Source organism: Thamnophis sirtalis, unplaced genomic scaffold (assembly GCF_051295495.1).
Source record: "Thamnophis sirtalis isolate CommonGarterSnake01/CBP01778 unplaced genomic scaffold, rThaSir2_p1.2 scaffold_3, whole genome shotgun sequence".
Classification (NCBI taxonomy): Eukaryota; Metazoa; Chordata; class Lepidosauria; order Squamata; family Natricidae; genus Thamnophis; species Thamnophis sirtalis.
In genome coordinates, this window is record NW_028261383.1 from 10,645,343 (window position 1) to 10,717,431 (window position 72,089).

At 41.5% G+C, this 72,089-nt stretch overlaps 2 protein-coding genes and 1 pseudogene across 2 annotated transcripts in view; 1 reads left to right on the plus strand and 2 right to left on the minus strand.

Moving 5' to 3' along the window:
- Positions 1 to 3,940: 3,940 nt before the first annotated feature.
- LOC106552048 (vomeronasal type-2 receptor 26-like) lies at positions 3,941 to 10,945 on the minus strand (annotated as a pseudogene).
- Positions 10,946 to 15,552: 4,607 nt separating this feature from the next.
- LOC106552049 (vomeronasal type-2 receptor 26-like) lies at positions 15,553 to 42,967 on the minus strand. The gene is made up of 8 exons (XM_087707967.1): positions 42,962 to 42,967; positions 40,898 to 41,137; positions 38,007 to 38,234; positions 26,706 to 26,996; positions 25,343 to 25,519; positions 19,283 to 19,510; positions 18,247 to 18,373; positions 15,553 to 16,451 (listed from the first exon to the last, which is right to left on the minus strand). The coding sequence occupies exons 1-8, from the start codon at positions 42,965 to 42,967 to the stop codon at positions 15,553 to 15,555; spliced, it is 2,196 nt and encodes a 731-aa protein (XP_087564093.1).
- Positions 42,968 to 68,249: 25,282 nt separating this feature from the next.
- LOC148047152 (vomeronasal type-2 receptor 26-like) overlaps positions 68,250 to 72,089 on the plus strand; it is a 40,032-nt gene continuing 36,192 nt past the window's right edge. Inside the window, exons 1-3 of the mRNA XM_087707968.1 lie at positions 68,250 to 68,255; positions 70,141 to 70,380; positions 70,979 to 71,788. Of these exons, the coding sequence (XP_087564094.1) occupies positions 68,250 to 68,255; positions 70,141 to 70,380; positions 70,979 to 71,788 (1,056 nt within the window). The remainder of the gene's footprint in view (positions 68,256 to 70,140; positions 70,381 to 70,978; positions 71,789 to 72,089) is intronic.

Here is a 72,089-nt window from a genome sequence, read left to right on the forward strand (position 1 = left end):
TCTAATAAAAGTTTTAGAAAAACCAGGATCAAGAGAGATTTTGAGCATGGCCAGGGAGAGAGGCATCTTAATATGGATTCAGTTAGGCATTCATTTTTAGGGGAATTTGTAAATAGGTTCTTTTGGTAGCTGTGAGTCCCATTTAGAGTGGAGCGATTTGTCCCTATTTCAAACATAAAATGTTATTTATTTATTTATTAAATTTATATGGCATTCATCTCACTGTCTAAAGCTTGGGAGATCAGCAAAATAATTTCTTATTCCCATAAATCTCTAATCTGCTTCCTGTTGAAGAGGTTTTACTCTTTTAGACCAGGGTGACAAACTCAAGGCCTGGGGGTCGGATTCAGCTTGTGGGGTGCTTAGATCTGGCCAACAGGGCTGCCCTGGAAACAGTGAAGGATCGGCCCTTGGTGCTTCTGCCAGCAAAAATGGAGCTCAGGAGGGTTGTGGACAGCTCTCCTAAGCTCCGTTTTCACTGGCAGAGGGTTGCAGGAGGCTGTCGCAGCTGAAAACGGAGCTCAGGAGCCTATTTTCACTGGCAGAAGCACTCAGTTTACCATAGGCTCTGTAACATGAGTGACATCGAGCTGGTCACACCCACCCTGGCCATTCCCCCCCCCCGGACTCCCAAGGTCAAACATAACCCTAATGGGGCCCTCAATAAAATAAAGTTTGTCACCCCTGTTTTAAACCTTTACTCATTTTAGCCCCTTTTTAGCCATTTATTGGCCTTCCAAAGTTGGATCTGGCCCTCTCTAGTTCACATTTATCCCAAGTCACTTACATGACCTCTTAGAGATACAATTCAAATTTCTTCCATGTCTCAAATCACTCAAGTCAAATGAGTTACCTAACTCTGTCCAGCTTACTGGAAATAGTGGGGCTGCCCTTGAAGAGTGTTCGGAGACAACAGTTGGTCCAGAATGCAGCCGCGCGAGCGATATCGGGTGTACCTCGGTACACCCATGTTACACCTATCTTCCGTGGGCTGCACTGGCTCCCTATTGGTCTCCGGACATGCTACAAAGTGCTGATGATTACTTTTAAAACCCTACATGGCATTGGACCTGGATATCTGAGACACCGTCTCCTGCTACACACCTCCCAACGTCTGATAAGAACCCACAGGCTAGGCCTCCTCCGGGTGCCGTCGACCGGACAATGCCGACTGGTGACCACTCGGGGGAGAGCCTTTTCTGTAGCTGCTCCGGCTCTGTGGAACGAGCTACCAGCAGAGATCCGGACCCTTCCCACCCTCCTGGCCTTCCAAAAAGCCACCAAAACCTGGTTGTTCTGACAGGCCTGGGGTTGCTGATTTTTATGTGGAACCCACAGTTAAACCCAATGTATGTTGCGTTTTTTAAATTGTTTGTATTCTTTCCCCTATGTGTTATTTTATTTCATTTCGTATTTGTAAGCCGCCCGGAGTCCCCCGGGATTGGGCGGCATATAAACTCATTAAATTGCGAATTAATGGGGCTGTTTCTCATGGGTATCTACGTAAAGATGGGAAGGGAACCAAAATCAAGAAGTTGACCAATTTAGGGACATGGTGCAACCCACAGCTCTTCAGAAAGTACACGTTTCTCCCTGCCCTATGTCACTAGTCATTTTTATGTACTCCAGGGAGTAAGAATAAGTTACTTGAAGAAATGTTGAGTTGAATATCTTCTTCTGGTCAGTGTTCTGACCCAGCCTATGCAAACAATGAGAAACCACTTACTCATGAGTAACACAAACCCCTTTATTCAAACAGAGAAGGAACAGTCTTGTCACTTTGGATAAACAACCCCAAAAGTAGTTAGTCACAATTGAAAGTCTTCTGAAACAGAATGAGTCTTTGACAATTTTTTTTTAATTTACTTTATTTGTATGCCACCCTTTTCCCTGAGGGGACTCAGGGCGGCTCACAGTTCAAGGGGGGGGGGAAACAGACAAGTTACAAACATGAAAACCATACACCGTTAAAAAAGCACAACAGCCATACCATTCAAGTGGGGTTGCAAGTCTTTTAGCCCAAGGCCTGTCGGAACAGCCAGGTTTTAAGGGCTATGCGGAAGGTCTGGAGGGTGGTGAGGGTACGAATCTCCATGGGGAGTTCGTTCCAGAGGGTCAGAGCAGCCACCGAGAAGGCTCTCCTCCGGGTAGTTGCCAGACGACATTGGCTGGCAGATGGGATTCGGAGGAGGCCTAGTCTATGGGATCTTATCGGTCTAGTGGAGGTAATTGGCAGTAGGCGGTCTCTCAAGTACCCAGATCCAATACCATGAAGGGCTTTGTAGGTGACAACTAGCACCTTGAAGCGCACCCGGAGATCAACAGGCAGCCAATGCAGCTCGCGGAGGATAGGTGTTACATGGGTGAATCGAGGCGCACCCACGATCGCTCGCGTGGCTGCATTCTGGACAAGCTGAAGTCGCCGAATACTCTTCAAGGGCTGCCCCATGTAGAGCACGTTGCAGTATTCCAGCCTAGAGGTCACAAGGGCATGAGTGACTGTTGCGAGAGCCTCCCGGTTCAGGTAGGGATGCAACTGGTGCACCAGGCGAACCTGGGCAAATGCCCCCCTGGTCACAGCTGACAAATGATGTTCAAAAGTTAGCTGTGGGTCCAGGAGGACTCCCAAGTTGCGAACCCTATCTGAGGGGCGTACTATTTGACCCCCCAGCCTGAGAGATGGAACACTTGGCCAATTAGTGGGAGGGAAGCACAGCAGCCACTCGGTCTTATCTGGATTGACAAGAAAAATCTTTGTTCACACAAGAACTCAAGATAGAAAGTCCTATCAATGATTAAGCAGAAACACTCCCCTATTCACACCGGCTGAGGCAAATTCACTCCCTGTTATTTCCCAGCAAGGAGACTGTTGGCACCTCCAATATAGAGCAATTAGTCGCAACAAACCTGGTTCTGGCAAATGACTCCGACTGGATTGAGGTAGACTGAAAAACGAATGGTTGTCTGCAACAGGCCACTCCCAAACCCCTATTATTTATTTCCCAGCCAGGGAAGGGCTGGATAGCATCTATAATGTCTTTTCCCTGAGAGCCAGCTTATTGGCTTTCATTGCTCTCCTCTCCTCTCCTCTCCCCTCCCCTCCCCTCTCTATGCATACACTCATACACACATTTGGGATGGCCCAATCTGTTCCTCCCCTTCACTCAGCTCAGGCCCTGAAGACAGTTGCCTCTCCACAATCAGTGGCAGATGCAGACCACAGCTCTGCATCTGCCCCTGATTCTGCTTCCTCATCAGAGAACCTTCCAAAGGCTCCGAAGCTGACACAGGCTCCCCCTCCTCCTCATCTGACTCTGCTGCTAACTCTGCTGGCAGCCGACGGGCCACAGCAGTAAGATAACAATCCTGTTGCTAACAGTTTCATGAAATAATCATTAAAAAGAACCCCTCTATTTCAATGCTTTTGCCTGAGTAATTCCATATAGGGCTTTGTTTCATTAGACTAGACATACCCAATTCTTTTAACCGTGATACATAGGGGTTTAACCTCCAGCTGCCTAATCATTTTTGTTACTCCTCTCTGCAGTTTTTCCAGAGTCTCAACAACCTTTTTAACAATGTGTTGACTAGAACTGGATGCATTATTCCAAATGTGGACTTACTAGGCTTTGTAAATCAGTACTGGAACTTCATGTGATCTTGATTCTGTCCCTCTATTAATGCAACCTAAGACTGCACTGGCCTTTTCGTCTGCTACAGCACACTACTGGCTCATGTTTAAGTGATTGTCCACTAGGATCCCTCTCACAATTACTGACATTAAGCCAAGTTTCACCTTGTCTATACCTGCCCAATTGGTTTTTCTTGCCTAAGTGTACAATTGTACTTTTATCTACTTCGAATTTCATTTTTCTAGGTAGGTTAGATGCAAAACAAAATAAACAGGTTTGCATATTCATAATCTTTTTTTTAGGACCATTCAAATAGCAAATGATATTTTTGTAATAATTAAATGGCAATGGGGAAAGACATAAAAATATTTTTTATTTTATTTTGACATCAAATATTCTTTGGTGTTCAGATCTGGTCTTAAATAAATAATGTAGCACTTGGGGATGAAGAGGCAGCAGAGCAGACCAGCACTGGAAGCCAAGATAGAGAAAATTTGCACGGCCACCATGTATTTCCCTTTGGTGCTTAAGTAGGAGGGTACAAAAGATACCCAGACACTGCAGAAGACCATCATGCTGAAGGTGATGAGCTTGGCTTCATTGAAGGCCCCAGGTAGATTCCTGGCCAGGAAAGCCACTATGAAGCAGATGGCCGCCAGCAAACCCATGTAGCCAAGGGCAAGGTAGAACATGGCAACAGAGCCATCATTACATTGCAGGATGATCTCCGTAGATTGTGAGTGCATGTCAATATCAGGAAATGGAGGAGAGGTGCCCAACCAGATGCTGCAGATGACAACTTGGACACTAGAGCTAGAAAGGATAATGGAGTTGGCCAAACTCTTCCCCAGCCATCTTTGCATCTTATTCCCCGGTTTTGTGGCCAAGAAAGCTAACACCACTGTGATTGTTTTGGCCAGGATTGAAGATACAGCAATCGAGAAGATGATGCTGAAAGCTGTTTGTCTGAGAAGGCAAGTGGCAGTTTTTGGCTGGCCAATGAATAGAAAGGATGTCAAGAAGGAAAGCAGGAGGGAGACCAGGAGGATGTAGGAGAGGTCCCGATTGTTGGCTTTGACTATGGGAGTTTCCATGAATCTAATGAAGATCCCCAAGACAAAGGCTGTGGCTAAAGAGAGGAACAAGGTGATGGAAGTTAGGATGATCCCCAGTTTTTGTGTATATGATAAGAAAGTTTCAATCCTTGGAATGCATTCAACTCGGTTGATGTTTGGATGCTGATGTGCTGGACATCTGGTGCATTTTTCAGCATCTAAAAAGAGAAAGATTAACATCTACCATAAAACAAGAACTTCCATTACATGTATAGTTAGATTGAAACAGATGATGGTGAAGATGAATGTGAGTGGATAAATGTAATAGGTAGCAAAGGTTGGGAAGTTCAAGCATTATACTGCAAAAGGAAAATTGTAAAAGGCAAACAATGAGTTGTGTTGCTTTTGGAGGTTGCACTGATTCCATTCCATGTTCAGAATAACAGAATAAATAATGTTCATTCCATGGACCCCCTACTTAAAAATTACTTTAAACAAGTGAAATTCATTATTCCCTCATTTTTCGTCAGGAAGGGAGGGAGGGAGGGAGGAAGGAAGGGAGGGAGGGAGGAAGTTAGTTAGTTTCCAATGTTAGCAATAGCACTTAGAATTATGTACCACTTCTCACTGCTTTAGAGCCTTCTCTAAGTGGTTTACAGAGTCTGCATATTATCCCCAACAATCTGGGTCCTCATTTTACCAACCTCAGAAGGATGGAAGACTGAATCAATCTTGAGCAGGTGAGAATTGAACTGCTGAACTGCTGGCAGCCAGCAATCAAGAGAATTTGCCTGCAATACTGTGTTAGACAAAAAAAATCCAGGCTTTTACTCATTCCTTAGTATATTGAGTAAAGAGAAGTGAAGTGAAGGGTAAGGTAAGGTAAGGTAAGGTAAAGCAACTGTTAGCATTCCAAGTAATGCTCCCATAGAAAGCAGAAGTCCAAAACAGGTAAATTCCTCAAAGAACAATTTACTGGATAAATCATATTGGCACAACTGTGTTGTGGCCTGTAGGCCACTGGCCCCTCCATTAGTCAAACAGAGGAGGAGGAATGGGAGTCAGGGTCAGCATCAAGGCAACCTAAGAACTCCGAGGGGGAAAAGGGAATAGAGCTTTCAGAGAGAGAGAGAGAGAGAGAGAGGGAGAGAGAGAGAGAGAGGGAGGGAGGGAGGGAGGGAGGGAGGGAGCAGTGATATGCGGTGAGGTTTATGACTGGTGAGGCAGCAATTTTTTACACTTGTGGACTTCAACTCCCAGAATTCCACAGCCAGGCATGCTCAGTTCTGATTTAAAGTGACAGCATTTGTTTTTTCCTTTGCTAAATAAGTTTCCTTTTCTTTTTCTTCTCCCTTCCCCTCCTTTCTCCCTCTCTCCCTCCCTCCCCCCCTCTCTCAAACACACACACACACAAACACACACACGTTGGATTGGACTATCTTTCCTACCACTTTCCCCCTCTCACTCACTCTCAAACAAACACACACACAGTCACAAAAGTTGGATTGGATATCTTTTCCAGTGGCTTGAAAGCAGCTCCTCTGCCATCTCCCACCCCCATTCCCCTGCTGCCTTCCCCAAACACCTCCACCATTGCAAATGCAGCCTGCTGTCTGGGTGGGAAATGCCTGGAACGCAATAAAGCCCACCCACTCACCTCCTGCTGGCAGGCTGGGGTGAGAGGAGAGGCAGAGAAGCCGGAGGGGAGCCGATCCGAGCCTTCCAAGAGAAAGAGGCTGGGGGAAAGCGTCTGTGCTACACCATGGTTCTTTGCCCAGCTTCCGTGGATGACTCTGCTTAACTGTTAAAACAAGCCTCTAAAAAGCACCCCCTACTGTGAGGCAGGAGAACTGCATGCCTCCCCTACATCAGGAATTTTTAGGCTTTTAACCCTTGCTTAACCTAAGGGTTAAAAGCCTAAAAATTCCTGACGTAGGAGAGGCACGCAGTTCTCCTACCTCATAGTAGAGGGTGCTTTTTAGAGGCTTTTTAAAGCAGTTAAGCAGAGTAATCCACGGTGAGGCAGGCTCAGGCAGCAACTAGCTCAGCCTGACCTCAGCTCTTACCTTTTTCCTTTTAGATTTTTTTTCTTTTCACGATGACAGTGGTGAGGCACTGCCTCCCCTGCCTCCCCTGACTGCACGTCACTGGGAGGGAGGGAGCCTGGGCCATTCGTCAGCTCTCATATGAAGAGTTAATAGCCCCCCAGGCCTGGAGGTGGCTAATGAGGAAGATGAGGAACAACTGGGCCTGACATCTGGATGTGCAGAAGGCAGAGGAGAGGAAAGCAGTGGAAATCCATAAGTTGATCCTTGCGAAGGAAGAGTCACCGCTGCTAGCGAAGCCCCACCCTAACTCTGGGGATAAAAGGCAGGGGGTGGAGATGAATAGATGTGGCAGGCAACTATTCATCTTCTGGCTGGACAGACTTGTTAGCTTGTGGTAGAAAGAGAAACTCTTTGTCAGGGCTGCTGGCACTCCTAATATAGGAATCATTGCTTCAACTACAGAGGGTTTGTCGTGTTTGGGGAGCAGGGTCAGAACAAACTGGTAAAAACTGACTCTGAAAGTTCCCGCGCTTTTCACCTAATTAAATAGTGAACGTTCCCCCTTCCCCCAAGTTATCAATCACATTGTCCAATAGAAGTGCTGACTGGTTGCTTGGTTACTCCACTCCTCCTCTCCAAAGCACCTGTTGGAATGTCCTTGGTTCCCACAGGAAAACTTTTTGTTTTGACTACCAAACCGAGTTATCTAGTTTCCCCCCTCTTTCTGCCTTGGGGCAACCCTGAAGCCTCAAAGATGGCCTCAGCCAGGTTCGCTTTGGGATCGACAGCTTTGTAATCAGAAGTATTTGATGGGCTGTCACAAAGAAGAAAGGATTGAGTTATTCTCCAAAGCACCGGAGGGCAGGACAAGAAATAATGAATGGAAGCTTAATAAAGAGAAATCCATTTTAGAAGTAAGGAGAAAATTTCTGACAGACCAATCAATCAATAGTATAAACTGTGGGTGCTCCACCACTGGAGGTTGTCAAGAAGTGGCTGGACAACCGCAGAGGCTCCTGCCTTGAGCGAAGCTTGGATTAGAAGACCTTTGAGGTCCTTTCCAGCCCTATGATTCCACGTTTGATGGAGAATTTCTCCATTTCTCCAGAGATGCTAAGAAAAACTGACAATTCACCAGTAGACAAGATGAAGAGCAAGAGATGCCACCTCCCATCTAATGCATAGACCTGGTGGATTCCCTGTCTTTTAGTAACCTGCTCTAAATATAAACACTTTAAAGTTTATAAATCAATCAGAATAGAACTGGAAGGGACCTTGGATGTCCTCTAGTCCAACCCTGTGTTATTTCAGACAAGTGACTGTCTAGCCTCTTGTTAAAAACCTCCAGTGATGAAGCACCCACAACCTTGGAAGATAAGCAGTTCCAATGGTTAATTGTCCTCTCTGTTGGGAAGTTTCTCCCTAATTCCAAGGTATTTCTCACCTTGATTAGTTTCCATCCATTGTTCCTTATCCTACCTTCTGGTGCTTTGCAAAATAAGCCTTCCTTGTGGCAGCCTCTCAAATATTGGAATACTGCTACAACTTATCACTTGTTATAAATATCGTAACACTCGTTATGAATTATACATATCAAATTATTTTTTCCCTTTCAAAGCGAAGCTTACAATACACATCAAAACAAACTTTCAACTGCTTTCTTTCCTAAAGTCGGCCTCATTTCTCTGGTGTCACTCACCTTCTGTGGTGGAGATGGTTCCTTCTGCACAAGGACGACAATCGTAGCAGCAGATGGGCTTCCCTTCCTGAGCCACCTTCATGAACCCAGGGCGGCAGCTTTCCACACACTTGGACGGAGGAAAGGGCTGAGGAGAGAAAGGAGAAATAGCCAGAAAATAAATTTATTTTCATAAAAAGGACAAAGGAAGATGGTATTAATAATTTCCAGTTCATGTTTTAGCTTTGATTAAGTAAAGGTCAGTAGGAAAGGAGAGGTTCATTAAAAGGGATTGAACTGCATATTCCTTCTTGGTTCCTCTTCCTTTCTGAAGTTTCAGCCACAGTACCATTTTTAGGCAGCCATTTTTAAATTTAGATATGAAAGTTTTCAGGGAAATATGGGATAGAATTTTACTTTGTGCTAAGTGAGTTAGCTTACTTGCATGATTAGCTCAATCAATCTCCTTTTCCATACAATCGCTGAATAATTTGCATTAAAATAAAATACTATTTTTTTCATGGTCCTCTGAATAGCTGAAGGAGTTTGAACTCTTGAGAGCATGATCAATTGAAGTTCAAACTCAAAGGCATTGAAAGCAAACCTCTCATCCACCTCAAAAGTGCATCCTTATTATCGCCACCTTTTTCAATGGAAGAAAATAAATATTAATCTCACTTTCAGCATTTCCACCTGGGCGATACTCTTTTGGTCAATGAGAACTTTAAAATCCTGGGTTGCCCCTTTTTCTAGACTCCCGCATTTTATTCTCTTGACAGAACTGTTGGGGAAAACCATCCAGTTCACAAAGTCCAGGTCAGCTGTCAGGTCTCCTTTCTCATCCAAATACACCCCATCTATGGAATTATTTTGGAACTGAGAGCCTTGAAGGAAGGAGTGAAGCTGGAAAGGAAAGGAAGAGTTTAAAAACGAAGTGAAACTCCATCCGTGGAATTCAGGCAGCACATGAAACCACACCCCCAGTGGGCCACGGAAAAACCTCTCTCCACAGAACCGGTTCCTAATGGCCCCAAATTTGGGGGCCACTGCTTTACAACTCCCTCTAATCAGTTTGCAGAATATTGCCCCCAACAATCTGAGTCCTCATTTTACCAAGCTCAGAAGGATGGAAGGCTGAATCAGTCTTGAGCTGGTGATGATCGAACCTCTGGCAGTCAGCAGAGCTTAAGGTTAATTTAATTTTTCAGAAGAAGTAAGCAAGGCATCCACTCACAAAACTGATTTCCATCTGATGAAAAAGTCTGATGGAAAATAAATACTGCCAAGCCTCAACCCTTAGAGCATTTACCTTTATAGCCCTGTTCCTCTTTGATCTCTTGGATGTGGAGATATAAGCTGAATTTAACGCTCTTCCCACAGCCCAAATGGCATTGTACTTGAGATAGCTGTCCATAGCCAGGACCTGATCGATCTCCTCTTCCCTCAGACCCACCAGTTCTTTCCTCTGCCTGCACCGTCTCCAGATTTTTACCGAAAAGCCATCCTTAGCGGATGTACATGCAAAGGATTTCTTCATAAAGTTAAGTATGGATGAATAAAGGGTGGAAACTGCATCATAATTGGCCCATTTCCTTTTTGGCATCAGAAAGGAAAAAATGCTGGCAAAGTATTTAATGTCAACAACCTCAAACATCATATCAAGACTCAGATCCCAATAAGCTGTGGTGATCCAGACCTTTTCTACAATAGGTTGCTGAAAGTTTTTCAATAAGCCTTCTATCAACATCATTCCAACTGCGAATGAATTTGACTGTGAACCGTAAACAAAGACATTGACTCCTCTCCACTTGCGATATTTTTTAAGTGAAGAAACTACATCAACCAAATTCAGTGTAAAACTTTGATGAATAACTGTACAAATGCCATTCCTTAACATCAAAGAAGACATCGTCCTCATGAACCTCTCCCCTTGGTCAGTTTCTGGGGCAAGGAGAGCAACCAAGGTCCACTGGAAATAGAGGAGTAGCTTGACCATCCCTGGGTACTGGACTCCTTCAGCAGGGAGCATTGAGTAGAAGAAAGGAAACTGAGTTTTATCCTTCAGGATCTGGGAAACAAAACTGTAACTGATCTACAAAGGAAAAAAAAAAGGAAGACAGTGCTAGTTTACACTTACAAGCAAAATGTAATTCTTGTCATTTCCAAAATCACACTCTGCTTTTCATTTGCACAACAGCATCTCTGACTGAAAGTTCCATGGGTGAAAATGGTCACTTAGATAAAAAAACAGACCTGGGGGATTTTGTAGGTGCCCAACATGGTGGAAATCTGGATGGAGATACCAGTCTCTGCCTCCTCCAGAACAGCCACTGTGTTTCTCTGCCTTCCACACCTGTAGTTGGGAACACTGGCCTCCCCATCTGAAAGCAGATCCAGCAAAGGATTTGTAGTCATTTCTGACTTGAAGAAATTTTCATAGATATTATAACCCAGGCTGATGTTAGGTAAGAATTCGGTATTCTGGTTGATGTCTTTGGTAGCAAAAAGGAAGGGGAGGGAGTTCCAGTACATTTTAGATGTTTTTCTGCAGGTAAAAAACACTTTTAATCCACTCAATTAGAAATATTCCAAACAGTTTGTAACATTCCACAATATTACCATAGAAAACCAGTAAAAACAATAGGAATTTTGGATCATAGAGAATTTCAAAGGAACTCGCCACTTTAAGTGTTGGTTTTCAAGCATTTTATGGTATATTTGACAAACTGCTTCCTCTCTCTTAATATGGGTGACTGATGTCCCCAGATAACCTTCATATTTCAGTGCAGGTCTAGGATTCTTTCAAATTGTGTTATATTTTAAGACACTGAATGGCTAAACACACATATTTATTGTTAGCACTTGTATATTCTCTTAATATTTGTGCAGTTGGATCACACTATCTGACTAAACTATCTACATAAATGACCTTTGCGATCATCTTATAAACAACTGTGTCCTCTTTGCCGATGATGTAAAACTATTCAACACCACTGACAATGCTACTGCCCTTCAAAGTGATCTAGACGTTGTGTCTGAATGGTTAAAGAAGTGGCAACTCCAAATCTCAACCAACAACTGCTCTGTCCTGCACATTGGTAAAAAAAATCCAGAACACAAATGCAAGCTAGGCTGATACAACCTCTTAGTTGACTCTCATTCTGTCAAGGACCTTGGAGTACTCGTAACAAATGATTTAAGTGCTAGAGCTCATTGTAACAGCATCACCAAAAAGGCATTAAGAGTTTTTAACCTAATCTTACAAAGCTTCTTCTCTGGTAATATCGTATTGCTAACTAGGGATACAAGACCTTTGCCAGACCAATTCTCGAATACACCATATGTCTGGTATCCACACTTTATATTGGACATTAATCCAATTGAGTGAGTCCAGAAATATTTCATGAGAAGAGTACTACATTCCTCTGCTCGCAACATAATACCCTACACCACCAGGCTTGAAATTTTGGACTTGGACAACCCAGAACTACACCGCCTATGGTCAGACTTAAACGTAGTACACAAAAATTTCCACTACAACGTCTTACTGGTCAATGACTACTTCACTTCAACCACAATAATACAAGAGCACGTTTAACCTTAGACTGTCTACTATTGATCTCACTCCATTCCTAAGAGGTCTGTAAGGGGCGTGCATAAGCGCACCATCGTGCCTACCATTCCTGTCCTACTGTCCCCATTTATTCGTACCCATTTCATTTATACTCAGGTTTATTCTTATACCTATTACCTTGTAAACGACTGAAAAATCAAATAAATAAAAATAAATAGAATGCCTCCAGCTTGGATACATTGAGAAGCTGTTAAAGTCCAGGTGATTCTTCCCAGCAATGAGGTGGAATGACCCAACCCCCCCAAAAAAATTAGATAGATTTGTTTCTTTGTTTCTGGGGCTGTTTTTGATTCTTCCCCCCCCCAATTTCTTTGTTTTGATTGTAATCCAACAGGCGTCACATAGCCTATGAATACTATGAATAAGTAAATCAATCAACTGACCTACCAATATAATAGCAGTAATATTTTTATTTTAAACAAAGATTGTTAGGTTCATGGCATGAATTTAATATTTGATCTTAATCTTAATCTGAACATAATCTTTGAACTCTCAAGTTCCCTCTTTTCACTATGTATTCATTTTGAATGAATGGACAAAATGGACAGTGATATATACGTATGTACATACTGCATACATACATGTCTCTCTGTGTGTGCAGGTGTATATTTATGCATATCTATAGCATATGTACAATATATGTGTGTTATGTATGTATATGGGTAGATGTATACTTTCTCATGAGAGAAGGATTTCACAGGATTTCATTTTTAACGTGGGCCAGTGTGTTCACAGTAAAAAATGACAATAAAAGTTATCTTATCTATCATATCTTATCTCAAATCAAAATCAGAGACATTCACAAATCCCATGAATGACTAGGTTCTCAATTGGAATTCTTTCCTCCCAGCTGCAGACATTGTAGTGCAAAATCGTCTATCTGGCTTTAACTCATCTCAGATGCAGAGATAAATACATCATCCCTCTCTGTTTAACCGAGATGTCGCCCAGTGTCTAAAAAATCTCAGGGGTGAGATGGAGAGAAAGGTAATTCTGTCCCTCTGTTTCCAGATTCTAGCTTTGCTCAACAGATGGAAAGAAAAGTGGGTGGAGGTAAATATCTTGGTTGGGTATTGATACTTGGCATCTCAAACTGATCTTCATTACATGCAGTGGTCAATAGGGACTCCAAGGTAGAATCAAAAATTAAATTAGCAAAAGGAGCAGATCGAGGGAAGAGCAACATTTATTTTTGGAGGTGTAGAGATTCTTTGGAAAAAGAGTCACTCCAATGCAGTGCAGGAAGATTGACTTACTCCGAGAATTTTGTTGAGGGGCTTCTATCAAAGCTTAATGGTTGAAACCTGGCCTGCATTGCAGATATTATGCCACTAATCACATAATCTCCTGACTTGTAATAAGTCTGTGTCTCCTCATCATTTTCCTCCAGAGTCATGAGGCATTTGGCTTTGTGTATCTGACAGGTTCTCCTTGGCCACAAAAGAATCACTAGTAGAAGTATCAGCAATATGACTTGCATTCCTGTTTGAGCCTTCTCTGTCATGGCTGCTTTTTAACAAAGAACGAGAGAAAGCTGTGGCAAAAACCTAAAACTCTTCCTTAGCAGAAGCTTCAGATCCACTCAAGAGAAGGAAACACAGCCCCTGCCTGTCTTAAAACCAATCTCCAGATGCTCCTTCTGTTTCCAGAGCCACTTTCCAATGTAGACTCCACCCAAAATTGCCTTTGTGTCAGATATTGACTTCAAAGTATTTTCTGGCACGTTTGACTTTTATTTTCTCAATGTTTGCAGAAATGTCTCTAGGGATGTAATATAAAGTCAACAAATAAATCACTAAGATTTGGATAATTGCATGGAAAAGAACCACCAGCTAGCAGAATGTTGAACTGGCCAGCAGTCAGGTGCTCAAAGGGGGAACTCACAAATATGACTCCAAACTTTGAATATGGGCCATGAGGGAGACTGAAGAATTAGGTCCCAAATCTTTTCAATGGAATTCTTTTTGAAAACATTTAGCAAGGCCATGAAGCATGACATCAGATGTGGGTCCCTACCAGTTTGGACCGGTTTGGCGGAGTAGGTAGTAACTCGGCCAGCCACGCCTCCGAACCGGTTCTATCTATGGTGCTACCATCTTGTTTTTTGCTTCTGCGCAAAAGCAATTTTTTTTACTACTGTGCATGTCCCTGAGTGAACCGGCAGTAACAGAAGACAGAACCCACCCTGCTGAATACTACCTCTGGCTCAGTAGGAGTCCTTTTCACCCCATCCAGTCCCAATAGCTTCCAGACACAGGGATAAGATGTCCATGACATCATTCAAGGGGTCTGGGATAGAGATATAAGGCCACATGACATCTACATATTGATGATATCTCCCTTCAAACTGATGGATCACTTCACCCAGCGGTCTCATGTAAATGTTAAATAGAAAAAGAGAGTTCACCAAACTCCGAAACACTACACAAATTAGGGGATGTTGGCTGGATCTCTCTCATTCTATCAGTGCCAAACGGAACTGATTCTGAAGGAAGGAAGAGAACAATTGAAACCAGAACTTTTTCTTTTAGAATTGAGGAAGAAACAGTTAGAAAAAAAAACATGGAAGATTATTTCATTCTATGATTATCTTGGCAAGGTCACTATATGTGCAAAGATGGAAAGATTGGGCAACACCTACCATAGAAGAACGGTTGGTGAAATTGACAAAAGCAATAGCACTTAAACTTGGACACTGCTGTACTATGCTTTACAGCCCTTTCAAAGTGGTTTACAGACTCAATATATTGACCCCCATCAATCTGGGTCCTCATTGTATTGACCTCGGAAGCAATAGCAATGTCACAGTTCCAAATAGCATCCAAAATTAAATCAGAGTCCAAGGCAAAGTATTGCTCAAAGTTCCAATTTATTAAGAGAGCCATGTTGGCACATCTGGGGAAACCCGAATCTGAAAGCTTCTCTGTTTTTCCCACCCAATTGAAAGTTCATGATCTTGCCCCCACCCCCACAAGCCCATCACATGATCCAATCTTCCACTGCCATGCTGGCAGTCCCACTCAACCAGTTCCAGTCAGGTGCAGAGGTGTAGAGACAAAGGATGACCTTGACATTCTAGAAAGGAATTTTATTTTGGCTACATAGCATTCAACTCCATACTATCCCCCCTCCCATTTCCCCACAATAGAAACAGCATAGTAGAATAATAGAAAGTGTGGCAGGCCAAAGATACAAAAGGAATATGGCTGCAGGCCTGACAAACAACAGCACTTAGACTTATATTCTGCTTCACCGGGCTTTATAGCTCTCTCTAAATGGTTTCCGGAGTCATCCTATTGCCCCCATCAATCTGGGTCCTCCTTTTACTGACCTTGGAAGGCTGGAAGGCTGAGATAACCTTGAGGCTATCAGGATCGAACTCCCGACAGTGGATAGAGTCAGCCTGCAATACTGCATTCTAACTGTGCCATTACAGCTCTTATCATAACTCCTATTGTACTTCAGAATTACTAAATGCTATTCTGTAAAAACAGATATCTAAAATTCATTTTATATTTAATTTCAACATCACATGTTTTTTTGTATTTAGATCTGGTCTGAGAATAATGATATAGCACTTGGGGATGAAGATGCAGGCCAACAGGCCAGCACTGGAAGCCAAGATGGAGAAGATCTGTACAGCCACCATATACTTCCCCTTGGTGCTCAGGTAGGTGGGCACGAAGGACACCCAAACACTACAAAAGACCAGCATGCTGAAGGTGATCAGCTTGGCTTCATTGAAAGCCCCAGGTAGATTCCTGGCCAGGAAAGCCACTGTGAAGCAAACAATGGCCAGAAAACCCATGTAGCCAAGGGCAGAGTAGAACATGGTGACACTGCCTTCATTGCACTGTATGATGATCTCTCTAGGTTGGGAATGCATGTCAGTGTCAGGAAAAGGAGGAAAGATGCTCAACCAGATGGTGCAGATGACAACTTGGACCGCAGAGCAAAAAAGGATGATAGAGTTGGCAAAGCCCTTCCCCAGCCATCTCTGCATCTTATTCCCTGGTTTTGTAGCTAAGAAAGCCAAAACCACTGTGATTGTTTTGGCCAAGATGGAAGAAATGGCTATTGAGAAAATGATACTGAAGGCTGTTTGTCGGAGAAGGTAAGTCACTCTCCTTGGCTGGCCAATGAAGAGGAAGGTGGTCAAGATAGAAAGCAAGAGGGAGACCAAGAGGATGTAGGAGAGGTCCCGGTTGTTGGCTTTGACAATTGGTGTTTCCAGGAATTTAATGAAGATCCACAAGACAAAGCTTGTAGTTAAAGAAAGGAACAAGGCAATGGAAGTCAGGGTGATCCCCACATTTCCTTTATAAGACAGATAGTTTATAATCTTGGGAATACAGTGGTCCCGATTGCTGTTTGGATGTTGATCTTCTGGACATTTTTCTGTATCTGAAAAAGAGGAAGAGTAGAATCTACCATATAGCTTGCCTTTGATCAAATGCATTGCATGGGTGAAATTATTGTTGGTGAAGATGATTATATATGAATGACACCAGTGTGTTTCTTCATCTTTCTGCAGCTAACAGTTCTTAATGTTGCTTTTCTTTTCTTTTTTTAATATTACATTTCCAGCTAACCTGTTGAGAGTGTGGAAGGGAGGGAGGGAGGAAGGAAGAACCCAAGGAAGATGGAAGGGCCACAACTTTAGTTTTACACTGCTGAGTCTGTTGAAACTTGAAGTCAATCCATTGTCTGTGCTTCATAGATAGAAAGAAAACCTTTCCTTCAGTGGAGTAAAATAATTCTGACAGCAGACGTGTAAAAATGCTACCTTTCCCCAGAAGCAAGAAATATTAGATGGAGGAGCCCTTTAGGAAGAATTGGCTATGGAGGGAGGACATAAAATGCATTTCTCTATTTTGTATAGACTAGGTGATGGCAACCTGCAGCCCTAGAACTGCATGTGGCTCTTTGACCCCTCTTCTGTGGCTCCCTGGTGACCTGGTCACATGACCTACTCTCCATCCTGAGAAGGCGTGATCATCTCTGCAGAGCCACGTGGCTGAAGCGCCCCAAGCATTTTCTCTGCACTGCCCATGATTGGCTGCCTTTTGGAATTCAGTGTCATTCGTGAGCAGTTCAGCACCAGCCACAGTTCATTTCGTGTTGTCTCAGAAAGGAGAGAAATGGGGAGGAGCACAGCTGCCATTGCTGAATGGAGGGAGGGAAGAGCTCCGGCTCTCCTGCGCAGTGGTGGCAGCGGGAGGAGGAGTCGCTGCCCCCCGCCATGATCCTGGCCCAGGAGGGTATCTTGATTCTGCATGCATGCATGCATGCATGCGAGAGAGAGATGAGAGAGAGAGAGAGAGAGAGAGAGAGAGAGAGAGAGAGAGAGAGAGAAGGGGAGAAAAAGAAAGAAAGAGAGAGAGAAATGAGAAAAAATGGAGGGAGAGAATGAGAGAAAGGAAAAAAATCTAAGTGATGATTCTTCTCTCCTCCCCTCTTCTCTCCTCTCCTCATATATTTAATTTAAAAGTGTTTACTGGTTTGAAGTGTTGATCACTTTCACATATAAAACACAGTGGGATGTTGCAAAACAAGCAGTAACATCCATAAATTAGACTTGTGTCCCACTTCTTCCTCTTGTGCTTTGCAGATGTGGAAAAGTGTCACCTTTCAGCTGACAAGTTCAGTGTCTTTAATCACTGGGCCATTGAGTTCCCTTTACCTTTTAACATTCCTATGATTTGCTGTTAAGTACAGTAAATGTATAATTTATTGGGTTGCAGTGGTTCAGTGGCTAAGATGCTGAGCTTATTGATCGAAAGGTCAGCAGTTCGGTGGTTTTAATCCCTATAACGGAGTGAGCTCCCGTTACTTGTCCCAGCTTCTGCCAACCTAGCATTCAAAAGCACTTAAAATGCAAATAGAAAAATAGGAACCACCTTTGATGGGAAGGTTACAGCGTTCCGTGGGCCTTCGGCATTTAATCATGCCAGCCACATAACCACAGAGACATCTTCGGACAGCACTGGCTCTTCAGCTTTGAAATGGAGATGAGCACCACCACCTAGAATCGGGAATGACTAGCACATATGTGCGAGGGGAACCTTTACCTTTAAATGTATAATTTATAAAGGCATTTTATGTAAAGAAAGCCCACATTTCAAAATATACTTTCATGGAAAATATCAGACTACATAGTTCTCCCAAGCATTTGCTCCTTTCTTCTGCAGTCACCTACCTTCTGTAGTGGAGATGGTTCCTGCTGCACACGGATGACAATTGTAGCAGCAGATGGGCTCCCCTTCCCGAGCCACCTTCATGAATCCGGGTTGACAACTTTCCACACATCTGGAGTGAGGCAGAGGCTGTGCAGAGAGAGGGAGATTAATGGCCTTCAGAAAATGAGGTATTTTATTTCCAAAATGAGGCAAAAGATGAAATGTTTGGGGATCTCCAGATCAATGCCTAGGTTTGCTAAATTGGAAGCCTAAAAAGAAAAATCTATGGAACTCATCAAACTGATTCAGCTGCTTGTTATTTCCCTGTTGATTTTCTCTTCTAATTTTTCCCATTCTCCAAGAATTATCAATGCACATTCTCAAGGACAGTTGAATTGATGCTTTGTTTTGGCAAAATAATTAATCATGTTGTCTGATGATTTAATTCTAACTCACTTGCAGAAAACTGATAAACAGTTAACTGGAACTTTTAGTGATATTGTCAGCATTCCAAGTATCATGTAGAATTAAATCAGAGTCCAAGGCAAAACGATCCTTAAAGTTCCAATTTAATAAAGCAGACATCTTAGCACATCTATGTAAATCCCAATTCTGGAAATTACATCAGAATCCCACCCAGTTAAAAGTTCATGATCTTGTCCCCACACCCACAATCCATTACAGGGTCCAATCTTCTTCCACGCTGGCATCTCCACCCAGCTGCTTCCGGTCAGGTGTAAAAGTGCGGAGACAAAAGATGACCTTGGCTTCTAGAAAAGAATGACAACAATACATTCCACAATCCTAATCCTGTCTATTCCCGCTCCCATCAACTATACTAATGAAACAGCATAATGAAATAAGAGAAATTGTGACAGGCCAAAATTCTAAAAGGAATATAATTGCAGGCCTGACAGATATACTGTATCAGTATATACTGTATAAGTCAACATTTAACCTCTCTTGGAGAATGGAGATCACATCCCAAGCCTCCACCCCTGAGCCAGCATAACAATCCTTTTCATAAGAAGAGCAGCATAAAATATATCTTCCCACCTTGTTGTGCACTTCCATCCTTGCAATAGCTTCCTGTTGGATCACTAACTTCATATCCAAAGACCTTGGTCTTTGTAGACTCCCACATGGCAGTTTGAAAAAAGTCTTATTGGTGAAAATCATCCAGTTCACAATGGCCAGATCTGCTACCAGTTCTCCATTCTCATTCAAATAGACACCATCAATACAATTATTATAGAACTGAGAGTTTTGAAGAAAGGAATGTAACTGGAATGTAAGAGAAAACGAGTAGTGTTACATAGGACACCCAAAGATCTAGGGAAAACTCATCTGTTTGAGCTGGAATGAAGGAACTGTACTAAGAAACATAGAATAAAAATCTTTTGAAGGACCAAGAATGACTTCTCCCAACAAAGTTGGTGAACAGATTTAAATAACAGTTGCTGTATAGGCCAATGGGCTGATCGCTAAGAGAAAAGTCTTGAAGATTACTGTGGGTAAAGGTAAAGGTTCCCCTTGCACATATGTGCTAGTTGTTTCTGACTCTGGGATGTTGGTGCTCATCATTGTTTCAAAGATGAAAAGCCAGCACTGTCTGAAGACCACTCTGTGGTCATGTGGCTGGCATGACTAAACAACGAAGGCACATGCAATGCTGTTACCTTCCCACCAAAGGTGGTTCCTATTTTTCTACTTGCATTTTAAGTGCTTTTGAACTTAACCACTAAGCCACTGGTCCCTTTTACTGTGGGTACCTTTGCTCTATTTTAGAGCAGAGGTGTGTTCCTACTAGTTTGGAGTGGTTTGGCCAAACCAGTAATGGTTTGCCAGCCTGAGTCTCCAGAAGAACTTTATTGAGTACATGATTTAGGCACAGAATGAAAGCAAAATCAGCTCTGGCTAATTCCCTGCCAATTCAATATAATTAATTTATAGAATCCTCCCTCTCTCCTATTAGTGCAGGTCATATTGTCCAATTCAGTGTCACAATATTGCTATGATAAGATGGCAAACATCTGCTGATGTGATGTGACTGCTTCAGAGGTGGGTTGCTGCCAGTTCGGCCCGGTTTGAAGCAGCTGAGAGCGAACTGATACAGTGGCTTTTTTGGCCCACCTGCCCACCTGCGCTCTATACCTGTTTTTATGACAAAAGGCACCACTGGACTGCTTGATATTTACAATCCACATTGCAATTCCCTCTCCCTTTTGCCCATAGTTCGTTGGCAAGCTGAGAAGCAGTAAAAGTGAAAGCAGCCTGAATACACCTCTAAGCTTGACATATATTGTAAAAGAAATGAGCAGGGTGAAAGAAATACAAAAGGTAGATATCAGGCCTGGAAGCCATCTTTTGCCTTCAGGCCTGCCCCATTTAATGCTGTAGGAAAATGGGAGGGGGAATTATGTGGAGTATGGGAGATATATAATCTAAATAACATTCCTTTCTCAGAGAGTCAAGGATAACTTGCCCTGCACCTGGAGTGGTGTGACTGGGAGGCATCTCCAGTTGGGACGAGGCCTGATTGGACCATGTGATGGACATGTGAGTGCTAGGCAGGGTCTTGAACTTTCAATTGGGTGGGGAAAACCTGGAAGCTTTCAGATTTGGGTTTTCTCAAATGTGCCATTATGATATCTGTAATAAAATGGAACTTTGAGGAAACTCAACCTCGGAGTTTTCTTTCATTAGGAGTGTGTTACTTGGAACCCTGACAGTAGAACAATGGAAAATTTGATTTCATCTTAATTTTTGTATCCAAAATAAATGATTACTATTGTCAGAATAGTTGCACAGTTGTTACAGTTGTAAAATTGATTGTCCACTGCAATAAGAGATGCTGCATCTGGCTTCAGGGGGAGGAGTCTGCCGCCGTCGGGAGCTCAACGAAGCTCCTCTCAGGGTTCTGGTTTGTATATCTTATAAGATCTATAGATATCTCCCCTTTCTGGCAGAAAGGGGCAGGGAGAAGGTCAGTCGTTAGGATCTCTTTGTAATTCATAGCTTTTTTTTTTGCTGTGAATGGAGAAGAGGTTCAACATTAGCTGAGCTTTTACTCCAGCCAGTTCTCCGCAGCTGCCTTTTTTGCAGCCCTAGGCAGATTGCCCTCCCCCCCCAGGACAAAGCTAAGCTATTTAAAAATTAATCCGGGCGGGGACCATTCCTGAGGAATTTCTTCTATCACTATCTAAAATACCAGCTTCAACTTTGCAAAAGGCTCCCTTTTCCAGCTGCGTCACAAGATGGCGATCTTATAGCTTTTGTGTTCGATGTGACGTACTTAGTCAGCCCTGCTCTCCTGAAGGCTTCTCCGTATTAACTGTTAAAAGATTAACTGAGGGGAGCAGAGACTTTGATTTTTGGCTTGCTTGATTGCTTGTCTTTTATTTTTATTCTGGAATGGCTCCCAAATCTAAACAGAAGCGCTTCCTTAATAACATATCTCAAAAAACTGCTATGAAGCCGCTACCCTTGCCTCCTACGCCCTCCACTGGAGATTTGTTAACACAAGAATTTCTTCTCCAAACACTTAATAATTTTAGACAGGAAGTTAATCAACTGATATCAGATTTATATGATCAATTTGATGCTAAAATTGCTCAAGCAAAGCAGGATATGATCGGAGTAATGACAGTCATGACAGATTATATTGCTGAAACGGAGGATAAATTGGAACTTTTGGAAGAAACTAACTTTAATTTGACATCCAAAATTCAAACGTTACAACAGGAAATTGAAAATGCTCAAAAACAACTTGTCATGATAAATTATAACAAGACTGCCTTCGCAATAAGAGTTAGAGGACTGCGTGAAAACGAACAGGAGAATTTGAAACAGATCTTCTTTGAGGCTCTTAGCCGCTCGGTGGGAAGTCCGGGACTTAACTTTGATTGGCAGATTCAAAAAATTTACCGCCAGAATTCGTGGGTAGCAAAACAGCGACAGCTTCCGAGGGACATAATTATATACTTTACCACAAGGGAATCCAGAAATGTGATAATACAGAGGCTTTACAACAAGAGGTTGAGAATTGATGGACAGGACTTGATTGTTTTTAAAGAGATACCATCTCAAATATTAAGAGCAAGGAGAGATTATATTTTCTTAACTGAAGAACTCAGAAACTCTCAGATTCCATACAAATGGGAAGCCCCAGCTGGCATTACAGTTACATTTGGCAATCAAAAACACCGCATTAATTCTGTCTGTGAAGCCCGAGAATTTTTTTACAAGACCCTGAAGGCGGGACTTCCTGATTCATCCGGACCTGGAGAGAGACAAGGAGAAGGAGAAGACAAGCAGCGAGACACGTGGCTACAAGGCAGAGGGTGCTGCTTTCCTCTTCCGGAAGGGCAGAAGAGTAAAGAATAAAGACTTAGCGATGTTCTTAAAACTTTATGATTTCTGCCTGGGATAAAATGGAAAAGGTGCATATCGATGATGAGACATGGAGACTGAAAGAAGCGTTGCTGATTGTGGACACATATTGTATATAAGATTTGTTTGAACTCTAACTCAAATTGCGCATGAATTATTTTCCTAGGCGAGGAGAGCGGAGATTGCGATCTTTTTGAGTTGTGGTCTGGGACGAACGGAGTTGGGAGGCGCGTGGGAGAGGGAAGGGTAGCGAAAGCTTAACTAGACTAATTGGGGCTAGAATGCAAGCTGATGTTTGTATGAGTTGCTATTTCAATATAAGGTTAAGAAAGATTAGTCAGAGAGTCTCCAGGAGTGGAGTAAATATGTGAGGAGCAATGGACGCGGATAAAATATATATGTGGATATGGATAAAGGCAGGGTGGAAGGTAAAAATTTACATGTGGATGTGGGTAAGGATAGAATGGGAGGTGTTGGAAATGAAAAATGAAAGAAGTACTTGAGTTTAATGGTTTTATAGAAAGGTTTGGATATTCGGATAAAAAAGAGATAAATTAAAGGTCTGAATAGATAGATAAAGCAATGTGACTTTTAGTTGGGGAATCCTAATTGATTAACTTACCTGGCTCTAATACAGTTTGAAACCCTGCAAGTAGTAAAATAACCGAAATTTGGAATGAGCTACATTGTTTAAGATTTACAGATGATGGGAAGCTGTGTTAATGTAGTGGGTTTATTGACCTTTCTTGTTTTTCTTTTTGTGTGTGTGTTTTTTTTCTTTTCTATTTTTTACTATTCCCTTTTTTTTGTTTTTCTTTTATTTTTTTTTAACTTTAAAGTTAGCTGGCTTTATTATACTGAAGTGCTTGTTAAAGAACTATGCCGGGTATGGGACCTGGGAAGCTGTAAGGGGGTTAGGGAGGGGGGATTATAGGGGGGAGGGGGGAGGGTGGAATTACAGTTTCAATTCTTAGAACAATAAGAATTCACTTGTATACTGCGGCTCGTTTTCCTTTTTTTTTTCTTTTTCTCTTTTATTTTCTAAAAAATAAACTGAATAGATTAATTGTAGGGATACACCAAAGTGAGGAGAAGAGGGAAAGAAGAGGGAGAAGTAAAGAGGGAGTGAGAGGGGAATGTAAGGAGGGTGAGATGGAGGGAGGGGGAGATGTCTGAGGGGGAAGGGAAGTAGAAGAGGGGAATGCTGGAGGGGAGAAATGAAAGTTGGAGGGGGAGAAGAAAGGGTGTATGGGGGATTGAAGTGTTATGTTGGGGTTTTTTTTAATGGTGGATTTTTTCTTTTTCTTTTTTGTTTTTTGTTACGCACAGTATATAAGTGATTGTATAAAATGAAAATGAAATAAAAATAATTCATTGAAAATAAGAGATGCTGCATCTTACAACCACAGCAAGATGTTTTTTGAGCAAAATTGGAAAAACAGTGATACCCCCAGAAGAAATAATAAGGAAAACTTTGGCCTGTGCAGAAATAGACAGGCTGACACTAGAACTTAAAAATAAGGGTGAGTCAGAATATTACGAAAGTTAGAACAAAATGTACCAATGGTTGGAAATGAGGAAAAGGAGTCGAAACAGAAAATAATGAAGATTAGTAGAACTGAAATCAGACTATATTTAGACAAATGAGGACAAGGTATATGTTCGTAAGATCAAAGTAGCAGTGTATGAAATTGTATTTGTGGTTATGTCAAAATATGCATAGAAATGACAAAGCCAGGAAGAGCGCTCTATGTCCAATGTTTTTAATGTGTATTTAATAAAAACTTATTTTAAATAAAAAAGAGATGTGCAATACAAAAAAATACCTGCCATGCCTTCAGTGTTGGAGTTTTCATTTTTTTATCACCTTTGAACGCTGTCCTTCTGGATCGGGATAAAAAAGCTGAGTTTAAGCTCCTTGCCACAGCCCAGATTGTGTTGTAAATGAAATAGCTGTCCAAAGCCAGAATCTGAATCACCTCCTCTTCACTTGGGGTGTCCGGTTTTGATCTCTCCTTGCACCGTCTCTAGATTTTCACTGAAAAGCCATCCTTGGTGTTGGAACACAGGAAGGAGTTCCACATGAAGTATCCCATGAAAGAATAAATGTCCTTCCAACCTTTCACATTATGTCTTATAGTTTTACTTCCCTCCGTAAGAAAGAAAAAAATGCTATGGATGTGTTCTGAGAGAAATGTATCATCTGTCAAAGTAGTAATGAAGTCCCAGCGCATTGTTGTGATCAGAACTTTTCCTCTAAGAGGCTCAGAATGATATTTAAATACATAATTCAGCAAACCAACCCCTATATTGAATGTATTGGCATCTACACCATAAATAAACACATTCACTTTTCTCCATTTCAGATATAGATCCAAGTCTATGAGGATTTTCCGATTAATTACAGAAAATGTATCTGATAAAACTGGACAAATGCCACTCCTTATCAGCATGGGAGTCAATGTTCTTATGAACCTTTGTCCATACTCAATGTCTGGAGCAAGGAGACCAACCATGGTCCACCTAAAATGGAGGAGAAGCTGGACCATTCCTGCATAATGGACTTCTTCAGCAGGGAGCAGCGCATAGTAGAAAGGAAATTGACTTTTATCACTCAGAAACTGGGAATGAAAACTGTAACTGATCTGAAGAGAAAAAAAAGGTGATGCTTTAATTCTGAGGCCCATAAAACCCAAAATTAAGCCCCAACGGTGGAATTATTACAATATCTGCAATACATAATTTTCGGTAGAGATGTGTCCGGTTATTTTGCTCTTGTAAAAGAACCATACCAGGAAGAAGAGTATAAGGAACAGTGGTGGGTTTCAGCCGGTACGGCCCAGTACGGCCATACTGGTCGTAGTCGAGAGCAGCAGTTACTGTACCGCCCGTGTTCCATACCTGTTTTTGAAGCAACCGGGCCAATTGTGCGCATGTGCCAATTGTGCATGCACATGACTTCCAATGAGCAGCTGGGTGTCACAGGGCAGTGGAGAGCGCATGCATGCACAGCACACATCAGGCACATGCGCAGTGCACATACGGAACATGCATGAACAGACCATGAGCAGTGATGGTAAGAGCAACCCATCACTGATAAGGACTGCCCCAGCCGGTCACTCAGGAAAGCAAAACTCTTGACTCCATCAAGGTGAATCAACAGAAGTTTTTTACTGAGAGGAAGTGGTTGCAGTAAAGTCAGGTGGAATCTGAAGGTCTCGCATAAAGCACAAAGCAGTTCTTCCATTTCCCCAAACCCAATCTCCCCGACCAGTCCACTGGCGGCCAATGTGATGCTGCAAGGCTGTTTTGAGAATGCTGAGTTGCAAGGCAGAGAACAGTTACCCCCAGGGCATGATGGCCTTGGAACCAGGCAGAGACCAATTGGGAGGGAGTCTGCTCCGTCTCCAAAGACAAGCTGTCTTCCTAATTCCTAAGTTTGTGTCACAACACAAGCAAAAGCATGCAAAAAAAAAATGCCAGTGAGACTCCCCCTCCTGCACAACAGAATGGCAGGACACGATTAGCTACACTTGGCCTCGCAAAACTAATTGGCAATTAGGTCTCTGGCAGCGTTTCAAGGGAGATAAAGGTGGGTGCTTATCAATATTACCCTGAAAGACTTTGGCAACTTGAGCAGACATTCGTCGGACCACTTACAGATTGTTTCTGAAACATTATGGGCTGTATATGACCATAATTCACAGATGTTTAAATAAAAGAGGATTTTTGGGACTAAGATTGTGATTTATGCTTTCTCAGGAGCCCTAGATCAGAATACCCTTCAACCACCATCCCTGACTACTGATATGACAGAGAGATGATTTGTCAGCCCGGGAAGCCATCTTGTGAATGCTCCAACACTGGACGTTTTTAAGAAGATAACCATTTGTCTGAGGTGGTGTAGAGTTTCCTGCCTAGGCAGGGGGTTGGACTAGAAAACCTCCCAGGTCCCTTCCAACTCTGTTATTCTATCCCTCACTTCTCTTCCGCCTTTCCCCTCCCCTCTCCCTCAGTGATCTTGTATTTATTTTGGTATTTTGTAATACTTTGTAATTCAGTAACACAAAAAACCCCAAAAACATACCTGTGGGATTTTGTAGGTGCCCAATATGGTCGACATCTGGATGGAGAGACCAGCCTCTGCCCTTTCAAGGACGGCTACTGTGTTTCTCTGCCTTCCACAACTATAATTGGGAACATTACCCTCCCCTTCTGAAAGCAGGTCCAGCAAAGCCTCTGAAGTCATTTGTGATTGGAAATAATTTTCATAGATATTGTAACCCAGGGTGATATTGGCTAAGAGGTAGGGTTCCTGATTGATCTCCTGGGTGGCTAAAAAAAGGACAGCACCTTCCAGTATTGTGTCATTGTCATCCTAGAAATGCAAATGTATTAGACCACAATCAATGAAAATAACCTTTTATTTAATCTCTTTTTACAGAAATACTCTAATTTACCTATGCTCATGTCTTCCTCTGAATGGACTACTACATTCCTAAAAATATTAAATAACAACAAATGAGCAGAAACAATGAATTAATTTAAGAAATACTATTAATTCAAGGTCAAAAGCACAATCCCAGCTTCTGACAGACTTTATGTTTTGCAATTATTAATAGTTAGAAGGATCTAAATATTAGAATATAGAATAACAGAATTTGAATGGACCTTGGAGGTCTTCTAGTCCAACCCCCTGCCTAGGCAGGAAATCCTATACCATTTCAGACAAATGGCTATCCAACATCTTAAAGACTCCCAGTGTTGGGGCATTCACAACTTCTGAAGGCAAGTTGTTCCACTGATCAATTGTTTTTAACAGTCAGGAAATTTAATCTCAGTTCTAAGTTGCTTCTCTCCTTGATTAGTGTCCACCCATTGCTTCATGTTCTACCCTCAGATGCTTTGGAGAATAGTTTGATTTCCTCTTCTTTGTGGCAACCCCTGAGATATTGAAACAGTACTATCATGTCTCCCCTAGTCCTTCTTATCATTAAACTAGGCATACCCAGATCCTGCAACCATTATTCTACTTATGTTGACCCTTTTGTGTGGGAAGAGAGTGGTGGAAAAGAAGAATTGGGCGCTATCTAACAAAATGAAATTCAATAGTTAAAAAGAGTAAGGTTCTACATTTAGGCAAGAAAACCAAAATGCACAGGTACAGTATAGATGGTACCTTGCTCAATAGTAGTAACTGCGAGATGGATCTTAGAGTCCTAGTGGACAACCATTTAAATATGAGTCAGCACAGCAGTATGCAACAGCTACCCAAAAAGCCAACACAGTGTTAATACCACTTTATAATGCTTTGGTAAGGCCACACTTGGAATACTGCATTCAGTTTTGATCGCCACATTGTAAAAAAGATGTGAAGACTCCGGAAAGAGTGCAGAGAAGAGAAACAAATATCATTAGGGGACTGGAGGCTAAAACATATGAGGAACGGTTGTAGGAACTGGGTATGTCTAGTTTAATGAAAAGAAGGACTAGGGGAGACATGATAGCAGTGTTCCAATATCTCAGGGGTTGCCACAAAGAAGGGGGAGTCAAGCTATTTTCCAAGGCATCTGAGTGTAGGACAAGAAGCAATAGGTGGAACTAATCAAGGAAAGAAGCAACTTAGAACTGGGGAGAAATTTCCTGACAGTTAGAACAATTACTCAGTGGAACAACTTGCCTCCAGAAATTGTGACTGCTCCAACACTGGACATTTTTAAGAAAACATTGATATCTATTTGTCTGAAGTGGTGTAGGGTTTCCTGCCTAAGCAGGGAGTTGGACTAGAAGACCTCCAAGGTCCCTCCCAACTCTGTTATTCTATTCTAATTGTCCGCTTTTCCCCATCAACACACTCACTCTTCTCAGAGGATTTCACAAAACGTTTTTTTTCTTTAAAAGTCAAGAATAAAAATCTGTACTGATGATTATATTTGAGAATTTCAAAGAAGGCGCAATGAGTGCAATGCTATAAATGGATTGCCAAGGATGAAATGGGAGAAAAAAATCTATCTGATCAAGGGAATCATTTATTATAAGAAGGAAGGCTGGAACTTTAGAAACCAGAGCAAAATGAAACAGCTCTAAAGCATTGGAGGAAGCTGGACTTACTCTCTTAATTTCATTGAAGGTGCTACCTTGAAACTTATGGGTTGAAGCCTAATCTGTGTGGCAGATACTATGCCACCAATGAGAAAGTCTCCTGGCTTGTAGTGGTTCTGTGGATCCACCTGGTCCCTCTTAAGAGTCAGGAGGCATTTGGCTTTGAGCATCTGAGAAGCTTCTTGAGGCGACAGAAACAGCACAAGTAGCAAAATAAGTAGCAACATAACACAGATTCCTCATTGAACTGCCTGTCCTGTGCCCAAGCAAAGCCCTCTGCCAAGACAGAAGCTCTAGAGATTTCCTAATCCAAGCAAAGTCCAGCCAAGGCTTCACATCTGAAGAAGGGAAGGCAATACAGCCATTGCTTGTCCTAAAAACCTTCCCAGCTTCTCTTTTTCTCCAAAACTATTTATGTCTCCATGGTTTTCTGACCAGCAATGTGTTTGATGTGACATCATGCTGAAAGCAGATTATAGCTGTGTTTGTGGGAAATCTGAAAATTTTCCAAAACGCCTTTAGAGATTTAGCACTAAAGCAACAAATAAATCACTATAATTGGGGTAATGGCAACAAGGAGAGCCATCACATCTCTGAACTCTGAGTCAACAGGCAGGGGCCCACTGGGAGGAGTCAGAGATGGGGTGGAAACTTTCACAACTTCTGGAGGCAAGTTGTTCCACTGATTAATTATTCTAACTGCCATGAAATTTCTTCTTAGTTCTAGGTTACTTCTCTCCTTGTTTAGATACCGTCCATTGCTTCTTGTCCTGCCCTCAGGTCCTTTAGAGAATAGGTTGACTCCCTCTTTTCATTAAACTAAGTAAAGGTATTCCTGCACATGCATGCTAGTCATTTCTGGCTCTAGGGGGCAGTGCTCATCTCTGTTTCAAAGCTGAAGAGCCAGTGTTGTCTGAAGATGTCTCTGTGGTCATGTGGCCAGCATTACTCAATGCCAAAGGCACACTGAACACTGTTACCTTCCCACCAAAGGTGGTCCCTATTTGTCTACTTGCATTTTTACATGCTTTCGAACTGCTAAGTTGGCAGAAGCTGGGACAAGTAACAGGAGCTCACTCTTTTACATGGCGTTAGGGATTTGAACTGCTGACCTACTGATCGACAAGCTCTTAGCCACTGAGCCACTGTGTCCCTACTTCATTAAATGAGGCATACCCAATTCTAGCAACTGTTCTTTATGATTTAGCCTCCAGTCCCCTAATCATCTTTGATACTCTTCTCTGTACTCTTTTCTCTTTGAAGAAAAGTAAAGAACTGAGGAAGGAGAATTTCTAAATGTCTCTTCAAAATACGTATCGCTTGATACATTCCACCACCCAGAGTGATTTTTAGCATCTTTGTGCAATGTCAGGCTTCAGTCTAGGTATAATTGACTCTGATTTGTGGTGGAATTTGGCTGCATTTTTTAATTGATAAGTGGCTGCCCTTGTTCATCTGACCACTTCTTATTTCTTATAACATAGTCAATCAGAAGAAAACCCCTGAAAATTATTATTCTTTTATTATGTTCACCAAATGTTTGACTTCAGGATCAGAAAGGCTGTTTTTCTTCTTTGTGAAGGTGGAACCTGTGGAATCAAACACAGGACCTCAAAAAACAATAATCAAGGCTCACTGCAGTATTTATTTATCCATTGACAGGGAATCCTTGACTTATGACCACAATTGAGCCCAAATTTTCTGTTGCTTGGCAGGCATTTAAGGGAGTTTTACTCTATTTATGACCTTGCATGTCACAATTGTTCAGTGAATCACTGCAATTATTAAATTAGTAACACAGTTGTTAAGTGACTATGGCTTCCCCATTAACTTCATTTGTCAGAAGGTTACAACGACACTGAGAAAAGAGACTTTTGACTGTTTTCTACATTTTGATCATGTGACCATTTTTATGGTCATGTGATATTTGCATAAAGGCTGCTGAAAAAAAGTAATATCAGGTGTTGTCGCATGGTGACACACTTAATGACCAGCACAAATTACCACTTATTCCTGACTCAATTACACTCATAAATTGAGAACTACTTCTATACATCCTCCTGCAACACCACTGAGTATCAGGAACTGGATAACTCCCAAAGCTAAAGTGACATGTGTAGCCATCTATGGTTCAAAGGTCTCTGAATTTAATTCCTGGTAGAGGGATTGAACCTCCATAAGAGCACCTGGCTACCTACTTCTCCTGAGTGCAGGGGTGGGTTTCTCGCCCTGTTCCAACCGGTTTGGTTGGAATGGGGCCGCCGGCGTCCTTGTGCACATGCGCGGTGCACGCATGCGTACTAGCGTCTGTGCGATGCTCCAGCTGCTCCTGGAGGATCGCGCAGGCGCTGTATGCGTCCTGCGCATGCGTGGAAGCGCAGAACTTGTCAAAACCGGGTAAGGAGTGCGGGCGGGCGGGTGGGCCCTTCGCTGTTCCCGGAAGTTACTTACTTCCGGGTTCGCCGACCAACCGGTTTGCGGGGACCGCCGCAAACCGGTTGAAACCCACCCCTGCCTGAGTGGTATATAGAGTTGAGGTAGTGCAGGGGTTAGAGTGCAGTACTGCAAGCTTCTTCATCTGACTGCTAACTGCAGTTCAGCAATTCAAGTCTCACTGGCTCAAGATTGACTCAGCCTTCCATCCTTCCGAGGTGGGTAAAATGTGGACCCAGATTGTTGGGGGAAATAGGCTGACTTTGTAAGCCACTTATAGAGGGCTGTAAAAGCACTATGAAGCAGTATGTAAGTCTAAGTGCTATTGCTATAGGATGAAACATATCATCAATGCAAGATACATATGGTCAATGCAAGAGGGATAGATGACACAATCACAAAGCTTTTCAAAAACAGATTTGTAGATTTTCCTGGCTTTAACTTTGTCCTCTTCTCAATACAGCTCACCAGTTGGAGGGAAATATTCCATTGTTCCTCTGATTAATAAAGCTTGTCTTGGGCTAGTTTTATAGCTAAAACAGTAAGTTTAGCCATTTCTCAACATTTGCTTGGGTTTTGTGCAGGTGTATTCACACATGGAGGGAAGTATGCACTGGTGTACCCCAAGGCTCTGTTTTAGGCCCAATACTGTTCAACATCTTCATCAGATCTGTTTGGTATGATCTATTTTATAAAATACACCAGATAATCAGTGGAAGTCAAAGAAAATATGTTTACTCAACCCAAGATGATGAAATAATACTGCGTGGTGGCTGCACTAGATTCCTCCTTTATCTCACAATATAGGTTTTTTTTTAGTTTAGAGATTAAGCAAATCATTATCAATATAATGGATGCATTAACATTACAAATGTTTGCTCTAGAGTTAAAACAGTTTTCTCCCTAAATATGCATCTAAGTTGTCCTTTTATAAAATGGCATTATTATTACCCATACAATATTTTATCGATCCTTAATTGAAACCTATTGTTAATACATAAAGTAAATTTTCTTTTTTAAAAACTAATTTTTATTGAACAGTTTTTTCCAGTTTTATAACACAATTATCATTTTTGCAACATTTCTGCATCGGTATACATCCATTATACCATTTCCCCCTTTATATCCATACATGTGTACATATATTTCTTTTATACATATAAATTCACTAGTGTATTAATTTATGTACAGTACATTTTACATTTTATATCATGTCTATTTATATGGCTTTGTACCTTTTTTCTGATTCTTTAATCTTTCTTCTCTTGATGCTTTCCTAATCTTTACAACTTTCCACTAATCTTTCATACTATATATTCCATACCAAGTAGTATTCAAATTCTCCTTTATCTTTTATTTCTTTTGTAAGTCTATTCATCTCAGTGAATTCTAACACTTTTCTTATCACATTTTCCTCTGATGGTATATTTTTGTGTGTATATAATTCTAGCTGCAGTTATGACATGTAATATTAAATATTGCATTTCCCACCTCATAATTCCCTGTAATTATCCCTAATAAAAATAGTTCTAGTTTTAATTCTATTGGTTGTTTAATTATGTCCTCAAGCCAGTTTTTATTCTTATCCAATTTTTTTTTGCTACTGTCCATGTCCACCATATATGAGAGTATGTTCCTTGGGCCTGACTGTATTTCCAGTTTTATTTGTAGGCTGTCGACATTGTCAATTTGTATTTTTCCCCCAGAGCTTTTCCCATTTCTCTAATTCTATGTTGTAGCCAAAAGTTTTTCCCCAAGTTATCATGCTTTCCTTCACTATTTCTTCTTCCATTTTAAATTGTAGTAGGTAATTGTATATTTTTCTAATCAGCAAAACAAAGCAAAAATTCTAATGCATCCATCAGTGTCCATTCTTGGCATATTACATGGACAAATTATTTCAGAATGATCTTCAGTTTGACCATTTAGATCTCTTAGTACTGGTTGAGGTTTTCATCAACATATTGAAATACATTTTTAGCTCCTAAATTAGACTTAAGAGGGTGTCAGGTCTGTCTCCATTTAAATCCTAAGATACAAAACCCTCAACTGCATGGTTTTAGAGAAGATGTACTTTTACTAAGAATGAATTGATAGCGGCAAAATCAAGGCAAGATCTGGGAAAAATCTGTGTGGTTAAGGAATCAGACTAGAAATGGTGTATGTTTGTATCTTAAAAACAAATCAAGTGATGAATCTACTATTCAACATTTCATGCCATTCATGTTAATTCAAGAGAACCTCCAAATTCAAGTAGGAAAGTTGGAACCAAGTAATAAACCACATATAAATGTGGAACTTTGGCTGAATGCCAAAGAATTGAGGCCTTTGAACTATGGTGCTGGAGAAGACTCGTGTGAGTCCCTTGAACTGCAAGGCGATCAAACTGGTCAGTCCTAGAGGAGATCAACCCTGACTGCTCTTTACAAGGATAGATCCTGAATATGAAACTCAAATACTTTGGCTACCTAATGAGAAGGAAGGACTCACTGGAGAAGAGCCTAATGCTGGGAACGATTGAGGGGAAAAGAAGAAGGGGATGACAGAGAATGAGGTGGCTGGATAGAGACGCTGAAGGAGTCAGCATGAGCTTAAATGGATTCCAGAGGATGATAGAGGGCAGGAAGTCCTGGAAAAATGTTGCCCATGGGATTGCGATGGGTTGGACATGATTTCACAACTAACAAAAAAAATTGGAACTAATTTAAGATGATACCTATAGCCAAATTTGATGTATGAGTGAAGTTGGAAAACTCTTGAAACACTGTTTTAAGGGACTATGAACCCAGAATTACAGTACATCACTTGCATATTAATGCTATAGATTCAAAAGTAAAGAGAAAGGGAGAAATAATATTGGTGAGACCATTAGCAGATGGCTATGAGACCATGAGGCAGGACTATAGATAATGAGGTTTTTAAAAAGAATGTACAGGTGAAATGTCAAGGACACTGTATCTTTCAGATGAGTTCCTGTTAGGAGGCTGATCACATTGTCTCTGTTTCTCAGAATCTGTGTCCACCACTTGAAAATCCTCTCCCAGCCTTCACCAGTCCTTCTCTTTCTCATTGTTTTATGGCTGTGTTGACACATTGGTTTCCCTGGAAAAGACCCTTTTGGGATGTACAAATATTGTGATATACAGTACCTCTTGCTGAGAGTAACTAACTTAAATAAAATTGACTGGATAGATAATAATTGAAATGGATCAACACAAGGGAAGGGAATAATGGATGATCCTTGAACAGAACAAATTTATCCAAAGTTATTATGTGAGAAGCAAAAAGTGGTGCCAGAGGTCTCACCTTGGGGAAAAAACCCAATAATAAGAATATTTCTTTCTATTTTACTTTTATCATTAGCTGCTCCTTTGTATTCAGGTCTGGTCTTAGTAAAATAATGTAGCACTTGGGGATGAAGATGCAGCCCAGAAGACCAGCACTGGAGGCCAAAATGGAGAAGATCTGCACAGCCACCATGTACTTCCCTTTGGTACTCAGGTAGGCTGGCACAAAGGACACCCAGACACTGCAGAAGACCAGCATGCTGAAGGTGATCAGCTTGGCTTCATTGAAGGCCCCAGGCAAATTCCTGGCCAGGAAAGCCACCACAAAGGAGATGGCAGCCAGGAAGCCCATATAGCCAAGAGCAATGTAAAACATGGCAACAGAGCCTTCATTGCATTGTAATGTGATCTCTCCAAGCTGAGAGTGCATATCAGAATCAGGGAAGGGTGGAGAATTCCACAGCCAGAAAATACAGATGGCAACTTGGACACTGGAACAAGAAAGGATGATAAAGTTGGCTAAGCTCTTCCCCAACCATCTTCTCATTGTGTTTCCTGGCTTTGTAGCCAAGAAGGCCAGCACCACCATAACTGTTTTGGCCAGGACACAAGAGACAGCAACCGAGAAGATAATGCTGAAGGTTGATTGTCTGAGAAGGCATGTTGCTTGCTTTGGAGGGCCAATGAAGAGGAAGGAGGTTAAGAAACAAAGAAGGAGGGACAGGAGGAGAATGTAGGAGAGATCACGATTATTGGCCTTCACTATTGGAGTTTCTAGATATTTAATGAAGATTGCAAATGTTACAATAGTAGTGAAGGACAAAAATAGGATAAAGGAAACCAGAATGATGCCCAATGTTTCTTCATAAGACAGGAAGGTGATGATCTTGAGGATACATTGGGTTTGTTCCTGGTTTGGATACTGATCTACTGAACACTTGGTGCATTTTTCTGCATCTGAAAAAAAACACCAGGATATATTTTTATTGCTCACCCTTGATTGGCTTAAAGAGAAAACCATCCAAATAGTAAAATAAAAATGAACATTAAAATGGTTTAAGAAAGAGTAAATAATTCTCTCCTTGATTCATAGAGAAAATTATTCATCTTTCTTAAACCATTCTCCATCAGAAGAATGGAAAAGAGACATGGTGGTTCAGTGGCTTAATAACATCAAAGATGTTCTTTGCTCCAGTGGTTTGAGCCCTAGCACTGTGTGGCAGGGTGAGTTCCCATCCCTTGCTTCAGCTACTGCACACCTTGCAGCTTGAAAGCATGTTCTATGCAAGTAAATAAATCGGCATTTCTTCATTTGCTTGTATTAGACAAAGGTCTAAGACTATCCTTGCACAGTTAAAGTAGTAAAAATGGATGGAGCTGTTCTAAAATCACACATACACACCAAGGGTGGGTTCCTGTATCAGTTGGTATCGGTTTGCTGTGCATGCATTGCATGTTGCTTGCGCATGCTCAGTTGATTGTAAATTATTCTGCATATGCGCAGAAACATACTGGCAATATCAGAACAGACTGGGAAACCAGTTCTGGGGCATGGCCAGCTTGGGTGTCTGCTGGTTCTGCGACCAGGCCAACTCACCACTACTGGTTTGGCCAATCTGAGAGCAACCCACCTCTGATACATACAAAATAAATAAAATAACCTGGCCAGCAACAAGGGTGATTGAGAAAAATGTTTAGTTTAGGTGTTTACTGAAAGGCTAGTAAACTGGACCCAAACTGGGTGAAAAGCATACTGATTAAATATTGGTAAAACAAGCTTCTCCCGAATGGAATTAAAAGCAACAAAGAATCCCAAAATACAGAAAGTGCCTAAGCTGCCTTGTGTCATCTAATAACAAAACAAAAGATGTGAGCCCTGCTAACATGTATAATACTAATAAAACACAAAGTAGTTTGAACAGAGGTCCTGCTTGTTTTAGACAAACTTCTAAGATTCTCCTTGCACAGTTGAAGCAGCAAAAATGGATGGAGCTGTTCTAAAATCACACATTCATACCAAGGGTGGGTTCCTGTACCGGTTGGTACAGGTTTGCTGTGCACGTGTTGCACGTTGCTTTCACATGCACAGTTGACTATAAATTGTTCTGCACATGCGCAGAAACATGCCGGCAACAGCAGAACAGATCAGGGAACTGGTTCGGGGCCTGGCCAGCTTGAGTCACTGCTGGTTCTGCAACCCAGGCCAATTCACCACTACTGGTTTGGCCGAACCGGGAGCAACCCACCTCTGATACATACACAATAAATAAAATAAACTTGCCAGCAACAAGGGTGATTGAGAAAAATGTCTAGTTTAGGTGTTTACTAGAAGGCAAGTAAACTGGACCCAAACTGGGTGCAATATTGATAAAACAAGCTTCTCCCGAATGGAATTAAAAGCAACAAAGAATCCCAAAATACAGAAAGTGCCTAAGCTGTCTTGTGTCATCTGATAACAACACAAAAGGTGCGAGCCCTGCTTCATTTGTAGCATGACATATAGCATACACAGAGGAAAATGATATATTTTCCATACTGACACTGAAAGACCAAAGGTTAAAAATGCCCTTACAAAAGCCCCTCCATGGAAAACATGTGGTTTCCTCCAAAGGTGCTTTCACTCACCTTCCTGAGTGGAGAAGGTTCCTTCTGCACAGGAAAGGCAGAGGTAACAGCAGATGGGTTCTCCTTCCTGAGTCGCCTTAGCGAATCCAGGTTGACAACTTTCCACACATCTGGAAGTAGGGAGGCCCTAATCAAAGAAAGTAGGAACACCAAAGGAGAAACATGTAAAGAGTATTCTATGGAAAGACAATGAGGACCAGTTTGATATAATGGTGAAGACACCTGGCTAGAAAGTGGGAGATTGTGACTTCTCATCCTGCCTTTGGGAAAAATTTTAGCCAATCACTTTTTCTTAGCTCTAGGAAGGGGCAGTGGCAAACCACTTCTGTAATCTCACCAAGAAAACTGCCGGGGATTCTTGGGGTAGTTGCCAGGAGTCAATGCTGACATGAAAGTACTTGCCCCTTCCCCCCAAATAAAAAGGGAAGAAAAAAATAGTAACCATTCCACTCAATCACCTCCTCTGGATTATTTTGGAACAACTTGCAAATTGAGAGAGTGGGCTATACTCATTGGATTTCAAGGCTTAGTAGTAGCTTGAGAACCTCAATAGATGCTTTCAACTCTTGGATTTTCTGATTCAATTCTAAAGCCTTTAAAGGATCTTTAAACCCTCTTCAGTGACATGTATGTTACCTCTTTTTGTCTCTTTCCTCCTTCAATCACTTTGTTGTCTTTCAGCTTTCTTAGTTCTGATTTTAGAGTTTAAGTTCTTTAGAACTTAAGTCCTCTTTCAATATGTGATACACGAACTTCCAGGCAATCTGAGGTACCCTGATTTTGAATATTCTATTTCTTCTGTACAATTTACTTGAAGAGCCAGGGAAAACCATTTCTCTTGAAAATCAACAATTTGGTATAAACACTTGGTACTCAAGAGTTCACTACAGAATTAAAAACATTTGAAATCCATGAAATGGAAGAGACCCATTTTTTCCTACCTTCTTGAGCCATTTCAGTTTTGCAAAACCATCCTGATTGAGAGTAAACTTGAGATCTGGGGATCCTTGTCTTTCTAGATCTCCTAGTTTCTGTTTGGAGAAGGACTTGTTGGGGAACATAATCCAGCTCATGATGTCCAAGTCAGCTTCCAGATCTCTGTTTTCATCCAAATAGACTCCATCCATGGAACCATTATGAAACTGAGGGCTTTGCAGGAATGGATGCAGCTGAAAGAGAAAAGTGCAGGATGGAGAGCAATGATAAAAGAGAATGTCAATAAAGATTCTCAGTCATCCAGTTAGATTCATCTGGAGGTTGAGTCATGGCAACTGGACTTCTTTTGTTTTTTGGTTTGAAACTTTTCACTGCTTAAGCAACTAAATGTTTCAAACAAAATAATAAGAATAGAAGATAATATTTGTAGCTCTGGATTGAACTGTGGAATCCTTAGTGCTCTATGAGTTTGATTGTTTTCTTGCAGGTATTTCATTGCACAATTCGGTAACATCTTCAGTGATACAAGAGAAATAATTTGACAAGTTGACCTTTTCAGTGGTCCTTTATGGTGAAGAATTCATTCCAACATGAATTGATCTGTGATCATCTTTTTACTGGACTTCTTATATTTCTGAAAATTTTATGCTTTTCCCCCCTTGCTTTTAAGTGTTTGAACTAAGTTAAGCAGTGTTGGGTCTGACTAGTAATAGAATAAAAATAAGAAATAATATTCATATAAAAATAATAGCACTAGCGCTTAGAATTATATAAGCTCTTCACTGTGCTTTACAGCCCTCTCTAAGTGGATTACAGAATCAGCATATTGCCCCCAACAATAGTTAACATTTGAAGAGAATCAAGTAGAAACCTGCAGGGAACATCCCCATGAAGTCATCATCAATCAAAGGGGCTTGACTTCTTAAGACATGTGAAAATTAAAGATTTTAGACCTGTGCAGATTTGATCTTGGAGAAAAGTGAGCTGGGCTTAATCTCAAGACTCTGTAATTAATTGATTTATATTAAGAGACTTATATACCGCTTCACAGTGTTTTATAGCCCTCTCTAAGCAATTTATAGAGTCAGTATATTGCCCCCAACAATTTGGGTCCACGTTCTATTGACTTCAGAAGGATAGAAGGATGAGTCAACCTTGAGCCAGTCAGGATCAAATTGCTGGCAGTAGGCAGAATTAGCCTGCAACACTGCATTCTAACCACTGTGCTACCTGATACTATATTAATTTGAACCATGGTTAATAGAATCAAGTAGATACTGATTTCCTCAGTACATTTGGATTCCTTCACTAGTATCCGTTAATCCTATAAGACTTCAGATGGTAGAATCAATACAAGGAATTTCTGAATTGGATACAGGACATAAAATTTAAGTTTCCTGTTGAATTTCTAGCATGTTCATGATATGGATTTAAGGATTTGATTCTTATTTAGAGGATATGTAGAGTAGAGAATACCTGCCAAGGTTGAAGCATTTGAGCTTCCAATTGGTAGTTCCTGCTCTTAACAATCCTGGTAGACCTGGAAGAATAAGCCATGTTTATGGCACGTGCCACAGCCCAGAGGGTGCTGTAAATGTGATAACCATCAAGAGACAGGATTTTTTCATAATGTTTTGGGGAAGGGATCCTCAAATCTTCTTTTTCGCGGCATCTTGTCCATCCTTTCACAGACCCAGCTGGCTTTGAGTATAAACAATGAAAGCCTTCTTCTACAAATTTCTGAATGGAAGAGTAAAGGAGGGGAAATTTGTTATTGATTTCCCACCTATGCCTGTGGATAAAGAAGGATAAAAAACCATAGAGGGAGGAGAGGTACTGTGGAGATTTTAACTCTAGGCTAAAATCCCATAAAGCTGTGGTGATCCAGATTTTTCCAACCTCAAACTGGATAAACATTTCAATCATTACATGAAAGAAGAATATTTGACCTAGGAAGAAACTTGGCTTTACATAACCAACAAAAACATTGACTTTTTTCCATTTGTTCAACTGGCCAATGGTCTTCCCTAAGTCCTTGAAAGAAAAGGAGGTGCCTAATGAAAAAGCAACACAAATGCTGTTCTTTGTAAGCATAGGAATCAATGTTCTTGTGAATCTCTCTCCATTCTCAGAGGCTGGAGCAACAAGCCCTATCAACGTCCATCTAAAATGCAAGAGAACTTTGATAATCCCTGGATATTGGATGCCTTCTCTGGGGAGCACTTGGTAGAAAAAAGGAAAGTATTTTTTATCACTCAGAACTTGTGAAGCAAAGGCATAACTGACCTGAAAAGAAAATGACAAACTTTGGATCAAATCAGTGGAACTGCCCTTGCACAGAACTTGCCTTCCTTTAGGACCAGTTCATATCCCTCACACCTTCTGCATGAGCCTTGATCTCCCACAAACATCCCCAGCATTGTCTCCTAATCTAGACTGTGGCTGTGATGGAGCAAAGAGCATTGAATAATGAAATGTGTTTGAATATGAGTAGCTCAGGTTGGTGGTTAGACACAAAATAATATTGAAAGGGATCTTGCAGGTCTTCTCATCCAATCCCCTGCTCAAGCAAGGAGATCCTATACCATTTGAGAAAAATGGTTGTCCAGTCTCCTTTTGAAAGCCTCCAGTGATGGAGCACCCACAACCTCTGAAGGAAAGCTGTTCCATTGGTTGATTGCTCTCACGGTTAGGAAATTTCTCCTTAGTTCTAGGTTGCTTCTCTGCTTGGTTAGTAATGGTGAGAGAAGTGGCTGCTTTCATCATTTCAATTCTTCCTGATTGTGTGCCATTTTTAGATAGAAACCATCCTTGAATTTTTGAGAGAAAACCGTGAGTGGAATTGAGCTGAGAAGCTGCCAGCTGCAAACACAATTAGATGCAAACAGAGACACACCTGAGGTATTTTGTAATGGCTCAGTAGGGTTGAAATATGGATAGAAATGTCAAGTACATCCCCTTCGAGGACAGCCAATATATTTTCCTGCTTTGCACAGTCGTAGTTGGGAACATTGGCCTCCCCAATTGAAAGCACATCTAGCAAGGCATCTGAGGTGATTCTTTCTTTGAAATAATTATCATTGATAGTATAGCCCAAGGTGAGGTTGGGTAAGAGATGGGGATCCTGGTTGATTTCCTGAATGGCAAAAAGGAAGGACAGAATTTTCCACTGTTGTTTGTATCCTTTCCTGTCAATAGATATACATCAAATCATCAACAAAAACATTATTGTATCTCTTCCACTTTTTAAAATGCCCCTCCTTCTTGCACGCAAAGCTAACATTTATCCAGTTGTTGAAGTTAATGCACAGTTGCCATCAGTTGTTGATTTTGGTGAATATTTGAAACAAATGGGGGGAAACTAAGAAGCTATGGGTGGAAACTAATCAAGGAGAGAAGCAGCTTAGAACTAAGGAGAAATTTACTGACAATGAGAACAATTAATCAATGGAACAACTTGCCTCCAGAAGTTGTGAATACTCCAACAATCGGTGTTTTAAAGAAAATGTTGGCTATCCAAACTTCTGATGTGGGGTCGGGTTTCCTGCCTAAGCTGGGAGTTGAACTAGAAGACCTTTAAGGTCCCTTCCAACTCTGTTATTCTAAATGATGATTTCCCCCATGATTCAAGTGATTTGAACAAATGCCCTGATTCTAAAGGTTTTGAAGCAAAACAAGGGGTGGGGAAACCCACACTTGAAAGACATTCTTGTTTCATTACAATCATATTTCAAGCACATAAAACTCACATTTCCAATATATGCTTGCCCCGCAACATCAATAAATTAAATGGCCCTGACTGTACAATTCTCAAAATTCTGTTGGATCTGGACACACACAGCTCTTCCAAGTATTGTTTGTATCATTTCCTGTCAATAGATGTATATCAAGAACATTGTTATATCTTGATGGAAAAATTAAAGAATGTTCTGCTGTTTTAGATGAAGACCAATCTGGCTAAAAAAAAAAAAAAAAAAAGGCAACTGAGCGACAATGTCAGAGTGTTTTGAATGTTATTGAATATTTACTATACCACCAAGAGAAGCAAGTAGCCCTTATATTTCTGGATTCTGAGAAAGCCTTCGACAATTTAAATTGGGTCTTTATGTTTAAAGTTTTGGAAGGCATGGAGATAAATTTATTCAAGCAATATACACATCACGGCAAGTACATATCATTATTATCATCTCCAGTTCGGATGGTGAATTGATTGGACCATGTGATGGACATGGGAGTGCAGGGAATGGATCTTTGACTTTCTTTTAGTTGGGGAAAACCCAGAACTCTCCAATTCAGGTTTTCCCAGATGTACCAATGTGACATCTCCAATAAAATGGAACTTTGACGAACTTCAAGCATTGGAGGTTTTTTTGTTGCGTGGTGTTACTTGGAATCCTGATATATTTTCTGCTGCAAATTAATATGTTGGCATTGAAAATATTGTGCCTTTTATCATCTCAGGGAAGTTTCCAGTTCCATAGCAGCTTCATCAGCTACAATCTACCAAAAGATTCCTAATAACCACCCATAGAGTTAAACCAGGACAATCATTCAAATGCCCCCAAAGAGGACAGCTTATAGTAATTGGCAAGGAGTAGAGAAATTAATACCACGAAGCATTCAGTGACTTACTTGGAAACTTTAGCAGAGGGAAAGCTGAGGAACTTGAATGGTAAGTTTTGAGTATCTGTTGCGGAGATGATACCACTTAACAGATGGCTTCCTGGCCTGTAATGATTCTGTGAAACTAATTCATCCTTCCCGAAATGCAGAGAACATCTGGCTTTGAGCACCCCATTGACTGCATGAGGCATCAGAAGCCATAGTAAGACTATAAGAAGAAATGCATTTCTGTGCATAACTGATTTATACGTTGTGGTTGCTTCTCTTGAACCTTAGAAGAATCCTTGAAAAAAAACCAAAGTTTTCAGAACAATGAAGCTTCAGTGTCTTTTCTTACCTTCATGACTGAAGGCGTCACAGCAGTTGCCTATCTTTGCCTGCCCAGATTCTCTGCATCATCTTATACAGCCAGATGTTCTGATGCAAGATTTGACCTCCTGTTGCTTTTGAGTCTCATGAAAAGCAATGTTTGCACAACCCCCTGGAGAGTGAACAAGCAAAAACAAGCACACAATCACCATGGACCAACATGAAAAAGAACTAGGCAGTTGAGAATTGTGAGGGAAAAGAAGCATAATCTCTACCAGAGTTTGAGTCCCATTGTGACACCCTGAGCAGGGACAGAGAGAAGAAGTTTCTGAAAAAAGTAATGAATGTATATCTACAGTCTAATCTGGATTAGCACCCAGATTTCACTGTAGAGATGCATTCATTGCTGCCTTGAGTCCAGATTCTGCTCTTACACTGCAGGAAAGATATCCTTGTGCCTGCAGGAAAAATGTCCATTCATGATTGAATCCATCTGCCCAGTGATGTGCGGTGAGGTTGATACCTGGTGAGGCTCAGCAGGGCAGCGGTCAGCCTCGGCGGGGGGGGGGGGGGAATTTGCAAAAATGCTGTATACACTGAATACAGCATTTTTGGCCATATGAAACTCCCCCTTCACAAAAATGGACATGCAGAGGGTTTGGGTGGCCTGCGAAGTGCTCCTGGGGGCTGGGGAGGACAAAAACGAGCAAAAAATGGGTCATTTTTAACTTGTTTTTGTCTCCCTCCCCAGTCTCCAGGAGCATTCTACAAAACCTATGCATGCCCTGTTTTTTTGCAAAAAATGGGCCCATTTTTGTGAAAAACTGGCTTGTTTTTGTTCATTTTTGCCCCCCCCCGTCCCCAGGAGCACTTTGCTGGCCTCTCAAACTCTCTGCATGCCCCGTTTTTCACAAAAAACAAGGCGTGAAGATGGTTTGGGAGGACTGCAGAGTGCAAAAACGTTTTAAAATTTTTTACCTCTTCAAAATCTTGATGCGTCTTATACTCTGGTGCGTCTTATAGTCTGAAAAATACAATATATTAGCATGACAGCTGCAAAATAGATGAGACTCCAAAGAAAGAGGGGAAAGGTGTCTTTTTCCTTAGGAGGAATGAATATGAACCAGCTCTCTTTTTCTCTATTACTTATTCTTGAAAGTAGATGAGGGGTTGGAAAGGAGGGGAAAGTCTAACGTAGGGATTTTGGTGTGGGAATCTCAGTCCTTCAGGTATACATCCTAACGGAGCCTGCCCATTAGGGTTATAATAAAAAAAATGTCAAATGGATCAGACTCAAATTCATTAATTTGAATCAAATGGGTCATCAAATGAATAAAGATCTGACTTTCTATTTCCCCTAATTCATCAATTGATCACTGCCATTGTTAACTGAACGGGGAGCTTTCCCCCACTGCTGGCTGTCCATCAGCTGTTTCCAGTGAAGCCTTCCATTAGGAACTAATTTTCCTTCAAGCAGGATCCCAGAGCTCTGCGCTTGCAGTTGCTTTTAAAAAATATCACTTAATGCTAGTCAACTTAGAAGTATCTCCAGGCATTTTGGGAGAGGGGGGGATTTGCAGATCTCTCATCTTGAGTTGTTTTAATTAAAAAAAATCATTTACCAAAAAAACAAAAAAAACACGACAAGAGACAAGGCAGGAAAATGAAACAAAACACAGGTGTCTATCATGAGAAAAAAAAGAAGTATATCAACTGGTTACAACATGCTTTGGTGCTTCTCTTCCATTAACTCATATTAATTCAAATATCTTAACTCGAATATTTACCATATCAATATCATTATACCTCCAGTTTTAATTACCTATGGTTATTTAAACATCCTTCATCCTTAGCTATGCATTACATAATTAATCCATAACACATGCTGACAATTCATTTACTTATTTATAAAATCCTCTATTATCATCAAATCCTCATATCCTATTTTAGCTGGACATCCATAATATTTAATTATATCATATATCATAACATTTTCCCAGTATTGATTAACATTTGATTGTATGTATTTTATTTAGTTTTTAATAGTGATAATTATTGTATTTAATACTCTTTATGTATAATCTTCCAATTGTTAGTTATCATATCAACTCCACATTATATACATTACTATCAATATCAATTATTATTCAACTATATCTGTTACAAGAAAAAGCAATTAGGTTTAACTAGTTTTCAATTGTGTTCTTCAATCTATCAGCCAGTTCCAAATTATATATATTACTATCCATATCAGTCATTTTTCAGCTATATCTATTACACTTTCAGGTAATCAGATTTAGCTAAATTTTAAATTACGTTGTTCCATCTATCAGCCAGTGTCTCTCCAATAGCAAGATCCTCTCCAGCCAATTGCCACGCGTTGGATAAATTTACTAAATGTTTTCATAATCAAATCCAGACAAAGATATTTTGGCACCTTTGGACTCTGAATGTCAGTGATGAAATAATAATAATGTTGTCCTGGGCTTGTAAAATTTTCCAAATTAACTTTAATTCTCAAGGGTGGATTTTCCATTCCTCCTGCACTCTGTCTTTTTAAATGAGTCTTCTTTATAGCTTCCCCCCTCCTTTCTTCCTCTGAGATAGACCAGACACCATTTCTCACATTTTCCGTTTGTATTTCAGGAGCATTTAAACATTCAACAATCTCAGTTTTTGCTTCATATTTTAAAATCAGATGATCCAATTTTCTTTCCAGTCTTTGATAAGAATCAAAAAGTCCTCTACATGCGGAAAAAAGTCTCTGAAATGAAATCTTAGAGGTATTTCGGGACGTCATGATGTGTGTCGCAGTTAAAAATTGCAAACTCTTTTTTTTCCCCACAGACTTCTTAGTCTCTCACAGGCTGTGATTGTAAACAAAGCCGAGTAGTAAAGTAATAAAAGTGTCGAATCGTGACGGGCTTTTTTTTGTATTATTTTTATTTTTTATTTTTTATTTTAATTTTTATTTTTTATCTGTCCTTTTTTTTTTTTTGATTTTTTCCTCTCCCACCGGTGTGGGCAGGGATTGGTCAAGATTATTACTTTCATCAATATTGCTAAATAATAATTACAGTTAAATGAAAATGGATATATAATAATGCTTTAGTTAATATGAGTTATGTTGGTTGACTGTGGAGGAGATGTACCAAAACTTATCTGTAATTGATTGATATATTTTTTACAGATGTAAAGAAAGATGTGTACCTGTTTTATACTAAAATTAAAAAACATTTATTAAAAAAAAATCATTTACCCCTGCTAAGCTCAAGCCCCTTCAGCAGGCAAGGACTTAAAAACAATAGTTAGCCAATTCAAACCTCTACATTATTTCGTACATTATTCCTACAATTCCTACAATAAGACAGAAGGAAAAAAGGAGCTTGAACTCAAGGTCAGCCTTGAACTTCAAGATCAGCCTCCAACACAGAAAGCTCATTGTCAGGGTTCCAAATAGCATCCAAAATTAAATCAAAGTCCAAGGCAAAGTATTGCTCAAAGTTCCAATTTATTAAGAGAGCCATGTTGGCACATCTGGGAAACCCCAAATCTGAAAGTTTCCCAGTTTTCCCCACCCAATTGAAAGTTCAAGATCTTGCCCCATACCCACAAGTCCATCATGTGGTCCAATCTTCCACTGCTATGCTGGCAGTTCCACCCATCCAGTTCTGGTCAGGTGCAGAGGTGCAGAGACAAAGGATGGCTTTCTAGAAAGGAATTTTGTTTGGGCTGCATAGCATCTAACTCTGTAACATGTCCCTCTCCCATTTTCCCCCAATAGAAAATGTCTAGTAGAATAATAGAAAGTGTGGCAAGCCAAAGATTGAAAAGGAATATAGCTGTAGGCCTGACACTCATATTTATTACTTTTAAGCCAAATTCCCCCTTGTTTTCTGGATACCTCTGGACATCCATGGAGATTCTCATTCATCCAGGTCATGATTGTCCCAAAGGTGCTTTTTCAAAAGGCAAGTGGACTTTCTTGGGTTTTGCTGGAAGATGTTTCACTTCTCGTTCAAGAAGCTTCTTCGGTTCTTGAGAGAAAGAGGAAAAGAGAAACCTCTTCCAGCAAAAACCAAGAAAGTCCAGTTGCTTTTTGAAAAAAAGCACCTTTGGACACCTCTGGTCATTGCTCAGTTGAACTAACAGCAGGGACAGTGACAACTGAGAATTAGAACGGAAGGGACCACACTTACACAAAAAACATTCCTAGCCAAAATTGTTGTTTAGATGCAGATTGTTGCCTTACACACACACCCCCTCCTAAACAGGGCCAGTATGTGTAAGGTGACCAGATTTTCAGATTGGTAAAGAGGGACACCTTTGACCGGGGGGGGGGGGGGGCTTGATTAAAAATTTTATACGGAAAAATTATACAGAAAAATTATGGACTGTGCCGAAATGGATAAATTAACGAAATAAATACAGCTGGGTGAGCTCTCCGGTGCCCCGCGCTTTCCTGCCTCCTTCCATCACGAACTGGATCACAGACAGTGGTCACACTGAGGAAATGGGGATTTTATAGTATCCTTCCCCTGGAGTGGGGAGGAAATGGGGATTTTATAGTATCCTACCCCTGGAGGGGGGAGGAAATGGGGATTTTGCAGTATCCTACCCCTGGAGTGGGGAGGAAATGGGGATTTTATAGTATCCTACCCCTGGAGTGGGGAGGAAATGGGGATTTTAAGGCTGCGGAGGATGTGCCTCTTGTTGGTCGAGGCATCGGCTACCCTCCCTTCTTCTGCCTTATCTCTCCCTCCGTCTACCTTTGCGTTGGGAAAGAGGAGTGGAGTGGGAAAGCAAGACGGATTGCCATTGTCAGTTGCCAGGCTTCCAGCAGGTTGGCTGGACGCCGCCTCTGCGCTCCCGCCCAGTAGCAGCAGCAGCAGGGCTGGCACCTGAGTGTATGGCGGAGACACCCACAGCCTTCTCCGGCTCACTGATTCTCCGCAACCCCACGATTTTCCTCGTTTCCAGCTGGGTGGCGGAAGCACCTGGGATCTCCCTAGGTCAAAGCTGAGGAGAAGGGGGGACATTCCATATGAAGGCATCCCGAGGCTTCCCGCATGGGTTAAAGTAGAGCCCGTATGGGTTGTAGATCCCTTGTAGGGGGAGGGGAGGGAGGGGAGGGGAAGAGGCTCCGCAGGTGGGGGGGAGGGGAGGAAAATGGGGGATGCTGAGGAGGTCAAGGAGATGAAGAAGACCTTCATTGTGCCAGCCATCAAACCCTTCGGATCACTACGATTTCGCCGTCGCAAGTTGCAAGGAGTGGGAAGGAGAGGAAGGAAGGAGGGAGGGGGGAAGGAAAAGAAGAAGGGATCTACATGGCTCTCCAGCCAGAGGGAGCCGCGAGGGGGGGGGGAAACGGGCATCTGTCAAAACCCCGAATCCCGTCTCGGCCTCGGTGTGGCTGCGGCAGAAGCAGCGAGCTTTCCCCGCTGCATAGGGATGTGGGGAAAGGGCTCAGGTGCGCGGGGGGGGGGGGAAACGGGCATCTGTCAAAACCCCGAATTCCGTCTCAGCCTCGGGTGGCTGCGGCAGAAGCAGCGAGCGCGGGGGCGATGCTTCACCGGGAGTGACCTCTCTTTCCCCGCTGCATAGGGATGTGGGGAAAGGGCTCGGGCACCCAGTTTTCTCTCCCCCTTCTTTCCTTCTCTCTCTCTGCTCTGGGAAAGGAGCAGCGCTCCGGTGAGCCCTGAGAGATTCCCCCGTTCTCTCTCTCTCTCTCTCTCTCTCTCTCTCTCCCGGCGCTTCCAAGCCGAGGCAGCGGGGACGGGAAGAGGAGTCCGAGGGGGAGGGTCACTCCCTTGTAGGGGGAGGGGAGGGGGGGAGGGGAAGAGGCTCCACGGGTGGGGGAGGGGAGGAAAATGGGGGACGCTACGGAGATCAAGGAGATGAAAAGGACCTTCATTGTGCCAGCCATCAAACCCTTTGGATCACTATGATTTCGCCACCGCCATTTGCAAGGAGTGGGAAGGAGAGGAAGGAAGGAGGGAGGGGGGAAGGAAAAGAAGAAGGGATCTACATGGCTCTCCAGCCTGAGGGAGCCGCGCGGGGGGAAACTGGCATCTGTCAAAACCCCGAATCCCCTCTCGGCCTCAGGTGGCTGCGGCAGAAGCAGCAAACTTTCCCCGCTGCATAGGGATGTGGGGAAAGGGCTCGGGGGCTCGGGGGGGAAACGGGCATCTGTCAAAACCCCAAATCCCGTCTCAACCTCGGGTGATGCGGCAGAAGCAGCGAGCGTGGGGGCGATGCTTCACCGGGAGCGACCTCTCGTTCCCCGCTGCATAGGGATGTGGGGAAAGGGCTCAGGCGCCCAGTTTTCTCTCCCCCCTTCTTTCCTTCTCTCTCTCTGCTCTGGGAAAGGAGCAGCGCTCTGGCGAGCCTAACCCAAGAGATTCCCCCGTTCTCTCTCTCTCTCTCTCACTCTCCCGGCCCTTTCAAGCCGAGACAGCGGGGGCGGGAAGAGGAGTCCGAGGGGGAGGGAGCGAGGAAGGGGAGGTGGCTGCGGCAGCTGGGCGATGGCCAGCAGCAGCCAAAGCGGGGGGAGGGAGAGCGAGATTTTGGCGAGGCGGCCACGGGAAGGACCGAGGGAGGAGGAGAGGATGGGACTGCTTGCGAACGGAGAGGACCAGGGCGCGGAGGGAAAGAGCAGCGCGTGCCCAGCCGCCGCTGCCTCCACTTCGGAAGGTTCCTCCGGTGGATTGTCTTCCCCGCGCCGCCCTCGCTCTGGGAAAGGAGCAGCGCTCTGGCAAGCCCTGAGAGATTCCCCCATTCTCTCTCTCTCTCGCTCTCCTGGCCCTTCCAAGCCGAGGCAGCAGGGGCGGGAAGAGGAGTCCGAGGGGGAGGGAGGGAGGAAGGGGAGGTGGTGGCAGCGGCTGGGCGATGGCGGGATGGTGGGAAGCAAGGCACCGCCAGCGGTGGGAAGCAACCACGAATCGAAAGAAGGCGGCGGGGGGACCCGCAGCTCGGTGGGCATCTCCTCGCGGGACGGAACCCTCTCTCTCTCTCTCTCTCTCTCTCTCTCTCTCTCCCGCCCCATCCTGTGGCTGCCACCATGGATGGGGAGGAGGAGGAGGTGGAGGAAGAAGAAGAGGAGGAAGCAGAATGAATCCTTTTGAGAGGGGATGGGCGCGACCTGGGAGACACAGGGAAACTCCGCAAAGGGGGAGAAGGAGAGGAGGGCTGTCTCCTCCCCCCAGCACCTCCCAATTCCCACCGGTAACGTTACTCACCAGTTAAGCAGCAAGAAAAAGATGAAATGAAATGGAGCGTGCTAAGCTAAGCGGACTCCAGCCAATCAGTGAGCTGGCTGGGATGGAAAATTTTAAGCACGCCGTGTGCTTAAAATTTTCTATCCCAGCCTGCTCACTGATTGGCTGGAGTCCAGGCCAATCAGTGAGCGGCAGGCTGGGCTGGCTTAGATTTTTAGTGTAGAACTGAACGAGCAAGCGAGCTAGCAGCTGATGGGCGGGGGAGCGAGCGAGCTGCGAGCGCCAAAATAAAGTGGGTTTTTTTGAGAACGGCCCGGGACGCGGGAAAAATTTGGGAAGGCGTGCCTGTCCCGCCAGATGCAGGACGTCTGGTCACCCTAAGTATGTGGCAGTGGGAAGGAACATGGGATCAGTCTCAGAACACTCTATAAGGGTGCCCCAGCTGTTGTCCCTGTTTGCAGCACAAAGATTGTGAATCCCACTGGTGATGCCCCTTTCTGTGGAATTAAAAACAGGACCCCAAAAAACAATAATCAAGTCTCATTGCAGTTATTATTTATTCAGTATGCACTGGAGAAGTTTCTCTCCAGAAAATAGTAGGAGGAAAATCTAAGACAAAAGAATTACAGTCAAATATATACATTTCAGGAAAGGAAGACAAAATGTTAATCATGCATAAAAGGTAAAGGTTCCTCTCGCACATATGTGCTAATCGTTCCCAACTCTAGGGGCTGTGCTCATCTCTGTTACAAAGCTGAGGAGCCAGCGCTGTCCAAAGACGACTCCATGGTCATGTGGCCAGCATGACTAAATGCCGAAGGCACACAGAATGCTGTCACCTTCCCAACAAAGGTGGATTCTATTTTTCTGCTTGCATATTTACAAGCTTTCGAACTGCTAGGTTGGCAGAAGCTGGGGCAAATAACAGGAGCTCACTTTGTTATGCAGTGCTAGGGATTCAAACCGCCGAACTGCTGACCATTCTGATTGACAAGCTCAGTGTCTCAGCCACTGAGCCACCATGTCCCTTTTTTTACTTATTTGATAATTAATTGATACTTAATTATTTTATATTTGATAAATATTAATTAATGTTAATCATGCATATGCATATTTAGACATTATGAAAGCTTGAATATTCATAATTAGCAAACCTCAAGGTACTTTCTTGTCCATCTACTGTTATTATTTTCAAGAAACAGTAATGGTCTAAATAAAAAGAAACTCATTATTCACATTGCTATAAAAATTTCTGTAATGAGAAATCAGGGTTTCAAGGTTGCCTGTTGCATTCCTTCTATTTCTATTTGATAACACGCTCCCATTTCTCTAAGAACATATTTTCCCCACAATACTTTCTTCCAGGTGCCCTTTAATTATTTCCAACAAATTGTTTAGTGAAAGAATTTTAAGAAAATTCTTAATTTAATTGAAAGAATTTAGTGAAAGAATGGTGAACACCGTTTGCTAGACTTCGACTGTTGAGAGTTGAAATTCCTCCACTTCACATTTCCATATTTCTTCTAGTTGTAAGCTGTTCCCTTGTATTCAGGTTTGGCCTCAGAATGATAATGTAGCACTTGGGGATTAAGATGCAGCCGAGCAGACCAGCACTGGAGGCCAAGATGGAGAAGACCTGAACAGCCACCATATATTTCCCTTTGGTGCTCAGATAAGTGGGCACAAATGTCACCCAAACACTGCAGAAGACCAGCATGCTGAAGGTGATAAGCTTGGCTTCATTGAAGGCCCCAGGCAGATTCCTGGCCAGGAAAGCCACTGTGAAGCAGATGGCAGCCAGGAAGCCCATGTAGCTGAGGGTGACATAGAACATGACAACAGAGCCTTCGTTACATTGCAGGATGATTGCTCCAGGCTGGGAATGGAAATCAGAGTCAGGAAATGGAGGAGAAATGCCCAGCCAAATGGAGCAAATGATCATTTGAATGGCCGAACAAGAAAAGATAATGGAGTTGGCCAAACTCTTCCCCAACCATTTCTTCACTCGGCTCCCTGGTTTTGTGGCCAGGAAAGCCAGCACCACTGTGATTGTTTTGGCTAAGACAGAAGAAACAGCAACTGAGAAGATGATGCTGAAAACTATTTGACGGAGAAGACAAGTTTCTTTCCTTGGTTGACCAATGAAGAGAAAAGGAGTCAAGAAGCAAAGCAGGAGGGAGACCAGGAGGATGTAAGAGAGATCCCGGTTGTTGGCTTTGACAATGGGAGTGTCTTGGCATTTGATGAATATGATTAACACAAAGCCTGTGGCTAGGAACAAAAGTAGGGCAAATGAGGTCTGGATGATGCCTAGGAGTTCGTCATAAGATAGGTAGGTTAGAATTTTGGGGATACATTGGACTCGGTCCTTATTTGGATATTTATCAACCAGACACTTGGTGCATTTTTCTGCATCTGAGTAAACCAAAAAACAATATTTCTATCATATCTGTTTACCTCTCAAAAATATTTTATTTTTATTTTAATAAGACCAGCATAATACCAGCACCATTTTTCAAGATTCATTCCTTCACATCTCCACAGGGATAAGGTAAAAATAATATTATTAAAAATAGTGTAGGAAGCCCCCCCCCCAAACAAAGTATGCATTATTCTTAATATTAAAAAAGATGCAGAGTAGAACATTTTCCCTGAAGTAGAAGAGGAGGGAAATATTCTTAAATGCAGAAAGCAGCCCCAGTCTTCCTATTAGAGGTAAACAGCCACATGGAGAAGCATGAAGTGGTTAGTCTTTAGGAATGGAGATTTTGTATCTATTCAGAAAGATTGGGCCACTCTATTCCTAAGCAAAGAGCAACCAAAAATTCCAAATAAGCAACACAACAGACAAGGAGCCAAAACTGACAAGATTAGCTCAGACAAACAAAACACCTAGGATTCAAATTTTCCTTTTTGCCTGTAGAGACAACAATGACCCCTACATGATTCTATAGGGTTCTGGAAATAACCATTAAAATATTAAAAAAACATATTTTTGAACAGGAACAGGTATCTCAATCACAAAGCCCTAAAGAATATATAAAAGCCCATACATTTTCAACCCCATTTTGTCAGCTGCCCCAGAAACATGCTGCTATCATTAGTTTCTGGCTACCAAACAAACAGACCTTTCCTATAGCCTGCCTCCATTTTATTTTCAGCATCTTTCTCCCGGCTTGGAACTGTACCGGATTTTTCTTCCAAGAATAGCGATATTTCTAATTGTCTATGAAATTTGGGGAAGTCTTATAACCTGAATGATTTCCAGTGAAATGTGCAGAAACTTCATAGGAAACAACATTTTTAGAAGTGAATAATGAATCAGTTAATATGTCTAGACTAACTTACTTGTTACTGCCAGGTGGCACTTGTTAAAACCCTGGACTCACATGATGTATATCTTATGAGAAATCTCCTTCTGCCAATTATCTGCAATGGCTTCTGGGAGCGGTGGTACCTCATCCGAGCATCAAATGCTTCAGAAAGAAGTAGTGATTAGTGTGCAATGAGGTGCACTCATTGTGGAGCAGAGATATCATTGACTTCAACTAGAAGGGGAGGCCCAGTGGTGGGATTCAATTTTTTTTACTACTGGTTCTGTGTGCATGGCTTGATGGGTGTGGAATGGCTTGGTAGGTGTGCCAGGGGAAGGACACTGCAAAATCTCCATTCCCTCCCGATCAGCTGGGACTCAGGAGGTAGAGAATAGATGGGGGCAAGGCCAGTCAGAGGTGGTATTTACCAGTTCTCTGAACTACTCAAAATTTCCGCTACTGGTTCTCCAGAACTGGTCAGAACCTGCTGAGTACCATCTCTGGGGAGGCCCATGTTGAATGCATTTCAAAAAGTGTTCCAGGAAGACAATTAATCAAATATCATAAATTCCTAGAGAGGTTAATGCAGAAGGAGACATCTAAGCTAAAAAAAACCAGAGATATTTCCTCTGGTAGTAGTAAAGCTTGTGCAATCTGCCACACCCTGATAACCCACCCTAGCCCTCCTTCAAGGTCTGATATATGTCTTTTAACTTGCACTTTCATGAAAATGCTCTGAATGAAGTAAATTCCAGGAGGCCTGCTTTTTCTTTGGTATCACCCACCGTCCTGAGTGGAGATGGTCCCTTCTGGACAAGGAACACAGTCATAGCAGCAAACTGGCTCTCCTTCTCGAGCCTTCTTGACAAATCCTGGATGACAATTTTCTACACATTTAGACTGAGGTAGAGGCTAAGAAGAAAAACAAAAAATGCCGAAGAAATATATTAGGACTCATATCCATGGAAAATGGAAGTCAACATGAACATATATTAAGTAGTCTTTGGGCTTCACTTACATAAGGATGGAATGTCTACCTAACTGCTAAGTGTTGCATGAGATACAACTATTGACAGATTCTTCATTTAGTTCATCTCTTTTGCTTTTGGAATATCTCAATGCAATAAAAGGCTTTTCTGCTTGATAAAATATGGAGGGAACAAATTTAAAAAAAGATTTAGGTGTTAAGTGGCAATCAGTGGCTTCCTCCTCATGGATGTATGCACATGAATTCTCCATTTTTCATGCACGATTGTAAAGTATGATGATACGTTCATGTTAAGTTTTAAAACAAATGTTATTCTAAAATATTTCTTAACATTTTATTCAATTAGATGAAGAAATAAATCTCTCACTTGTAGGATTTCAACAGATTTCTTCTGGATTTCACAAAACGTTGCAAATTTGTTCCCCTTTGAAAGTAATCCAAAATAATCTCCCAGTTGAGATATATAGGAAAAATTCTTTATAATCTAGTTAACTTTAAAGGGCATATTCTTTCTTTATTTGTATCTTTATTCTTTCAGTTTATATGGCAGCTATCTTGGTCAATTGAGACTAACTCTGATTGCCTGATTTTGAGAATTGGAATTAGATGAGATGGAGGTAACATCATGATAACATATCCCTCAAACAGAGTAAATCAGATATTTCTGCTACAGAACATGAGACATGAGTATGAATCCTGTGTCAGAAAGGGATATTTCTACTTCCCAGATAGTTTCCAGCAGGAAAAAGGAGGTCCTAATTCTGTTATTCAAACTAGTCAGTCCTAGAGGAGATGAACCCTGACTGCTCTTTAGAAGGCCAGATCCTGAAGTTGAAACTCAAATACTTTGGCCATCTAATGAGAAGGAAGGACTTACTGGAGAAGAGCCTAATGCTGGGATGGAGGGCAAAAGAAGAATGGGATGACCGAGAATGAGAGGGCTGGATGGAGTCACTGAAGCAGTAGGTGTGATCTTAAATGGACTCTGTGGGATCGTAGAGGACAAGAAGGCCTGGAGGAACATTGTCCATGGGTCGCAATGGGTCAGACACAACTTTGCAACTAAGAATAACAACATTTTTGTTATATAGGTCTCTAGTTACACCCCATTAGGAATCCTGTGTCCATTTCTGGAGACCTCACTTAAAAAAGTTATTGAAAAGATTGAATGAGTCAAGAGATGGGCAACAATAATGAGATAAAACGTATCAAGTGTCAACCTCTAAACAATCCTGGCTAAAACCATTTTCTTTTGTTTCTCAGTTGCCCCTCACATTGGGTGGGAGGAAGGTTTGGAACGCTATTCCCACCAGTGCCAGTCATAACAGGGAATACTCCCATGGGAACCAAGGTCATTTCCCACAGGTGCTGAGTGAGAACAGAGAAGAATCCCTGAACAGCCTCCAATTGAGTTAGTTGGACAATGTCACCTTTGACACTCAGGAGGAGGGAAACATTGACACTTTTAATTATACTAAAAGGTAGGAAACATTTTGAGTTCATTTTACATTTAATCATTGCCAATATGATGTTCTTGATAAAAATATTTAAGGAAGGTGCCACTCAGAGTTCTGATTTGGTTGGGATCATTATTTAGAATCTTGACATTAAAAGAACTCTACTAACTGGACTCTAAAGAAGAGTCACCTACCGGGGTCCTGAACCCCGGCCACCTATCTGATTCCTTTGAGTATCAACTCACAAAGCATCCCTGGTCTGCTCTCCAGTTGCGATAGGCAAGTGGGATGGGAACATGAACTTGCAGCTGTGGTGAAGCAGCATGTAGGTAAAAAAAACAAAAGCACTTTCCAGCCCTATCTCTGTCAAGGCCATCTCCCAGGGTGGATTTCCTTTGAAGCTTGGCTCGAGGCTCATGATTTAATTAGGTCATTGGTCAGACCCTGACAGCAAGTCAACTCTCTAAAAATTAATCAAAATAGCTGGGTGTCCATGACTACTATCAACTTGAGAAGGGGGGGAAATGCCATGCATACTTTTGGCCAGAGTAAAAAGTCTCATATTTCTGTAACTGGGATGTGAATGCACATGTCCAGCATCCTGCCGTAACATCCTGTTGTAGAATGTGATTGATGACTTCAAGTAGAGAGGAGGGGACACAGGGGTAAAGTTCAGATGCCATTAAGTGGGATTCAGTTTCAGCTCCACAGAAGTCCGTGCCAAGCTGTTAGTCCTAATAAATGAATGGGTTTTTTAAAAACGTTGTCTTGTAAATTAATTAGGTCAGCTCTTGGAAACTTCACACTGGGACTCCTGAGTCCCAAACTATCCAGTTGTTCCCTGACCTCTGGGGTGCATGGAGAGGAACTCAGGCTACCATGGCAGATGGTGAACTATCCGATGAGAGCCTGCTCCAGGCGACCCAGAAAGAGGCAGAACTTGCCTCCAACCAGGGACTGCAGGACCCAGCAGCCCAATTGCAACTGGAGTGCAGCCCTTCCTGACCATCAAAGCTGAGATGCCCATTCCAGCAACCAAAGCAAAAAGGGATGAGTATTGGTGGAAAAGAATCCCTAAAGTAGCTGGGGTTGAATTCCCCCCACCCTAGCACCTAAAGTGGGGGAAGGCTCCTGAGTGAGCTAGGAAGAGTGGAATGGATGTGGGACTGGACACAGGCCAGGCTTCCAAACCCTTGACGGAACCCTTGGGGATATCCATAGAGCAGTTGAGGGAGGAATGTGACAGGACCACTCTTTTGTGATGAGGGGTCATCATGCCACCTGAAAGAGAGAGGGGCTGCAGCTGAGCCCTTTTAAGTGAGGAGATACAGATGGGAATGCAACCCTTTTTTGCCACCCACCAGAAGGAGAAGGAGAGGGAGCCTGAGGATGCAGCCAGTTCCTTCCCCATGCAACAGACAAGCCACCCAGGACAGATAGCCCCTCCCCTCTCTATGAAATAGAGCTGAGGAAGACTGCCAGCCACATCAAGTGGTGGCTTACAGGGGCCAACATGAGGAGGGAAGAGCAACACTAAATGAGCCACCCCGATTCAGGAGTAAATTGGATGGGGACTCAGATCAGCTGGCTCTAGTCCGTGACTCAAACCAGTCACTGTACACCATGAAGATGCTAACCATGGTGAATCAGCAGATGAGGACAATGATGTGATATCTATCACCTCAAATCCTCCAAGGAGAGGAATGTGGCCACAGAAAAGAGGCAACCAACATGTGCTGGTTGTGGCAACAATCACCTGCAAATGGCGTGTAAGTCCAAAAATGCCATTTGTCAAAGATGTGGAAAGAAAGGACATTTGGCCAAGGACCGAGCCCTTCCTGCTGCCGCAAGCTATACCTGAAGCAGCATTAGCCACTCTGCCCAGTAAAGGCTCCGGAGCTATTAGTCTTGAGATGGACTCTCGTAGGTCGGGACAAACACATCACTGCCCTGCCTATCTAAAAGACTACTTATGTTAAGTTGTGATTATACTGACCATAATACTCCATCTTGGTGGGGAGGGGTGTTATGTATTGTATATAGTTGACAGTTGAAGTTCTTAGTCTGGTCCTCTGTTGGAGTGGGAAAATACTCTCTCCTGATTGGTTGTTTGGCTGAGCAGTTTCCTATAAAAGGAGCTGTGTTGGCCAGGGAGTTCAGTTGCCTCACAGGCAGTAAATAAAGAATTGTTAGAAGTCACTCAGGCCTCACCTCCATTTATCTCCTGGAAGTTAACAACTTACTTTACTATTGAGCCATGCTTATCTTACTTGAAATGGGTCTTAAGGCTTTGGAAAACAGAGAAAGACATTAATATTTAACCCACCTTATTGAGCAACTTTAGCTGTGAAAGAGCATCTTGTGTGATAATTAATCTCTGCCTTTCAAAATTCCCCAGAATAATTTTGAAGGGATCTTCTTTGGGTAGAACCACCATACTTATGATTCTCAAATCTGCCACCATATCTCCATTTTCATCCAAGTAGAGTTTTTTATTGGAAAGATTCCAAAATTGATTCTTCTTTAGAAAGGGATGAAGCTAGAATGGAATTGGCACAGTAATTTTAAAATCATAAACTTGGTTTCTCATCTCACGTGATCTTTCTATATTTAAATCTTTCTTCTACAATTATCTAATTTGTAAAGGTTTTTAGACAGGTGAACAAGAGTTATTCAAAGCAAAAGTTCTACAAAATTTGCCAAGCATATATTGACAAAATGCATATTCACAAAGTATAATTGATAACATTTGTGAACGTTCTAGAGTAGGTCCCAAATAACTTAAGAAAGAAACAGATCAATGGATTTTTTTCATAAATTCTTTGAAAGCAACAGGGAATTACTAAAAAGCATGGATTTGTCAAGAAGAAAGCTATCAGACTAATCTTTTCCTAGGAGACCAGCTTCAGAAATATGGTGAGATGAGGTAGTTCTACTTTAATGTAAGACTAAATTCACAGAAGCCTGCATGCCTGAAAGTATAAATCTCCCACCAGCTCTTTTTAAAGCCTGAAAATTTAGGGTGGCTGATTCCTGAATATCTTTGTCTGCATGTTTATCAGCTAGAACATGTGTCCACAACCCTCAGGCCATGGCTGGTTTGAACCAGGCCTCATACAGCTCAATCAGAATAGAGCTGGAAGGGACCTTGGAGGTCTTTTAGTCCAACCCACTGCGGAAGGAGGAGAGCCTATACCATTTCAGACAACTGACTGTTCAGTTTCTTATTAAAAATCTCCAGGGATGATGCACCTTCAACTTCTGAAGGCAAACTTAGCTATTCCATTGGTTAATGGTTCTCACTGTTAGGAAGTTTCTTCTTAATTTCAAGTGCTCTGACTCAGGCGTTCTTAGAAAGCAATAAGACATTTAGACATTTTTTTTTAGACATTTTATTAAGACTTATAGGCCGCCCTTCTCCCTGAGGGGACTCAGGGCGGCTTACAATCACAAAGGGAAGGGTGTGCAGTAACAAGAGACAAACAATAAGTGACCAAAAATAAAATGATAAACCACAACATGCATTCAACAATCAACACTCGGGCGGGTAAATTGGAAACCTATCCCCAGGCCTGCTGGGAGAGCCAGGTCTTGAGGGCTGTGCGGAATAAGCAAAGTCTTGATCCCAAGAAAACCTCTTTTATTTACACGACTGTGAATTCTCTTCATTCACAGTCAGCACAGTTTAGCAAACAGTCTTTCAGAGGAATGTTTATCTACACACACCCTATCTCCTTTAGAGAACTAGTTTCCAAACACAGAGCAAAGCAAAATTTGTACAGAGTCTCCTATAATCACAAGCAGAACTTTCCAGACCGAATGAACGAATTGTTTCCAGCAAAAGCCCACTGCCCATTCATGCTTCTTTTGTCTCCTCTGGGAGGGGCCAATCACCTCAAAGGTGTGGCTTTACTCTTACGTCAACCATGCTTTGTTAGTTGTTCTTGTCTTCTGGGGCCTCTGCGCATGTGCACACTGGGAACAGGCTTCAGCTGTTCTTCTGCCTCACTGCTGTCTAACTCCCTCTTTGCCTCTGATGGAGAGCCCTCATCTGAGCCTTCCTCAACCCCCAAGACAGGCCCATGTTCCTCCCCAACCTCCTCACTGTCCGACTCTGCTGCCAGCTCCATTGGCCACCAACAGGCCACAACATCAGATTTCTTTTCTCCTTGATTAGTTTCCATGCATTGTTTCTTGTCCTGCCCTTGGATGCTTTGGAAAATAAATTGACTCCTCTCTTCTTTGTGGCAGCCCCTAAGTACTGGAATACTGCTTTCATGTTACTTCTCGTCCTTCTTTCCTCTAGACTAGCTAAACCCAAATCCTCTTACCTGCCATGGCTGCAGCCTTGGAGTCACCAAACTCCTTTCCTCCTCCTTCCTTCTCCTCCTGGATCTGGATGAATATGCAGCATTCAAGGTGTGGGCCAGAGTCTTAATGGTAATGGAAGTATCTTCATGTTTTTTTATCCGGATACTCTTGCCTTTCTTTTGGGTCTCCAGTGGTGCTTTCTCGGTGCATCTTTTCCGGCCTTTGACAGAAAAGATATGCTTAGAGAAAGAACAGTGAAAAGACTTTTCTTTAAACTGGGGATCTAGAAAGAAATAGGGTTCAAAGGCATCATCTTTTGGTTTTTCTTTTTCCTGAAAATAAAAGGTCCAAATACTATGGACGTATTTGTAAATACTGTTTTTTTTCAATCTAATTTCTCCCAATAATATCAGGATCCAGACTTTCCCCTCAATAGGTCCTGGCAAACTCTTAAATGATAAATGGAAAAGAAGAATTCTCTCCAAAGAGGAATTATTTTCTGTCAGATCAACAAAGACATTGAGCTGTTTCCACTTATTGAGGGAATTCCTGATGGATGTGGGATCATGCTTGGAATATTGGCTTGATATAACAACATAAATTCCATTCCTGAGAAGCATGGGAGTAAAAGTCCTCATGAAATTATCTCCCTTCTCTGTATCTGCAGCAAAGAGACCAATTAAGGTCCATCTGAAATAGAGGAGCAGTTGGACAATTCTTGAGTAGCTGATCTCTTCTTTGGGCATCATCTTGTAAAAAGGGAGGGATTGATCCTTGTCACTCTGTATCTCTGAAGTCATTCTGCAAGCAATCTGTAAAAACAATAATGAATCCTATATTACATTTGGGGTTAGTTCAAATCCAAAATATTAGCTTTTAATAGCCCAAGTTTGTTCTGATGAACAGATTAGAATAGCTTATTATTGCTTAGCCATTAGGTCATACCAAGATATAAATGATCAAACATGGAATATTAACAAGATCTTATATGAAATAGCATACAAGAAATCAATTAAGCAAACTCGAAGCTCCCAAATGGCTATGGCAGCTATCCAAAACTCTGTTGATGCAGCCTTGGACTGCATTGGCACACGGTAGCATACTTAACTGATAGTCTACCAGGACAACTAGATCCCTATCACAGCTATTACTGTTGAGCCAGGTACCACCTTTATTCATCACTGGATCGCATTTCCTTGGATAAGGCTGTTCTGTCAAGATAAATCTGAATTTTGAATCCATCTTCCAATATGTTATAAACTCCACTCACCCACCACCAGCTTGGTGTCATCTGCAAATTTGATGACTTCCACTTCTATCCCCTCATCCACATCATTTATGAAGATGCTGAAGAAGACTATGACAGAACTTTGAATGGACACACTTTCCTCCATATAGGTGTAGTTTCATTGAGGTCTTTCAAAAGCTTGCTTGTTCTTCAGCAAGAATTTTTTTGTTCATCTACTTGCTTTCAACTCTACTCAAAAGGAACTTAGCAATTACTTTAGCCCCCATAGATATTAGATCAATGGGGCAATAATTGCTAGGATAATTTTTATTCCATTTTATATACATAGAAAATAGTATTGCCACCTTCCACCCAACTGGATTTAACAAGTATTATGTACATGTGTAAATTAACCTACCAATAGAGAGCCCCACCAGTGAGAAACCAGTTATTTTTTTAATTAGTTCAGTTGGTAGAATGTCCCTCCAGAATTCTTATTGCTCTTCAAGCATTTTCTAATGAATTATGAAAATATTAGGGTAAAGAATAGTTGGCATGTGGCTAATACAGTTTAGTTTTTAAAATAATGTGTTTAATCAATGCTAGTTGTCACTATGAATCAAAAAGATATATGGGATTTAACACCTTAGGATAAATTAATCCATTGGGATTCTTTTCAGGGGTCTGTGATTTGTCCCCCATTAAAAATATAATTATTTGGCTAAGATGACATATAAACTACGACCTTCACTGCTGCACTATTCTTTTGTACAGAAGACACCTTGATTGGACACAGATCCTCTCCTCACCTTCATATGTGTGTAGCAGAAGCTACACATGAGGTAGCATGTTTGCTTTGATTTTTGTCTCCTCCTCATCTGTCTCCCAAACTCTTGCCATGATATCTACAATGGCCATGATGAAAAACAGCTCTTGAATTCCATAGAGAAGATATGATTGGCTCTGTCACTCACCCACACACACACACACACACATAGACAAACCTGTGGAACTTTGTAGTGGCCTACTAATGTTGAAATCTGGATAGAGTAGTCCTCGAAAGTTGCGTCAACAAGAACTAAAATATTGTCCTTTCTTCCACAACTGTAGTTGGGAACATTGGCTTCTCCAGTAGAGAGCATGTCCAGCAAAGCATCTGAAGTTCCAAGTCTATTGACTAAGTTGTCACAGACGTTGTAGCCTAGTGTGAGATTGTGCAGGAGCTGGGAATTCTTGTTGACCACTTGAATGGCAGTAATAAATCGTACCATTACTGAGATATCCAAAGGTGAACTAATGTTTTAAAAAAATCATTTTTACCATCATCACCAACAGCAGTAACAAAATACTTTTTTTCAATATAATCCTCTTTGCCTCTAAAAGAATACTGAGCTTTAAATTAATAAAAAAAACTTAAAATCAGAGACAAATGATAGTCACTCATCATCATTATTAAATTTATATTAGTGTTGAGAAGAAAGGCTGCAGGAGATAATAGTTAGAAATATATCATTATATATAACAGTGCTGTTCATTTCTGCAATAAGGATTCAATATCATTCAAGGATCAGAGCAGAAAAATCATAAAAGGAAGATGAGGTTTCACAAATGACCAAAACAAGCAAGTATGAAAACAAACCATACACTATTCCTCTAAGATCAGGCATTGAATGTAGAATAGAATAATAGAGTTGGAAGGGACTTTGGAAGTCTTCTAGTCCAACTCCTTGCCAGGACAGGAAACCCTACAACACCTCAAACAAATAGTTATCCAGCATCTTCTTAAAATCTTCCAGTGTTGGAGCATTCACAATTTCTGGGGGCAAGTTGTTCCACTCATTAATTGTTATAACTGTCAGGAAATTTCTCCTTAGTTCTAAGTTGCTTCTCTCCTTCATTAGTTTCCACCCATTGCTTCTTGTCCTGTCTTGAGGTGCTTTGGAGAATAGCTTGACTCCCTCTTCTTTGTGGCAGCCCCTGAGATATTGGGAACAATGCTATTGTGTCTCCCCTAGTCCTTCTTTTCATTAAACTAGACATACCCAGTTCTAGTTTCATGGTTAACAATGAATGGTTATAAAAATATGGAAATGGGATAGGCAGAGGAATCCACCCTTACTTTAAACAAAAGTCATTATTCAAGTAGTGAACTCAAGATTGGATGGGAAGAAATAAATAATCTGGAATGGCTTCAGGTTTTATTTACCTTGTGTTTCAATTTGAACCTTTCCCAAAATAAGAAAAAACTCTGGAAATCAAAGTAATTCAAGAAATTAGACAGGTTTTACAATATAGAAATAAATGAACCAAGAAGAAAAAGGAGAGGTGAGAATAGAGGCAGTGCAACTCAATCACATGTAATCACTTACAATTGAACCTGACTATAAGGAGCCTTTTTGAATCTCAACATTCTTCGTGATATTGTTGTTAGACTGATGACGAAGCTAATGAGATGGTCTCCTGGATTGTAGTAGCTCCACGGTCTTTTTCCATCCTCCAAATTCAGTGAGCACTTCATTCGAAGCTTCCCAGAGACTGGCTGAGACACCAGCAGCATCAGAAACAGAAGCAGGAGGCCCATAATTCATAGGTTTGAATAAAGTTATCTTTTGATTTCTAAGTAAAAAGATGAGTTAGAAGAATTCAAAGTATTCTCAGAAGATGGTGGCTTTCTGGACTCAGACAGAGACAAACCAAGCTTCAGCAAAGACCTCTGCCTGTCGCAAATCTTGTGCAAAATATTCAGCCTGAGGAGATGCATTTATCATTTTCTGATACAAGATCCCTTCCATGTAATTTCAGCGTATCACTTGAGGAGTAGCTGAAGAGTGCTCCAAGACCGGAATGGATGATAATCATAATTAGAAGCAATTAATCCTCTAGGGACCCTGATGTTCTTTCCAAGCTTTATGTGCAAAGGGAGACTTGGAGAAAAGCATGTTAATGCAAAATCAGAGATACACCCTTGAGGGCACTGTTCTATAGTGGTTGTGGTCCTCCCTGTCACAACATGTGATGCTGTGAAAGTGATGCTGGAAGAAGATAGCTCAAAACCCAGGAAACTGACTTGTACTATCCTTTAACATCAGGGGTGAAATTTTACCAGTTTGGGACGGTTCGCTGAACTGATACTAAAAAAACTGCTTAAAAAAGTAAAAAAAAGTTCTGGTAATCAACTGTGCAACAATCAGCTGTGCTACACGATCATTGGAACTTTTTTAAAAAACATTTTTTTACTACCTATTTGGCCAGACTGGTAGTAAAAAAATGCTTTAAAAAGTAAAGAAAAAGTTCCAACGATCAGCTGTGCGACAATTGGCTGTGCTGCGCAATCGTTGGATCTTTTAAAAAACTTTATTTAGCATTTTTTTACTACCTATTTGCCCAAAGTTTTTTTAAAATTTCCGATGATCAGTTGTGCAACAATCAGCTGTGCCTGATTTTCTGTGAGGTTCCTGCAGGGGACATTTTGTGTGAAGTCCAGCTGCTTTTACATTGTGTGTGAGTCAGTTGTGCAGCCATGCCCATCCGGTCATATGACCACCAAGCCACACCCACCCAGGCACATGATCACCAAGCTATGCCCACCAAGCCACGCCCACAGAATCAGTAGCTAAAATTTTTGAAATTCACCGCTGTTTAACATGTTCCTTTGTCTCCTGGGCAAGAGGAATGGGGAGGGAAAAGGAGGAAAAAAGGCACTGACTTCCAACTGTCTTTAGCAAAGAAGAAGATAACAACATTATAGCCTCAACTTTTTTACTTTTATATAACAATATGTACTAGCCATTGCTATAACAACAAACCTATCCAATTAGCAAAGACAAAAATCAAAGTTTCTTTTTTCATTGCAAGCTCAAAATTCAGAAGCAATTTCCAAACAGAAATATATTCTCTTCTTTGGATAAAAGAATCAATTTGATCATCTCTGCTTCTCATAGTTGTGGGGGATAATATAAGCTTCTGTCTACACCTTAATCTTTTATATTAAAATAATTCCCTATGTTATTTCAATTTTCTTTTCTAGCCCTGAAGATAGAAAACACTTTTTTCTAGTTTTGATATTTTCCAAACTTTAAAAATTACTCAAACGTTATATAATAATCCTCATGGAGTAAATCTTTTTCTTCCCTTGTTTTCAAATTTGATCAATAGTATTTTATAAATTTTGGGAATTGTTCAACATTACATAAAAGGACAGAAAACATACATTTACAAATTATAAATACAAAACTATCTTAAATTTTTCTTTCAATATATATATCACGCTTATGAAAATCAGTCATAATTAATTGTCATTAAAGTCATTAAATTTAAGTCACTCCCTTCAGCTTACCTTTGTAGAATAAGATTTTTTTTCACTCTCAGGAGTGTGTATCAAGTCCTTTTTCTTCAAGAAATTCTCAGCCTTGTACAATACATACCTACTTCCCTGGCTTTGCTGATAAAGGAGGAGAGCCTGTGGCTTAGTGGCTAATATACATTTACAAATTAATATGTAATACAGCCCAGGTTCGATACCCAGTAAGGGTATGGCTAGCTGATGAGAGCTAAATAGCCTGAAATAGATATATACTAGTCTCCCTTTATTTATTTATCAGCACATATGCAACGCAAACATAACAAGGCAACATAAAAAATGGCTTTCTGCCTGGATGGCTCCCAGAGTGAGCGGATAGACAGAAAAGGGAAGCAATATGCTCCCTCCCATATTTGGACATATCAGGGGTTGTGACACAATACATACCTGTTTCTCTGGCTTAGCTGATAAAGGAGGAGAGCCTGTGGCTTAGTGGGTGTAGGTATGCTGGTGTTGTTGTATTCGGGTCTTTTCCCATGTAAGATTGAGATTGTCTTGGCAATGTTTCAGCGAGGTCTCACTCGCCATCCTCAGGCGATTGGTGTTTTTTCCCCTCAGTAGATGGTGTGTCCTAGGGAGCCATTGGGTTTTTTGTAGATTAGGATATTCAGAAAGGGAAGTTGGTTGTTTGCTTCTATTTCTATAGTGAATTGTATTTTGGGGTGTAGGCTGTTGAGATGTGTGAGGAGGTTGTCCAGTTTTTCTTTCCTATGTAGCCAAATCTTGATGACACTTTCATGACTTGTGTATGTTTGTGTATGTTTGTGTATGTACCTATACCTATACACATACACATACACACATGCATGCATGCATGCATACATACATACATACACATCAGAGTAGCTGTCTTTCTCCAGTGGGATTAGCCTACCCTACTCATGCTGGCAGAAGAGGCTTACTGTGAATCCCATGAGAAGGGTCTATTCTGCCACAGCTCTATGCCCAGAGCAGTACCTATTAGTTGGATTACCCAGTTCACAAAGTAATTTTCTCAATCTGAATGTTGCCAAAAAAATCCCCATTTTGGTATCAGTTCAGTTAATAGGATACTTGATTCCTGAACTGGCATCTGCTTTTCTAGTAGCTAAATCTTCCACACTTCTACAACCAATAGCTGCTTCCTCTGTTTACATGGAGAATATCAGGCAAGTCATTTTGCATGCAGAAAATGTACTTTCCTCTAGGCCAGGGCTGCAAAACTCCTGGCCTGCGGGCTGGATGCATCACACACTGGCCATGCCTGGTTTAGCAAAGAGTGGAGGAAGTCCTAATACATCATATGACACTGCTGTGACAATGTGAGTTGACACCCTGCTCTAGGCAATAAGGAGAGACACAGCCTTGGAGTGACCTGAACAGATTGCACAATGATCAATTGCCTCCTGTGCTCCTCTCTATGAATATATGTGCTGTAGTGACCACATATCCTGCCTTGCACTCTCTATCCCATGGGTGTCAAACTCACAATGTCTTGTTACCATCATGTGATGTTTTTGTCAACTCACAAAGCATCTCTGGCCTGCTCTCGAGTTGCCATAGGCAAGAGGGATGGGAAACTGATGAAGCAGAATGGCAATAACAAACAGAAGCACATTCCAGGCATATCTTTCTCAAGGCTGTCTCCCAGGTTACCCACAGCAGACGGAGGGAAGTGATCTCTAAAGCCCACGAAAATGTTCCATTGGAGAATATGATTTATGACACACCCTGGGAGGAAACAGGGATTTCAATAGAAGCATTAGTGCATAGTTTGCTATATTTAGAGCTAGGTATAGATACTAGAGTAAGATATTATCTGATTACATATTTAATCTACATTGAAAAAGGTTGGAAGCTTTCCTCTGTTTTCTTCTATCTTCTTTTTTCTTTTGCATTTTTTACCTTTGAATTTCCTCCTCCCTCTTAAATAATGTTGGAGAAAGAGAGAGAGAAAGAGAAAAAGAGGGAGGGAGACAGAGACAGATGGTATCCTGCACTGCTGGTGTTGTCCTATCATTGGGGCAGATGGATTCAATCATGAAGGGACATCTTTCCTGCAACACAAAGTCAGAATCTGGACTCAAGGCAGCAATGAATGCATCTCTACAGTCAAACCTGGGTGCTAATCCAGATTAGACTGTAGAGATGCATTCATTACTTTTTCAGAAACTTCTTCTCACTGTCCCTGTTCATGATGTCACAATGGGACTCAAACTCTGGTAGAGATAATGCTTGTTCTCCCTCACAATTCTCAACTGCTTAGTTCTTTTTCATGTTGGCGATGGTGGTTGTGTGCTTGTTTTTGCTTGTTCACTCTCCAGGGGGTTGTGTAAACATAGCTTTTCGTGAGGCTCAAGAGCAACAGGAGGTCAAATCTTGCATCAGAACATCTGGCTGTATAACATGATGCAGAGAATCTGGGCAGGCAAAGATAGGCAAATTCTTTGACACCTTCAGTCATGAAGGTAAGAAAAGACACTGAAGCTTCATTGTTCTGAAAACTTTGGGGTTTTTTTCAAGGATTCTTCTAAGGTTCAAGAGAAGCAACCACAGCGTATAAATCAGTTATGCACAGAAATGCATTTCTTCTTATAGTCTTACTATGGCTTCTGATGCCTCAAGCAGTCAAAGGGATCCTCAAAGCCAGATGTTCTCTGTATTTGGGGAAGGACGAATTAAATTCAGAGAATCATTACAGGCCAGGAAACCATCTGTTAAGTGGTATCATCTCCGCAACAGATACTCAAAACTTACCATTCAAGTTCCTCAGCTTTCCCTCTGCTAAAGTTTCCAAGTAAGTCACTGAAGGCTGGATGATATTAACATTTTTGCTCCTTGCCAATTTCTGAAACTGCAGTATTCCTTAAAAGATTGTCCTCTTTGGGGGCATTTGAATGGATGATTGTTCTGGTTTCTCTCAGTGGGAAGTCACTTGGACTCTTGGTAGATGAAGCTGATGAAGCTTCAGTGATGTAAACTTCAGTGAGATGACAAAAAGCATCATGTTAAGAAAATAATCTCTCCATCACATCAGAAATCGGGGATGGTGGTTGAAGTGGTAAGGCAAGATGTTTTCATTCCCCCACTCTCTAACCTACACCAAAGCTACCACCTAAGATGGAAGAATTATCTGGGAAGACAGGGACAATAAAATATTGTTGGATTTAGAAGGAGATGTGTTGTCTGATGAGATGTCTAAGTTAAAGCAGATGTCTTCTCTCGTGCCACACAGCAAGGCTAAACCCAAATGATGTAAATTTCCATGAGAAATACCAAGTGGATTTTCCAAATGCAAGTCACTGATGTTCTTTGAGGAATAGATCAACAGAGAAAGAAGGAGATTAAACAAATGAAGTCTGAAGGATGTTCTAACAACACATTTGTGCAATGCCTTCATTTCATTAAAAAAAAAAGAGCCACTGCTTCACTTCCTTGGAAAAAAGAACAAGCCTCAAGAACTTTATCTGATTTACAACAAACTTTGGCCTTCTCTCCTCTCTTCCCCTCTCCTCCTCTCTCCTATTACTACTTTTCTACACTGCAAGTTTTGCATTCAGTCATTGCAACTGTTGATCCTAATTCTTTAAGCTTTAGTTTACCAACATTTTTTGGGTGGTGTTGCTGGAAGGGCTTATTTAATTTTGCCCTTTAGGCTCAAAGGGGGCAAATGAGCACCACACAGAATGGACTTTGTAATACTTGAAAGATGATCTTTGTAGTACTGTTGCACTAGTTAACTAACATGGATTATTAATTACTTCTGTATTTGTATACTGTATTTCATTTTTACAGTTTTAACATATTAGCATACATCAGCAGCCAGTTGTTAAAGAAGACTACATGTTGCACTTTGAATTTGAGCATCAAGCCAAAATTCTTGATAGCTCCTTTTATATGATATAACCTTTGGAAGAGCTGTATGTGTCCAGGTCCAATAGAATTTTGAGAATGGTACAGTCAAGGCCATTTAATTTATTGACATTATGGATCAAACATATATTGGAAATGTGAGTTTTATGTGCTTAAAATACAATGGTAATAAAACAGGAAACCCCTTCAAGTGGTTTTTTTGCTTCAAAACTTTTAGAATCAGTGCATTTGCCCAAATCACTTGAATCATGAGGAAAATCATCATTTGTTTCAACTGTTCACCAAAATCAACCTCTGATGGCAACTGTGCATTAGCTGTAATCACTGGATAAATGTTAGCTTTGCATGGAAGAGGAAGGGGCATTTTAAAAAAGTGGAAGAGATATAATAATGTTTTTGACTGTGATCTGATGTGCATCTATTGACAGGAACGAATACAAACAACAGTGGAAAATTCTGTCCTTCCTTTTTGCCATTCAGGAGATCAACCAGGATCCCCATCTCTTACCCAACCTCACCTTGGGCTACACTATCAATGACAATTATTTCAAAGAAATAATCACCTCAGATGCCTTGCTAGACGTGCTTTCAATTGGGGAGGCCAATGTTCCCAACTACAACTGTGCAAAGCAGGAAAATATATTGGCTGTCCTCGAAGGGGATGTAGTTGACATTTCTGCCCATATTTCCACTATACTGGGGCATTACAAAATTCCTCAGGTGTGTTTCCTGTGCTTCTGTATGTGTTTGTGCTTGGCAGCTTCACAGTTTAAATCCACTCATGGTTTTCTCTACAAAATTGAAGGGTCGTTTCTACCTAAAATGGCATACAGTCAGGAAGAATTGAAAGCAGCCACTTCTCTCACCATTACTAACCAAGCAGAGAAGCAACCTAGAACTAAGGAGAAATTTCCTAACTGTGAGAGCAATCAACCAATGGAACAGCTTTCCTTCAGAGGTTGTGGGTGCTCCATCACTGGAGGCTTTCAAAAGGAGACTGGACAACCATTTGTCTGAAATGGTATAGGATCTCCTGCTTGAGCAGGTGTTGGATGAGAAGTTCCACAAGGTCCCTTTCAATATTATTCTGTTCCTAACTACCAACCCGAAGTACTGATATACAAACACATTTCATTATTCAATGTTCTTTGCTCCATCACAGCCACAGTCTAGATTAGGAGACAATGCTGGGGATGTTTGTGGGACATGAAGGCTCATGCAGAAGATGTGAGGGATATGAACTGGTCCTAAAGGAAGGCAAGTTCTGTGTAAGGGCAGTTCCACTGATTTGATCCAAAGTTTGTCATTTTCTTTTCAGGTCAGTTATGCCTTTGCTTCACAAGTTCTGAGTGATAAAAAACACTTTCCTTTTTTCTACCAAGTGCTCCCCAGAGAAGGCATCCAATATCCAGGGATTATCAAAGTTCTCTTGCATTTTAGATGGACGTTGATAGGACTTGTTGCTCCAATCTCTCAGAATGGAGAGAGATTCACAAGAACATTGACTCCTATGCTTACAAAGAACAGCATTTGTGTTGCTTTTTCATTTGGGACATCCTTTTCTTTAAAAGATTTTCAGAAAACCATTGGCCAGTTGAACAAATGGAAAAAAGTCAATGTTTTTGTTTGTTATGTAAAGCCAAGTTTCTTCCTTGGACAAATATTCCTCCTTCAATTAATGATTGAAATGTTTATCCAGCTTGAGGTTGGCAAAATCTGGATCACCACAGCTTTATGGGATTTTAGCCTGGAGTTCATGTCTCAGCAGTATCTACCCTCCCTCTATGGTTTTTTATCCTTCTTTATCCACAGGCATAGGTGGGAAATCAATAACAAATTTCCCCTCCTTTACTCTTCCATTCGGAAATTTGTAGAAGAAAGCTTTCATTGTTTATACTCAAAGCCAGCTGGGTCTGTGAAAGGATGGACAAGATGCCGCGAAAAAGAAGATTTGAGGATCCCTTCCCCAAAACATTATGAAAAAATCCTGTCTCTTGATGGTTATCACATTTACAGCACCCTCTGGGCTGTGGCACGTGCCATAAATATGGCTTATTCTTCCAGGTCTACCAGGATTGTTAAGAGCAGGAACTACCAATTGGAAGCTCAAATGCTTCAACCTTGGCAGGTATTCTCTATTCTACATATCCTCTAAATAAGAATCAAATCCTTAAATCCATATCATGAACAGCTTTCTCCAATAATTAATTTTATTTTAAGCATGCTAGAAAAACAACAGGGAGATGAATCTGGGAGACTTAGATGAGGGAATAGAAGAGTAATTCATCATATTTGCGGATAACACTAAGGTAGCAAGAATAGCCAATATCCCAAAAGACAAGCTCAGGATCCAAAAAGATCTTGACAGACTTGAAAAATGGGTTCTATCCAACCAAATGAAATTTAATGTGGAGAAAAGCAAGGTTTTC

Bases quoted from the DNA above. Each gene is read 5' to 3' on its own strand.
- LOC106552049 (XM_087707967.1), bottom strand. The intron at 19,511-25,342 runs GTAATAATTCCA...CTTACATTCCAG, and splicing joins AATTATGTATTGCAGATATT to TTACATTCCTTTCTTCAAAA. The intron at 18,374-19,282 runs GTGGGAAGATAT...CTCTCTGCACAG, and splicing joins GGATGGAAGTGCACAACAAG to CCTCTGCCTCACTCCAGATG.